Source organism: Barbatula barbatula (assembly GCF_947034865.1).
Source record: "Barbatula barbatula genome assembly, chromosome: 1".
Classification (NCBI taxonomy): Eukaryota; Metazoa; Chordata; class Actinopteri; order Cypriniformes; family Nemacheilidae; genus Barbatula; species Barbatula barbatula.
In genome coordinates, this window is record NC_136766.1 from 10,843,653 (window position 1) to 10,915,741 (window position 72,089).

Consider the following 72,089-nt stretch of genomic DNA (forward strand, 5'->3'; position numbering starts at 1 on the left):
ATTTATCCGTTGCCATTTGGGCTCCATCCTGTTTCCCAAGACACTGACTGATTTGCGCTAGTCACCTTTTGCTAATGTAATGCACATCCGCACATTGATCTACATAAACAATTGACAGATATAGTATGATCACAGAATTAGAGAGGCGGTCATATAAAATGTATTAAAACAAAAATCAATGATGCTGTGATGGAAATACACAGAGCTTTGTATAAATGTACACAGCTTCTCGGGCCTATACCTCAAGCCATGTGGAATGGATTTAATCATTAGTGTGTGTCACTATGCAGGGGAGTTCATTACATATAAGCTTGATGAATTTTGCTCTGGCTCCTCCAAATGAGATTTGAACCCATGACCCCAATAATGCTAGGCAGGCAATGAGCAAGGAAACCAGGTTAGGCTACTCTAGCAGCACATTTACCACAGTGTTAGTTCAGGGAGATCTACTGTGACAACCTACATACTGTTGGTAATAAACCACAGTATCATCACTCTCGTACAAATTTGCACAAGAATAATGTGAACAGGCACTCACAGAGGCCGCATGACCTGGTAACAGCCTTGGGTGATTCCAGAATTATCATCAGCGAGAATCTGCCCCAAGAGACCTTATTAAACATAAGTTTAAAGCCTGATTAAAACACTGAAACTCTGGAGGGTGTGTGCTATTGTGATTACTTGCTTTGTAGTTCAGACATCCTGGGCACAAGATCAGATATGAGGATTGTTGAAAGTTATAGGATAAACTACGCTCTACCAGCATGTGTCTTGTGGGCCTAAATTAATTAAATATTTTAGTTTTTGCCAAATTTTCATATTTTGAGTTATATGAACATCATCTGTGTAAATGATACTTCAGCCTACTGACAGTATTTGTTCATAGAATTTAAGAGCTGTCAAACGATTAATTGTGATAAATCGCATCCGGAATAAAAGTTTGAGTTCACATAATATATGTCTGTGTAGTGCATATTCATTTTGTATTTATAAACACATACACATACATGCATATATTTAATACAAATATAAAAATGAACATTTGTTTAACATTTCAATTATTGGTAAATATAAATAAATACATCTAAATATTTCCTAAATATATTAACATGTATGTGTATTTTATTGTGTTTATAGTACAAAATTAATATGCACAGTACAGGACATATATTATATAAACAAACTTTTATTCAGAATGCGATTAATCATTTGACAGCCCTAGAATTTGCAGTCTTGTTTGTAAGAAAGAGTTACTTGAGGGAGTATCTATGCTGTTTTAGTAATGGCATAATGTGTCTTCTAACATGAGATAGATTCAATCAATAACCACAAAATAATTGAATGTTTCAGTGAGCCTCCCAAGTGCTGTGTGCTATTGATTTTACATTGATTCTAATGGTCCAAAGGTCAAACAATTTTGCTATCCGCTTGTTAAGTTGTGACACTGTATGGGATTCTGTTTCCGGGTCCACTAATTTAAATTGAGGATATTATTAAAGCAGTTTATCACAAATTTAAGCGACACGTTTATTAATTTGCAGTGTACACTACAGTATCCATGCTTTATGGAATCTCCGGTATCAATATTTGAATAATTTGTAAACAATCACAGTGTGACCATGTGTGATTTTGTTATGGCGATAAAGGATGGGATCTGGGTATAAAGCAGTTTTACATAACGCCATCAGTGAATATTATAATTTTTGTTATTTTTCTATAGCTTCTGACAGAGCAGATGGACCTGGAAACATATGTGACCTTCCACATATGCTGATGCAGTCAGACATCTATCCCAATTTTACATTTTAATATATTCATCCTAGAGTGAGATAAACACGTCTGGCTTGCCGTCCATGAAGGAGGCTCTAAATTGCCCCTCTTAATTAAACTACTAAATTAAAACTATTTTAAATACTATATATCTTGAGTGAATTGGAATAGAGGCAGAGTGGGGGTCGTAGCGGATGCCGGAAGAATAGTCACAGGAGTGAAGCGAGCAACTCTTTATACACTCTTAGCCTTGTGATTGACAGTATTTAATGAACATGCTGCTCATGAACTTTCGTTTAGAACACGATTTAAAATTCCATCATCATACTTTTGTTGCTCGAAATTCCGCAGGGACACCACAAGATTAATAAAAGGTCATTTTTAAAGAGAAAGCCAGTGTGGCTGTATATCTTGTCTAACAGCTCTTCCTCTGACCTGAGAACTGTTAACCATGGTGTACTCATCCATTTGGCTATACTTTGTCTCCAGCGCAGAAAGGACATTTTTCTTCAAAATAACCTTGCCAAATTACAGTGGATCTTTTGCATTTTTAGAAGAAGCTATTACATGGATTTCATTCAGTCTCTGTCATTAAACCATTCAATTTCGCACAAGACATGACAAGATGATCTCTAAGTCTGACTCACATTAGAGATGGTCTTTCTGAAGTATCAGGTTAAGCAGAAGCATTTCAACTGCTTCATTTTTCTCTAAATGTCAGAAATTACTTAGGTTAATGGGAGCAATATTGGCTAAATGCTCTCGTTTACAGGCTCTTCCTCCCTGCATGCCTTGGGGGAACTGAATGGTATGTGGCATCTTTTTGGCTCAGCTGACACATTTAATACATTAACACTCATTTTTATGACAGCAGAGCAGTGCCTTCATAATTCACATTCTCTGAACTGTTTATGACATGTTATTTGGATTTGTTTGGATGTAGTCCAAATATGCACCAAATAATTCCAGGAATCCTATGAAAGCAAGATTTCAACCACAGGACGTCATCACAGCTGGTATTTTAAAAAGTACAATACTACAGTACATAGTAGGTTATTGCATATTACAAATGAATTTAAAACCTGGACCCAATAGACGTGTGATCCAAATCACACATTTAATTTGAGCAAATTATTTTTTTCTAATTGAGCTATTTGATGCTTTGATTTAAGCTGGATAAGATGATTAGGGTGCACACTAGAATGAAATGCTTAGAACATCTGTCATGGAAAGATAAAGCCTAACCTCTAGTATGTCTAACTAACACAGAAAATGTATGAGTTATTTTCCATCTAAAAGCATTAGTTTTTGTCATATGCTACTTTTTCAGCTTAGGTACATATGCAGAGCACAAAAAAGTGCTTTGTGATTGTGAAAATAATACAAAAAATTGTTTTTTAATTACAAAATGTAACTCATTTACACTTTTTTTAAACTAACTAACTAGGTAGGATAGGATAGTTACAAATACCAACTGAAAATAATGCAATCATCTGATTCACCCAAATGCAGCCCAATAAAGTAACACTTTTTCTATGTTTATGCTCCTTATAACAGCTCTTCTATCAAAAGATCCAATGCCTTTCAGCACCTTCCCAGAAAAGACAGCTCCTCAATACTCAACACCACTGGAGAAGCAACAACCCACGAACCCATGAATCATCCACCAAAAATTACGCAAGCGCTCTCAAAAACCAATACATGGCTGAGAAGCTTTTCCAATGAATCAGTCTTCGGTATACTATCCATTACAGCACCTCTTTACCAATGCACACGAAAGTTCTGAAGCATTTCGAGGGTTGAATGTTAAATGCAGATTAGCACCAGTCTGCGCTGCCAGCTTTCCTGGAACTAAACTGCTGTTTTTCTGTCACAAATATAAAATGTGTTATGACACATGGTGCGATTGAAACGTGTTACTTATGCAGCATTCAGGATGTCTAAAAAGTCACTGGAGTCTATTAGAATCAATAAGGAATAGTTCTGTCGACCATCATGGATCCTCTGCCTCTTCCCCTCGTCTTTTCAGAGCATAGCAATGCACATGTGAACAGAATATGAATGACCCAACGCCATATTCTAGTAAAAGTAATGGTAAATAGAGCAACAGAAAGGCATAAGAGAGATGAACACTTGAAATATTTCACAATCTACCAGATCAGTGTCAAAGAAGATAGATAGATGATAGATAGATAGATGATAGATGATAGATGATAGATAGATAGATAGATAGATAGATAGATAGATAGATAGATAGATAGATAGATAGATAGATAGATAGATAGATAGATAGATAGATAGATAGATAGATAGATAGATAGATAGATAGACATTACAATATATGAAAATTATTAATTAAACGTGAACTTAGGAGTAAATATAAAAATTGCAAAGCTTGTAAATAGATGAGCACATAACGGTCACATTAGTCTCCGGGTTCTTACCTATTTTTCAACGTGATGTGAGAAGCGATAGCGGTAAATGGGAGCATCACTGCAGCCCTCGCAAAATCCCACTTCATGTAGAATCCATGCACGATTTAAGGAGATGTAAGTAAGGGCAGGCGCGCACTAAAGCGGTCTGTGAGCTTTGACAAAGCAAAGCAGGTGCAAAAAGGGGGGGAGGGGGGCTAGAAGAAAAAATCTTATACAAAATGTGTAGAGGAAAAGCAGATAAATCACCAACGTTGGTATGTTTGGCTGGAAACGTACTATCCATATCCAGGAAAAAATGTCTGAATCGCATGGGTTTCAACAGCCTGTCTAGTCCAGTTCAATATTCCTTTAAGGTAAAATCCAGCAGAGTTAGTACTTAGTAGTGTAGGTATTGGCTCCCGATGTATCTCTAATCGCGATAAGCCCTTAAAAACCGCCGTTTCTCAACGCGCACTGGCCCACGCTCCTCGGATATCTTGCCTACATCCACAACCGCAGTCCATAGATTTAACATAACGTGCTGACTCCGCTGAACGCTGTTTAATGTGTTACAGCATCACCTCACAGCATCCTTCTGACTCCGTCCACTCGTCTATTTGATCGTTTCACTTGAGCGATGTTCACTGCAGCCCTCCTCAAAGTTACACCATCGTGAACATCCAATAATTATGTTTCTGTCCGTGTTGCCAAGGCGGATTCTAGCAGATTCTTTCGTTTACTTGGCGTGGAAAACTCTAACGCACAACAATCTCATTTTATCATATTTTAAATCAGCGTTTACAGGCGCTGCAGATCTCTGCTCCTCTCTTACACATCGCAGTTGCGCTGGACAGCTCTATGTTTCGTCAGAAAATGTTGATGGAAAGTGAAAGCCCACGACAACATGGACCGAGGGCTTCTCTTAACGACAGATGAGGAGGGAATTCGTGCCGAGCAAGCTCCTGAGACGACTAACGGACGATTCCCCCGTATATCAAACCCGACGCTGTGTGCATTTCAAAGGCATCTGTTGCTGAATGATGCGCATTACTTTGTGTCTGCGCCTTGTTTGACTTTTTTTCTCAGAGCGCATTTACCAAACACTCGAATTAACAGGGTAATATCCTTATGTAAAGTTAGATTATGAATGTTTATTTTTGTCCTGGCACAATTTGATGTGGGATTGCCACCTACCGGCACACATCCCTTCAATGTTCCTGTCAAATAGCACCAAAATAAAGCCACATCTTCAGATTATATGCATGAAAGCATTTGGTTATTTCTAGTTTTCTCCTTGGACAAACTACTTTTGCTATCCTTTTTTACGTTAACATGTAAATCAAATTAAGCATGGTTCTAGATCACTAAAACGCCAGCGTCCAAAACTGCCAACAAAACCAATATTTGATTTTCAGGTCCATTTTGCCATTACAAAAGGTATTTCCCCCAACCATATAAAAAATGTACTACAGTCCACACTATACTGTATGTTAAAGTTCTTCCTGTTGTTTCAAAGAAAATACTGTAGGATCACATCACCCCTGTGAAAAAGTCAATACACCAAGCATCTAGCCGGTCAACACTTGGTAACGATTAGATTATATTCAACTTTATTGTCATAACACATATACAATTACAGTGAAACGAAATGTAGTTTAGGTCTAACCAGAAGTGCAATTAGCAAGTGCAGGATAAAATATTATACAGTGGGCATGGACTATGAAAATATTTTACAGTAGGTATGTTCTATGAAAATATGACAGTAGGTATGTACTATGAACAATATATACAGATGGCTATATACTATGAACATTAATGTACAGGTGGCTATGAACAGATAAATGCAACTAGTCAAGTCAAGTCAGCTTTATTTATATAGCGCTTTTTACAATTTTCATTGTTACAAAGCAGCTGTACAAGAAAAAAATGACTATAAGTAAAACATAAAAGGTTATGGAATTCAAAACACAGGTCAAATATCAGACACACAATAAATTCCTATATGCAGTGTTAATTAAATAAGACAACCAAATTCTAGCAGCCCCCCCGGCCAGGCAAAACAGTGCAAAACAGTATGCAAACGGTGGCGAGGAACCCAAAACTCCATTGGAGGAGAAAAAAAACCTCGGAGGGAAACCAGGCCTAACCAGGGGATTCCAGTTCCCCTCTGGCAAAAACTGCAGCCTCTGCACAAGCTCAACAGTGCTTGCACAACAAGGCGAAAATAAAAAAAAATTAGATTTAAAATTATCATTAATAATCTAACAGTGGCTGAAGTTTTGTAGGGACGTCACTTCCTTCGTCCAGCATTTGTCAGGTCTAGGAATGGATTGCGCCCTGCCCGCTCCGCTCTTGGAACCTTGGAACAATGAGACAAGACTGGCTGAGAGTAGAGTACTGTTCTGCACTCTTTGATGCAACAAATGCATCAGTTGTTATTGGAAGTGTCCCTGGTTCCGGTTGATCTAACTAGTGCAGCCTAGATCTTTGAAATACATGTATTATGATAATCTAGTGTATGCAAGATTAAAAAGATGCGTCTTTAGTCTAGATTTAAATTGACAGAGTGTGTCCGCCTCCCGGACATTGCAGGGAAGACTGTTCCAAAGTTTAGGCGCTAGATAAGAAAAGGATCTGCCGCCTGCACTTGATTTTGAAATTCTAGGTATTACCAACTGACCTGACGCCTGAGAGCGTAGTGCGCGTGATGGACTATAATACGTAAGAAGTTCTCTCAAGTAGTGAGGAGCTAAACCATGCAAGGCTTTATAGGTAATAAGCAAGATTTTAAAATTTATGCGATGCTTTATAGGTAACCAGTGCAAGGTTGACAGAACCGGGCTAATATGCTCATACTTTTTTGTACGTGTAAGAACTCGAGCTGCCGCATTTTGGACCAGTTGGAGTTTTTGTAATAGGCCTGCAGGGCAACCACCTAATAGTGCATTACAGTAATCTAGTCTTGATGTCATAAAGGCATGTATAAGCTTCTCCGCATCTGATGATGACAGCATATGACGTAATTTAGATATATTTTTAAGATGGAAAAACGCAATCTTACAGGTGTTGGCGACCTGGTTCTCAAATGACAGAGTACTATCGAATATAAAGCCAAGATTCTTAGCTGAAGATGAGGGTTTTATGGAACATCTATCAATAGTTAAGCAGTATTCTTGGTTGTTACGTAGGGCGGTTTTCGGTCCGATAAGTAACACTTCAGTTTTGTCCGAGTTCAGTAATAAAAAATTGCTACTCATCCACTTTTTTATATCGACAATGCATTCCACTATTCGATGGAATTGCTGTGTTTCGTGAGGCTTCGAGGAAATATAAAGTTGCGTATCATCAGCATAGCAGTGAAAGCTTATTCCGTGTCGCTTTATTATATCTCCTAGGGGTAACATGTATAATGCGAAGAGCATAGGCCCTAGTACTGAGCCCTGTGGTACACCGTACTGGACTTGCGATTTGCGTGATACCTCATTGTTTATTTTTACATATTGGAAACGGTCGCATAAATAAGATCTAAGCCATTTCAAAGCTATTTCCTTAATACCGACATCATTTTCAAGTCTATGTAGGAGCATGCTGTGGTCAATGGTGTCGAATGCAGCACTAAGATCTAGCACCCCAACTATACTATACACCCCATCACATATAATCTGATATGAGCCTTACACATTTCTGGCCCATTATCCTTGTATTGCACAGCCATTCCAATGTAGACTTTCTACTTTGTGGATCCCTGTCCTAATGCAACACCAATTTTTAACTTCTGCTCACACAAAGATTGGAAAGTCTTTCTAAAAATGTCTGGTGGTGTAGAGCACAATTTCTGATTCTTCTAAATGCTGTCCAGTTTTACAAAACAGAAATATATCCCCATTTCAATACACTGCCACTTACAGTACATTAAAGGGACAGTTTACCCAAAAATAAAAATATCCTTTTTTGTTTAACAGAAGAAAAACAAATACAGTATTTACACATTAATTGTTTGTACTATGGTCAAGTAGAAAGTCAAAGGTGCTTCAGAATAGTTGGTTTCTAAATATTTTTCTCTTTGTTCAACCGAACAAAGAAGTGTATTCAGATTTGGAACAAAGAGGGTAATTTAATGACAGAATTTTCCTTTTTGGGTGAACTGATGGTCTTAGAGTGTGAATCTGTATTCACCCTATAGTGGATATAAAATCTGTTTTGGGAATATTATCCCACACTTACTCAAGTGCTTCTTATGAAACATGATACGGCAATGATTTCCACATTCCTACTCTTAAATTAAATGCATTTTTCCTTAGCCTCTTAACTATTGTTGAGTTGTATAAAGGTAACACTGCCTAAAGTTGATGCTACAGATGCCTGCAGTTCTTAAGGTTTTTCAAGGTTTTATTTGCAACTTCCTGGACACGATGCCCTAGAAGAACCTATTGAAATGTGTCACTGTACACTCTTTTTGTAAACTGCACATCAATACATCAACAGGTTTCAGTACAGTCTTTCTGTGTCTTTCGAATGAAAAAAATTCTTAGGTTCTTCATATTTACAAGCAGATGCTTTTATCCAAAAGACTATAGTGGGCAAAACAAGATTGGACTACTGCAATGCTCTCCTTGCTGGACTTCCTGCAAAGGCTATCAAACCATTCCAGCTGGTTCAAAACGCAGCAGTAGGCCTCGTCTTCCAACAGCCCAAAAGAGCTCACGTGACACCCCTTTTCATCTCTCTCCACTGGGTACCAGTTGAAGCCCGTATCAGATTCAAGTCACTGATACTTGCCTACAGGACTATCACTGGATCTGCACTGGCATACTTTCACACCCTCCTACACCCCATCAAGAACCCTGCGCTCAGCAAACGAGCGGCGCCTTGTATTGATCCTGACAAATGCTGGACGAAGGCCTGACAAATGCTGGACGAAGGAAGTGACGTCCCTACAAAACTTCAGCCACTATTAGATTATTAATGATAATTTTAAATCTAATTTTTTTTTATTTTCGCCTTGTTGTGCAAGCACTGTTGAGCTTGTGCAGAGGCTGCAGTTTTTGCCAGAGGGGAACTGGAATCCCCTGGTTAGGCCTGGTTTCCCTCCGAGGTTTTTTTTCTCCTCCAATGGAGTTTTGGGTTCCTCGCCACCGTTTGCATACTGTTTTGCACTGTTTTGCCTGGCCGGGGGGGCTGCTAGAATTTGGTAGTCTTATTTAATTAACACTGCATATAGGAATTTATTGTGTGTCTGATATTTGACCTGTGTTTTGAATTCCATAACCTTTTATGTTTTACTTATAGTCATTTTTTCTTGTACAGCTGCTTTGTAACAATGAAAATTGTAAAAAGCGCTATATAAATAAAGCTGACTTGACTATTGCCTTCTCATAAGGGCAGTAAATCGCTTTCCCCCTCATTCTACTTCACAACTCCTTCCTGGTGGAACATTCTTCCTAACTCAGTCCGGTCAACCACATATCTCACAACCTTCAAAAAACGACTTAAAACCCATCTCTTCTGTGAATACTTGACAAATGAAAAAAAATTACACCAACCCTCTCTCTTTCTCTCAAAAGATACTGGTCTAGCATTTGTTGAAACTAGTAACTTTGTATTAGCACCTATCGTACTATTGCTCTTGTATGGCTTATATGCTTCCTGAACTCTTTGTAAGTTGCTTTGGATAAAAGAGTCTGCTAAATGACTAAATGTAAATGTATATGTAAAACAACAAAGTGATTCATCATAGGGAAGCAATAATATTAGAAGTTCTATACAAAGTTGCAACAGTGTTTAGATATCATACCTGCTGGAGGCTGGAAATAGTTTTTTTCTCTTGTCCAATATAACATTTTACTAAACGATATCAAATTCTTTATTGAGAAAAAATATTTTTTGTGACACTGTGTATCAAGAACATCATGCACATACTTTCACACACTATACACTTGTTGCTAATTCATTTAAATTATGGATATCATATACAGTTAGGATATGGTTATGATTATGGATGGATGTTTTTAAGAGTGGGTGGTGCTGTATTGCCTGATATAGTGGAAGACTAAGCTGCATAAATTAAGCTTAAAGTGATACTTCACCCAAAAATGTCAGTCATCATTTACTCACCTTCGAGTTGTTCCAAATCTGTATAAATCTCTTTGTTCTGATGAACACAGAGAAAGGTATTTGGAAGAATGCTTATGACCAAACAGATTTTGCCCACTGACTCCCATATTAGGAAAAATTACTTATTTACACATTTTTGGTTCTATTGAAGCATTCTTCCAAATATCTTTCTCTGTGTTTATCAGAACAAAGACATTTTTACAGATTTGGGTGAAGTATCACTTTTAGATATAAATTACCAGTAAGGCAGATGGTTATGTATTTTGAACTGATAGCACTTTCATCTTCAAAGCAGATTAGTTTAGCTTTCCTTGATTACATTTTCTGAAGTTGCAGAGTTTATTTATATATTTACATAATGAATAATTTAATTTCTAATAATGTAAACAGTGAATTTTTTATTTTTCTATGTGGTGCATTGCAGTCCAGTAGACTTGAATTGTATGAACTGCTGCATGGATGGATATATTATATGGGTTGTAAGGTTTGTCATGTTCAGGTTCATTCTTGTCTACGTTTGATAGTAACTTTCTAGCATTCTTGTACCTCAAGCATTAGTTCTTAAGTCCGTTCGTTACATGTCACACATAAGCAATCATGAGCCAGCTAGCGTGGATTCAGTAACCTGTCAGTTTTCTGGAACAGACTTCAAAAAGAAAGACAAGAGGAGAGACTTTCTAACGCTACTAAGGTTGGATTTAAATGTTTAATATTGCTGTCCCGCTGCTCTTGTTTTTCCAGTCTCACTTTAATATTAAATTACTTTTTCCAACATAGAATATCCATATGATACGAATCATGCAGAGAGTAAAGGAGGCTGCCTACTCTGAAATCTGGAAATTATACCATTGAGAACATATTGCTTTTCTACACGATTTCAAGCTGAGAAAGGAACCAGAGAAGCATTGACAAATATCCAAAATATCAAACCCTATATTAAATTAGCAGACATTTTAAAACATGATAAGTCAAAACTAAGATCAGACCTGTATTGTGAGATGACAGTTTACTCTGGTTCTCTTCTCATCAACATGAGATCATCTGGGGGCTTCACTTAACATTCTCGGTTGGGGATTTTAGTCAGAGGTGTGCAGACTTTAAGAAATATACAGTATATACATATATTTAATGTACATTAAGAACATTAATTATATTACATTAGGGATGTCTATACGGCGCCTCATATATGTCTCCACAATTAAGTCTAAGAATTTAAACACAGAACTTTCTTCTACCCAAAAGATCATAAACCATTAAAATCAGCTGAAAAACAGAGCTTTGGAGTGTTAGGGCCAGCCATCGTGTCAAAGTGTAATTTTAGCTGACCAGATACAGTACTCTAATTTATTAAATGCACAGTGGCCATAACTTTTATACAGTTTATATAGTGGAAAATATCAAAATATGTCCCGTATAATATAATTAGGTTGTGTGCATTCCCTACAAATTGATATTGTTAGGCTAAGAGAAAAATAATACATGCTGAGTTTCAGTGATGAAACCACTGTCTGTAACACTCCATCGGTACCTAGTATGGTTTTCCCCGTTTTTGCCCCAGAATGTCCTTTTCACATGCTCCCTTGCGAGTCCCTCATTGACTTTTGCACCTGCACCCCATTACCCAGACATAAGCTATGTCTCCTTACGAAAGACTGTGTCTCATTTGAAGCCTGCTACGTCATCGAGGCTGTCTCGTTTCATAGAAGCAGGTAGGACACACTGTATGCAACCTTCTAATGCGACCTACTTTCCCAAGAGTTTGAAGGGCACATGGGGTGCATCCTTCGTTGCTAGAGATAACCCACAATTCTTTGCATCGGCCAACGTCTTTTATTTGAATAAACGGCAGCAGCTGCACATTCAATCAAATATGTGGTGTTACATGTGTAAAAGTGTAAACAGTCTGTGAATGAAATGAAACAATCTGTGTCACGATTTCTTTCAGGTTTGTGAATGCAATGTGTTGCCATAGCAACGTGATACTTCCTGTTTCCTTTTCTGCCAGTATGCCCTACCAAGGACGTCTCATTTAATTCTAAATTGAGGATTCTCCGTATACAGCATCCTTTAGAGGATGGACCGCAGAGGACACAAGGAGGCAGCCTTATGAAACCAGACAAAGACTGCTATATTCTTACTTGTCCTTTGTTTATTGTCTGGTATTAATGTAATGTAAATTTTAAGTTTGTGTCACTAGTTCCATACCCCTCGGAGGATTTATACCCATTGGATTACCTTATTTGTTCCTTGAATGTTTTGCTGCTCTCTGTCTGTTTCGTGGATGTATTTTGAATGTATGCGTTTTTACCCGAGGAAGTTTGGATTACCCTGTTTTGTTCCTGTGTTTACTTTTATTAAATACATTCACCTAACTCCTGTTCACATGTGGCATCGTTCATCGTGTCACATTACACTGTCATGAAGCCTCATAGACGTTTCCTAGGGAAATTTGCTGAAGCACATAAATGAGATATTTTTGCTTCAATTAATATAGCATAAAATTAATTATATTACTAAGATTTAGGATATGTTCAGTTGGATAATGTAGTACTCTAATCTTAATATTTCTATGCTCCTCAAGTAATAAGTCTTCAACACCTTAGCTATGATGATTAGATATTAGGACGGATCTGGTCTTTTGTCAGACTTCTTGTGTTTAAAAATATCTCTCTAACAGGATCTACTTATGCTGTAAAAGACATTTAAAATTCAAGAAGGCATGACTACCTTTATATCTGCAAAATTTTATACCCGCCCACACATTATATAAAAAAAATATTTAAAAATAGCTTAATGGCAAAAACAACTAAATAAAGTGCTTTAAATATAAGTTTTTCACATAAATACCATAAAGGATTCCACTCACACACACATACACGTGTATGCGTGTCTAGTCTCATTTTAGCGTAAAGTGACAGGCAAATGGCAAGAAAAGCAAAGGCATAAAGCCCAGCACTGAACTGCTTTAAAACAGCAGCCACGTTCAGCATATTAGCACTGAGCATCACAGTAAATCAAAAGAACCAAACAGTTCATCTATAATTCATTCACAAGCAAAGTACATCCTTCTCAAAAAGTTCAGGGTAAACTTGTGGGATGGAGGAGGAGTGCCAATAGTGTGTTGTGGCTTTATCATAACAGCTAATATTTAGCATCCTAATTAAAACCCTAAAAAAAACAGTATGGAATATTAAGTGTGGGGCTTTTAGCTCTAAACATATCCAAATGGTATACTGGATCAAACACGCAGTGGACCCTAGGAGGTTTTTCTATTTATTTCACTGAACTGGTATCTTTAATCCTTTATATTTACTGCATGCAATAAATACACTTAGAAATTAAAAATATATTTTGACATTTGATATGTCAAGAAATTGTCTTTTTTTCCTGTTTGTTGGATTTGTTAACAAGAAAATATTAAATGCATGTTTATGCATATTATCTTTTTTTATCATTCTCATGTTTTATACTGTACTCATTGTTTTTATCTGAACATTATTTTCTGCCATAGATAGAAATTTGAAAGACCATAACCATCTAATAAACACAATTATTAGATCCTTTGATTTCTTTGGTCTGTGCCACACCACTTACAACCGATTCCTCCCCAAGTTTGGCTGCCACCTATAATTTTGATTAAATACTTTCACAGCAAAAAGTGAGAGTCTCAACTGTGCAATAGTGTAAAGAAAAAAGTAAAATAGATGTTAAATAATGATTTAAATATTTTAAATCATTTAATAAAATAATTAAAGTTTTTAGATAATTTTTTTAAACATGTTCTCATTAGCATGTTAACAGATGGAAGGTTGCATCTTGACAACATGTGGATTTGTCTAAACAAAAGTTTGGAGGCATTACTGACAATATGCCCTGACTGGACAGTGCTCATAAAAATAGTATGTTTGTCTTTTGAATAAATGTCCTAAATTCTTGTTTCATGAGGAAAAAGAGTGTGTATGACAGCCCTTAGGAAGTTTGGCCCTATAATTGGTGCCTCAAGGTATAACAACATATTGAATTCTCAGTTTTTATTTAATAAACAATTAACCTAGCACACCTGCATGGCAATCTCTGTATTTTTAAATAGTGTTTGGACAATCTAATTTGAGGTTAAGTAATAATTAATTTGAGGTAAAAAAAATTATTAAATGCCACAATGCAAGTAAATATCTGACATTTAAGAGGTTATTCATTATAGGAAATAATAAAAAAGGACAGTCAAAGTCTCGTCTTCTTTTCTTGTGGATTTGTCCCAAAAACAGCACTTTGCTAGATTAAATGTTATATCTGGACTTGTTCTGATTGTTCTTTTAGAAATCTTGTCAGTTCTGAATTACAGCGGTTCAGAAAGGTGACCTCATCACTGGAGTGTGAAGAAAAAACAAACTAAATGAAATAAAAAAAATGCAAGACAAGCTGCATTCAATTTATCATATTTTGTCTTCAATCACCTTTTTTGTTAAGTCTGCACTACATTGCATTAAAACATATACTTTATGTAGCTCCAGAAGTGTCCTGAAATGAAAATTAAATAAAAAATGTAAACCTTCCGTCTTCCTTTCTCAATATATGATTATTTACGCTTTGCAATACAATCACTTTTCCATCTAAAACATTATCCAATCACTTCCAGAACAAATAAGCTGTAAAACCGATGTTTCACTCATGGGAATATTTCTGTATTCATTATCTGATATGATTCCAGTGTATGAGTTCTTGTGTTTCTTGTAATAATCAGAATATGTTCTTGGTATTAACTCACAGAAGTTTTCTCTGGATTACTGATGCTTACTGTAAGTGCTGGTCCTATGCTGTACAAGCCTTCAAGTGGTTGAGCCGATGTTTAACCATTAGCTTTATTAGCATGTCATTCATTCCCTGTTAATAACTTGGTCTATTACTTGTTTGTTTGCAAGTGTATTTAATGTTTATTAGGTTATTCTGAAAGCAAACCTTAAAATCATAACATTTACTATTTCATTTACAAAATAAACCTGTCATTTTGCATTCGATTCCATTAGAAAGTATTACAATGTCAAAAAAGACAAAGTCACAACAAATCCTGAAAAAAATCCACTGGCTTCTCTGACCCTCCAAAATAGACTGGGAAAATAAATCATTAAATTCTTTACCTCAGGGCATGGATCATTCTCTGGGCTTTTCTCTCTTTCTTCCTCTGTCTCACCCATCCAGGTACAGTATCAGTATGAAACTTTTATCTGGTATGGTGCCTTTTATCAGTTGTATCCCCAGGCTATGAAGGCATACCAGATGTTGACTAAAATCAAAGCAAACTTCCTCCAAAAAAGCAGCCCTCTGGTGACACAGCCTTACAACTCAAGATAACAAGAACTGCTGTCACTAAGAATAATGCTGGTCCTAAGCTATTCCCATTTGAGCATGTGAAGAGAAAAGACTGAGATGTGAAAGACAGAAAACAATGTACTCTCCTAACTCGTCTTGCAGTGTGAACGGTCCTGTCTTTGGACTGAAAGATCTGAGCAATGCAATTGGTCTATGAATTGCATTGTGCTGCAATGCATTCTGCCCCAAAGAGGTAATTTTTTTTGGTCCAGAAAAATCACCAGCTCAGTCATAGATGATGGCATTTGATCACTATGGTTACCGCTACTACGGGCACAATTGAGGCAGCTCCTTACAGGACCCCGGGGGCGCGGTCAGGAGTCGTAGCAGGCTAGCAGCAGCACACAGAGAGCACAGAGAAAGTAAACGTCAGTGGCCCGATTCTGCAGCAGTGAGGGCAAAATAATTAGGTACATAGAAAAACTCTGATTAATCCTCAGTTTTACCGATATTTGTCGCCTTTGGTAGGGACAGTGAGGGGGACGGATCGGGTCACTATGAATCTGAGGGGGTCATGTCACCCCGTCCCTATTGCCATTTGCGCGCCTGGATGCTTTGCCCATATACAGTATCTCAATGACAACTAAGGCTTTCTAGCGAAGCCATGCCACATTATTTGATTGAAAAACTTTTTTAGTGCATTTGCAAATAAATGTATTATTGTTTTGGATTATATAAAATAACATGGGTACATTAGAACACGTTTAATTTACTTTTGTAGTACTGAGAAGTGCTAATTATTCTATCTTCGTAAGAGACCTCAGATAAGAAAGCGTCTATGATAATTGCCTTTTTCAAATTCACACATTTCTTTTAGTTGTTGTTTGGACAAAGTGTGCTAGCGTACGTGATTGCTTTTATTTGATCTAACTTTCTTAGTGGAACATTTAGTACATAAAAAGTCCCATTGTGACAAAGCAGAGGTTAATAAGCAAAGGCTTACAAAGAAACACCTCATACCTGAAACTTACCTGAACTTCTTACTCCTTCAGGAATCTCTCTCTCTCTCCCCTGCAACACTGAATATCTGTGCACAACAGCTACCACTCCAAAAAAGGTGTAAGTCTTTTATAAATAAATGGTATAAATGGATTAGGCCCTTAGATAAAACTCTGATCCACCACTGCGACTGATCGCTAGGTATTTGAACTCGCCGGCCTTTCCTTTGGCCTCTTTTGAAACAATAAGAATCCTATGTGATATGCTCATCCATCACAGGATGGAGTGGCTGGAGGAGAGACTCCCTAGCTGTGCTCTACTGCTAGATGATGAATGTTCTCCTACTTGGCCTCTTGAAAGTCCAGAGACTCAGTCAGGTCCTCCCACAGCCACCGTGCCTAAATCAAGATGCAGGCACCCATTCTTCCTCCATTTCCCCTCAGTCTGGACAGGGAAGGACAGACTGGTGACGGAAGACACTTTCATCAGTTTGATCGGACCTGATGGTGACACAGTTCAAGATAAATGGCATCGACATAAACTGACAGCACATTTAAAATCCAGCCGAGCAGGTTGCAAAACTGTAAGATCTGTGAGATTGCAACTGTGGTGTGCAGACATCAATCTTTTCAAATATGACTTTAGCTTTGTATTTCAAATGTCTTAACAACGGATATATTGAAGAGCTTGAGATTTGGGTTGTTCTAAGAGTTCTGTGCAGACAAATATATTTTTTAGAAGTTCTGATACTTGCAAAAAAATCTTATCAAATAACTATAAATACTGTAACTGTAATATACATTTTTACCACTAAGGTTCTACAAATTGTGTGAGCCCCCGCAACCACAGATGTTTAATCTTCTACATGAATCATGATCAAATTTATTCAAAATGCACCACAGTGCAAAATGATTTACTGCAGCCTATATTAGAACAGGAAACTGCAAATACGATCGCGATTCATTAGCGCTTAAGAAATGCACCATTTTATTGCAGCTGTTGAACGAGGACCACAAAGCCACCGAAAGAAAATGCCTGCAGTAGAATGTCCAAAGGTTATGACATATTCATAGACCCATTTAGCCAAGCAATCACTGCCTTGCTATTCAGCACACCACATAAACACTTTGACCTATTCCAGCGTCTTTAAGCATTGTATAATGTCAGTACAGTGTGTACAGTACAGTGCTCAATAGCTGATTTTATTTCATGAGCTCCTATGGCGTTGTGTGCGATGGCTTTTAGCTTTTTAAATGAGCTGCCGGATGATGCCTTAATTTTTTCCATCTCTTCCCAATAGAGGCAATGATTTCTGCATTAAATCAGATTTAGGAAAGGAGTCAAAGACATTTATGATTACAAATGATCAATTCATGGGCGCTAACCACTTTTCCTATATCTGCCAATAAAGACAATTGTTAAGGACTATCCACACACATCTCATTCATGATCTGTTTTGCTATGGTGTAATAAGCCAGTGGAATATGAACATATCCATGAGGTCTAACGTCTGTTAGGGAATCGAGTCTGGGGAATAAAAATAATCTCTGCGGCTTTTTACATTTTTGGTATTTTCAATCAGTCATCACTTAAATCACATGCAGCACATCCCCACTTGGGTTTCCTCAGTCTTATTACAAGGTCTCTGGGAGCTGCCTGCTGCCCAGAGCCAGGAATGGTCCTAACAAAATAGCGAAAACACCTTAAGAAGCTAATTGACAAACACATTGTGCTCAGCGGGTGGGAACAGACCGCAGGCTGAACGGGGGGGTGAATGGAATTGATGGTTCACATCAAGCTACGCATCACACTAGGCGTCTCTGAGTAGATTTCACTGTCTGTTTTCAGGATGCAGTTCGGATGTTTGCAATCACTGTGTCTTTGAGATCAAATTTTATATTTGCAGAGTGTCACCGTGCAGTCGGGAGAAAAGGTAAAATTGCTTTAAAGCAATGAATACGATTTGGTAATGCAAACCTTGCTAGTGTTTAACAAGAGATTTGGGAGGACTCAGAGTATGTGTGTTATGTTTCGGAGGCATACAATGGCGTGCGTCTACAGAGCAGGCTGTGTGCAATAAACGCTAACGTCTGTGACAGCGGTGAAATTAGATTCAGCTTTCAGATGCTTTCTGCGTATGAAACAAAGGCATAGAGACGTCACTGATAAGATCTGACTATTAAATCATGTTGTCAACTGTTATATCACCACAATTATAATGTTTGGGGGTCTGACTGAAGCAGACAGCTGTAGACTTCTATAAATCTATTTAGTGCCATGTTTACTGTGAGCCATAACTATCTGTCATTGAATCTCTCTCCTACCATTTGCCTGAGGTATAAAAGACACCTATTTGTCACACACAGACTAAATCTCACAGGAACATACATTCAACATAGCAAAGAATGTGAACAGATATTCATGTCACAGGTAAAGCTTTGGTCCCCTGGTTCATGTGCTGAAAGTCAAGCTTCAAATGTATGTATCATTTCTTTCCCTTCTTGATAAATGTCTGTATGACAAACTGTGAGAGACGGCAGTCATGACTGATAGTGAGTGTAAATTCTGAGAGCCAGAATGTGTCAGCATAACATTAATTTGCGTGCATCGTTACAATTATAGTCCATACATGACATCCCCGTAGATTTTTACACATAGATTGTGTTAAGTATGGTGACAGGCAGTCTAAAGGTAATATAATATTTGGTAATGTTTATTAGTTATTGGTTCATGCTAAAATATATAAAGTAAATCCAATGCAACTACAAATTACAGTGGCCTATTCAAGCATCTTTAAATGGGTGGTTCAACAGTGTTTCATGCATTCTGCCTTGATTAAAATGTTAAATGTGCTGGCTTCTCATGCTTGACATGGTCAACTTGTCAAAAAATGAGTTGGATGTATGACTTAGTATTTCTGTTCTCGATAAACTCCCCCGAGGTTCGTATAGGTTTCGCAAATTCTTATTCGAACATGAAATTCCGTTACATCACAACTTTTCTTAGTCCCTTATTGGGCAGTTTCCCGGAAAAGCATGCCCACGGGTCAACCAGCAAGAGTGGGAGAAAGAGCACGTGTACACGTCACCCAGCTGCAGCGAGTGAAAGAGCACTCCATCAATGTGCTTTGTTCGCGAAGTTCAGCTGTGTTTGTTTGTTCACTGTATTTCGGTGAGGAATGTTAGGTTATATAAACGGTGGATATAACGCTGGATTTGCAGATCTTATTAAACTGATATGGAGCATTCCCAGTGCTTAAAGATGCTTGTGCTTTAGATCTGCCCCCCTGCACGCCTCCAGGGCTAGCCAGTTTTTGGAAATATTTTTTTTTAAATGTCTTTTATAAATGTGATCAAACTAAATACTCTTTTCGACGTATGCAATACTACTCTATAGGTACTCTAGATTAATATGAGATTGGCAGAAACAGCGTGTGTTACATCCGCTTTGAGCACTACAGAGGCTGACACGGAAATAAGATGTCATCACGTTTGTGCTTCTTTGCCGAAGGAGACAACATATTTACGAAATGCACTCTGTAGAGCAGTTTGTCCGTGTAGGATTACTGTAGACACAACATGGTGAATTCCATACAAGGATGTAGATAGAAATAGCTCATTCTAAGGTCACAAACATAACATTATGTAAGGTCTTTATACAACTCTGAAGACTTTGTATACTGCATACTGCATTTCCGTCAATAAATCCTCAAAAATTTGTATACCTTTAATACCATAATCAGTACTAGTAAAATAATACCCCTTAAGATGTATTTGTGTGGCGTTTAAATGTATGAAATAGGCTAGCAAAACGGGCTCTAGGGTTCTTGGAAAGGCATTTAATAGAAAAACATATGGCCATCATATGGTGCAGGCAGGAGATAACTGCACTGTTTAGCCTGATCACAAGTAAACCAGGTCAAATCACAAGCATCCAAACCACAGACCCATTGCTCAGCAGTCACCTCTAATTATACAGCTGCTCATAAACCCCACGGAAATGTACAAAGCCAAATCGTGTTTTCGCTTTTATTATTTTGTAGTATAGCTTGATAAGACATTATTGTTTTGAGGCAATCTAAATTAACTCTGTAGGGGCTCTATTTGTTTAACTTTCTCATCACAGAGGAAAAAACTGGAACATTTTCAAGAAGGCTTTCACCTGTATTTCAGCATACTTCTCTCTAAACGCTGAATCTGTGCCAATAAATATCTGTCATGAGATTACAAGCTATCCTATGCATACAGATGAGTCTGCGCAAATGTGGGTGTTAAAAAAATCAAGGTGAAACTTTAATTTCAAGATCGTCTTCGAGCATCTCCCCAAACACCCTCTATATGTTCAGATAAAAAACACAGAAAAGCCTCTTTAGATAAATTTCAAGTCTCATGTAATAAATAAATCATGCATCAGCATACATTAGATGTGAATATGAGGTTAACCTGTATACAGAATAGACTTGTTACTTAGTTAAAGTTATTTATTAAAATAATATCTGGAAATAAAGCATACATTGCAAACAAAATATCAGTTTTTCTGTTAATATTGTGTTATTCTTGTTTTTTCTTTACTAAACCAGTAATGCATCTGCCTTAACTCAATAAGCTTTGCGCATGTGTTGTGTTATTTTTTGTCAAGTATCCTTAAATTCCTCTCAAATGCATTATGCATACAAAGCTTAAATAGATATCTTAATAAAAGACTGAAACAAATTTCCAAGGTTGGACATCACTTTTAGCCACTACTCTATAGAACAGCAGTAGTTTGGTGCAAGCAAGAAATTCAGCAGAGTGATTGATGATCAGTGACTCATCATTGACATATAGACATGGGTTGTGAGGGGAGAACCCAAGTGCAGGTTAAACAATAGATTTAATAACAAAACAGATACAAAACAAACACCCAACGATGGGGAAAACACTGACCAAAATAAAATCCAAAACTGAAAACAAAGACTTCCCACAAGGGGGGCAAAAAGAAACAACTAGGAAAAATACTAAGAACTAGACAAACAGGGTACAAGAACATGAACTTTAACAGGGACCATGGCAGGGAAACATCATACATGGCATACAGGTACAACGAACGAGCACAAGACAATAGACAAGAGGGCATTTTAAAGGGAGACTAACAAAGGAGATAACAATGGGCAGGTGTGGGTACTGAAACACTCAGGGAAGGTTAACGAGACAAAAGGGCGGGAAACACTGACGAGACACGAGAAAGCACATGGCAAGTCAGAATCAAAACAAAGCCATGTCTTTCTCACACAAAACCTAAGGCTATGCCATGACTCCGCTGCAAGACAAAGAATAAACATGACATGATAGCGGAATCATGACACCCATGATTCCATGCATGACTCAGTGAGTGACAAGATTTATTTCCAGCAAATCCATGCTCTGCATCCCTTCTTTCCTAATAGCTGAGGGAATTCCCTCCATATCTCACCATGATGGCATGAACTCAGAAGGCACACAGATGCCACTGTTCTTATAAGTAACTGAGTGGTTGATTAATATATTAAATTAAGTTCTATAGGCTTGGGAGGAGCTTGATCATATCCTCCTCATTTTTCAAGCGTATTTAAGGATCTGCCTACCATTCTCTTATGACAGCTCTTCCAGCATCCCTCCACGCCCCCGACTCCTCCAATGATCCGAATCATTTCTTTGTGTCCAATTCAGTAGCCTGAAGGGTTGGCTCAGAGCTGAGCTGCATCTTGGAACCGAGCTCCTACTAAGACAGAAAGACAAATTAGATTAGATTATTGTTATCATTATTACTACAATTGTTTACTTCATCAAGACCGGATGTGACACTTGTGAAAATCAGCACTTTTGTTTACGGAGATGGTCGGGCCAGGATCACAGGCCCACAAGGAGCTCAGTGTTGTTTTTATAATTTGTAAAATGTACAAGATCCACGCCTTTTCCTGTACAATATCCAAACTTTCTGATGTCCAAAACTATTACCAGTTATTATAGTATAATAAATATATATCTATGTTATGCAGACACCTATAGTTTTCTAAATATGCACAACCTTCATGTCTTTGACAATCTCTCACCAGCAGGTCAAACTGAATTTTGCTAAAACTATTTCCTATTTACAGGCAACCTGTCCAACTCCTTTGGCGGTTGTTCAGAAACACACAAAAGTGTGAAAGAAAGTGGCCAAACTGAGGTCTCAGTGGCAGACATGGGGGACTCGAGTCACATGACTTGACTCGAGTTAGACTCGAGTCGCAAATTTTAGGACTTGAGACTTGCTTGATGAACATTCATAAAAGACTCGACTTGACTTTGACTTGATATTCATGACTTGAGACTTGACTTAGACTTGAGTCAAATGACTTGAAATGACTTGATTTTCTGTTTATTTCTGATATTGAGGGGGAGTTAACTTTACGATTTTAGAAAATCCATATACAGATGAGAAAATCTGACTGGGTGCTGTTGCATGCGCGGGAACCCGTTGATTACCAAGTGATGCGACAGACAGCTGCAGTAAACGAGACTGGCTACGGCTAAATGCCATGGATCCCTCTGGCTCTGCACCGAAAATAATAAAGTTTGGCTATAAGGATTACACATCTGAACAGGCAAAGAAGAAACGAACAGCAGTTTGTAAGGTCTGCAGCGCAAACATTTCCGACACAACCACCACCACGTCGAATTTCATCAGACACTTCAAATCCCACAAGGAAAGGTAAATTATGAAGTCAGCCTAATCTTTTTAAGTAGCTAAACCATAGTGGCTAGTCAGAAGTAACGTTGAAGTCAGACAGAGACAATTATACTTTTAAGTTAACAGGAAGGAAATTGGACTAAAATACGTTAAATGGCAACGTGAAACATGTTCTTGTCTAGCTAGCTAAGTATTATATTATTATGCTAGCAAAAACGTTGACAACGGCACCGGCACGAGCAGTAAAAAAACTCTGGGCCGCCGCAAACCGGTGATCTATTATCTATCATTCATTCATTGTGTGGGGAATTGGCAAATTGTATCTGTGTTTAGTCTAGTGGTTAGAACGCCCGACTCTCGTTCGAACAGGCGCCAGTTCGAGGCCCGCGCAGGGCAGGTAGAACCGACAACTCTTATACAACAAATTTGGTTTTAAGTCAACAAACACGAGATCTAATTTCACCATAATATTGTGCTTTGCAACAAAACTGTTACAAGTTCAGTTATTATTATTTATTTCCATCAGTTGGGTTAACGTAAGGTCCCGTAATGAGCAAACAGAATTTTCCAATCTGTAGCTAGTTTCTATGACGAACATAACCGTTGCTATTTATTTGCTACATCACACATGTCATGAATATGAAGGTTTTATGCATGCTTATGACAACTGTCATTAAGTGTCATTCGCTCAATTATGACATTTTTAATGCTAAAAGATGTTCTCGCCCGGGGTGCAGTTCATAACCACTGTCTTCAGCTTGTTTAAAAATGGAAACTTTTGTATGACTTGACTTGACTTGCTTGACCAAAGCTATGACTTGACTTGACTTGCTTGATTGTCACACAAAATGACTTGGACTTGCTTGAGACTTGAAGGTAAAGACTTGAGACTTGCTTGTGACTTGCCCATGTGTGACTTACTCCCATCTCTGCTCAGTGGCCATTCTCATATTACCTTTTCACATGTAAATGTGTCAAAGAAAGTCCCTTTGGCCATATCCTGTTTGCTCGGCTTCTTGTGAACACGCGTGCTGGCTTGACCTTGACTCCACATTGTCTGACGGATCATGCTTTTGACAGCATGTAATCGACAGCAGAGCTTTACTTCAACGCGTTGCTACACCCAGGACTACATTTATCCTCACAACAGCACTTACACTGTATGAGCCTGCTACATCTAAGCAATTGGATTTTTATTCACAGAAAACTGTGCTTTTAGGGAAATGAAACGAAAACATTACATTAAAGGCAAATCATCTTAGAATATGTTGCACTTTGTGTGCTTCATAAGATATATGCAATATGTTTGTACTATCTCAGCTCATTTCCCTTTACCAGCTCTGTGTATAAAGCATAAATGAGTTTAGCCGAGAGCTTACGGCCCTGCTCGCATTACACATGCAGAATTTTTTCTACCAACATTTGCACATTGTTTGTGTTTGTCCTTTGGAGCTCTGTTCTTCAAATAAAATGAATAAGCTATAAAAACAACGGAGAATGATATTCATTCAGAAAATTATTAATTTACTCCTCCAAGTGTAAAATTAACTGATATATCGGATGTCTTTAAAACAAACAATATGAAATATTTAGGGCAATTTGTTTGACAAGACGAGCAACACAAAGCAGTGAATGTAGATTCAATTATGCATAAATACAGCTTAAAGCTTAAAGAGATTCAATCAATGGTCACTTTTGTTTTAGGATAATGCTAACTGCATTATTGTCATTTTTGTGTCATATAAAGTGTAACTTTTATCCAAATGTTATTATTTCCAGGTTTATTCACATTTTTTATATTTTATTTATAGGCTTTTAGCTTTAATAGGTGAATTTTCTTCTAAGGATGCCAGACACTCTTGTTGAAGCAACATGACTTTTACATGCTATGCCGAACTTGGGTGGTCGACAAATGTACTGTTCATGTGTCCTAGTGTGACATAGCAAACATTTTGAAAACAAATAATATTTTATATTATTTATATTTATAATATAATATTTCATAAGAGAGACTTATTGTCATTATTGGTTTTTTTTACATTTTTGCTGTCACACCATAAAATAAAAAAAATTTGTCAGCTACCCACTTGCATGTCTGTTAACAAAACAAATATAAAAATTAAAAAATTAAATACTGCATTTTAGATTTGTTTCTGAAAAAAAGCTTATTTGATAAAATACGTTTTTGCAAGTAACCATAAATTGTTGCCAGGGCAACAGAGTGCACATTCAAAGATATAACTAAATATGACAAAAATTTCTAATGTAATTAATCTTCATTTTGTTTTATCACGACCTGAGAGCAGCTTAAAATGTATTTTTAGAAACAATACATTTCTATTATTCTATTTTGTTCTGCTGTCTTTGATGGCAAATCGAGTGACAGGATCAGCCAATGAGCACAGTGCCACACTGTGAATGCTATGTTAAATAGTATGAAACAAGTCCCTGTGGTGGGGTGGGGACACACAGAGGTGTATCTTTCCCTTTCTCTCTTTCACTCTGTCTGTCTCTTTTCCCCTAAAGCAGTGACAAGACTTATATGAGAGGTGAATTCAAACTGAGAAATGACTTTAGCTAGAGCCGAGTCAGACTGCTGAATCTGATAACCAGCTATCAGATGAGTGTCTGCACACTTCAGAAAAATTATGAGAATCCTATTTTAACATTACATAATCCTCTGCATTATTTGGCTTTGCTTCGTCTGACTGTTTGCTTCCATCCAAACATTTTTTTTGCATTAGCAATTGAAAAAAACATCTTATAAAAGTGTGATTTTAGATTCCGATGGATTGCTAATGTAGGACCTTCAAGCATAATCAGATGCAACATCACCAATATCCACCAAAGGATATTTAGATAAAATTTTAAGTCATTTTCAATTCCCTTAGAATAAATAAATTTATTGTTCCTAAAAAGTTACAGTATGTTTACATTTTATATTTAGAATTATGCATTTGTCAGATTTACAATAATATTTACGCAATCAGCAGATGCTTAATTTTCAAAGCTAAATGTGTGACCCTGATTTTGGGATTAGCACGTAATCTTAGCTATGCATTTGCACAAGACGTTATCCAATGTATTGATATACCATCATTTGTGTAACGTAATAGTTCAGTTTGGAAAAATAAGAAACATAGAGGCCAGAGTAATGGCAGTAAAATAATGAAAGACCTATTGAAGATTGTCAGAATGGTGGACTTGAAAAGAAGAAGTGGAGGAAACAGAAAGCGAGCACATTTTCCTCCCAAGGACAAACGTTGTTTAAAGCCCATATCAGTTTCTGGATGCAACTGTGGCGCTGTGACTAAACTACGACACGAATGCATCTCACTGCTGTGACAAGAACCCTTTTTCTTTGAGACAACAATTGTGTTAAGAGCTGTGTTGAAGTCATGAAGGGCTGCTTCACAGTACCATAGCACCAATAGCATAGAGGGATCTCCACCATATCAGGCAGTGGCACTGAGAGATCAATGAAAAAACAGAGATATGTTTTAATATGTAAAACACAGCTGCTGGTCTGGTCCAATGGCTGATGTTAAACAGTTTTTTGCAATAGATAAATAAGTAAATTGTAGAATGAAGAATTAATGAATTAGTCAAATAAAGTGAATTGTTTTCCACACTGTGCATAGATTGTTTGTGCATAGATTGTTAGAGCATTGTATGCTTACCTCCAGTAGCCTATATGGTGATTATATAACATGCTTTGCCCTTTTTTTCAACCTGTGCTGCATGTTGTAGAATTTGCAGAGCAAAAATCTACTTGTTTATCCAAAGGCTGATGGACTGAGCAGAGAGCTAATTTTAGGAGCATGTCTAAGAGTTATTTCTGCAGAGAGGAGCACAGCCTGTCTGTATTAAGAGGCTAAGCAGGCATCAAGAAGTCTAGGACGGTCATTTGTGCACTATGCCCCATGTCATGATTTGATCCCATGGATATGACAAAGCCCAAGTCTCATTAACTGGTAATTAAAAGTGAGGTCCAGTGTGAGGACTCATGCTTTGATTTACTTAGATTTGTAACTGTGAGTGACCAGATTTGTAGTGTAATGACAGTAACCATTCCCAGAAGAGAGCTTTTTAATGACATCATTGGCTTAAATTAAAAGATTGATGATTTCTCAGCACATCCTTGTGTTTGGATAGAAATACTTTAATCTAATATGAAAATATAATTCTAAAAGGAAGATTTTAAACGGCCTCCTGTCATTTATGGGAGCTCTGCCAGAAAAGGAAAATAAAAGCTAAAATACTATACTTTAATTGAACTGTCTACGGATTAGTCATTTGTAGCTGTTGGTAGAAAACTCTCCACATCTGTTCTATATAAACTTTGATTCTATTTTGTATTTACAGTGCAGCAAGCCTGGACAACATTTTGATGACAATAAAAACAGTAACAAAATGGGAATCTTGTTTGATACATGTTCACTAAACTAAAGGACACGGGCTATTGTTCCTGGCTTTCCATTTGCTGAGCATTCATCAACAGCAGGTTTATTTTCGCTTTCAGTCTGCCATCATCTGCCTCAACAAACATCGTCATTAAAGTTTGGCTGAAATCGTCTTTGTGATTTTGTATCAACATGAATATGTATTTAACCATTTGGCCTGTCAAGATGCTTTTATCCAGCCTGATGAGCATAACATATTGAGCCACTCATCGGTACTCTGTTAAATGAACATCTCCAAGGACAATTGGTTTTCTGGAGTTATTGTCATTTGATTGGTATGTTAAATATGTATGCATGCGATTTACACATTAGTTCAAACCATACATGCTCAGATTCGATTCAAATTCAACAACACAGTGAACGGAATACATTTGGAAAGTAGGAAAGGAGACAAAAAGTAATCAAAAAGAGGAAAAGAGGACAGAAGCTGTCTACATTTTCTGCCAGGATATGCGTGTTTCTGCAAGGCTCTAGGCGCATGCTTTTAAGCACCCCAAAGATACAGCTTTGATGGAACACTGTTATTTAGTCTCACCATGTTCCATGTCAGACACTGTTGCTGTAAATCTAGTAGAACAGGGTAGATGCTACACTGCAGATATTGCCATGCTGTTTGATGTGTTGGCATGGTAGCTATACAAGACCTGGAGCTGCTTCTACAAAATATACTGAAATATGATTTGAAATCATGTGTATACTGTATATATCAGTTTCTGTCAGGCACACCTCCTAAAGTCCAAAAATCTAACATTTTATGGTTACTGGCTGCTCAGAATAAAATAACGCATTTTATTTCTTAAATATAAATATTAAACATATAAAGTAATATATTTTGGACAGTTTGTAGACAAATTGCTCCACCTAAGATTGTACCAAATTTGTATAAATCTCTTTGTTCTAATGAACACACGGAAATATATTTGGCAGAATGCTTGCAACTAAGTTGTTCCATTACACAGCCAGATTGTCTGATAGCAAAAGCAAAAAGGATGGAATAAAAAACAGCAAAAAACAGCAAGGTAACAAAAAATCAAACCAATGCTTTGGTCAATACATATTGTAATTAAGAATTGAGCAATGTATAACATTTAAAATGTGTACATTTTCTCCTGACCTGGCATTTATGAATAGCCTTTAATTAAAATCATTAGATGCGAATGCAAGTGTATTTTTATGGCATTCAGTTGTTTACCCACAAGCTACAATACAGCAGTGACGGTATTGGATCAAAGCAATACTTATTTAAGAGGGATATGAACTAGATGTTTGAAACCAAAAGGCAAAAACACTGCTACACTCAAAAAATGTTGTTGTTGGATTAATTTCATTTTATCATGACACCCATTTCCACATAATTGAATTGATTTATTCGAATTTAAGATTTACTTCCGCACAATTCACCCAGTTAATGTTCATCAACATATTTTATTTTATTTCAGCTGAATGTAATTCATTTGTGTTCAGCCAATACATTTTGAATGCTTCATTGATGTAAACACGATGTAATGTATGGTGCTAGCCGGAAGCACCATATATTTTTCTGCATGAACAGGCTGCACATGCAAAAATGGCATAAATGTGCTCGACCCCAACCTAAAACCTTTACAAATGGTACCCTCTCAAAAATCACAGACAACAGAACAACAGAATTAAACGATAACGATAAACACTAACAAGTCTCCTTATCTTTCATCCTGCACAAAAAAACACATACAATCACATTTCATTTTAAAATGTACTATCTAAATCCAGTCATAAGGGCAATGCATGCTGGGAACTCAGTCCACTGTGTAGTTTCAGTTGGTCGATGAAAATGATTAATGTTGTCCCAACATAAATGGAATAAGTTATGTCAAAGAGCCGCCTATTTACCAGGGATGGATTAGTGACTGGGCCAATGGGGCCAGTGCCCAGGACCCTTGACTGCATGAGCCTGAGGGGGCCCTGGGCTTCAAGGTTGCACCATCCAGTTTGGTACAGAGAAACCAACAACAATGAAAACAAATGTTTCATAGCCTATACAAGGCCTCTGTGGATCCCCCTTAAAACTTATAAAAAAACATGGCAACATATGTTTTAATGTTACTTTAACTTATTCAATAAAATTTAACTTATTAAAAATGAACTTATTCATTAAATTACAGCACATTTAAATTGCATTTCCTGAATCTTTTGCTTCATGATTTGATGTTTACATACATGTCACTGGGGCACTTTATAGTGAGAAATTATTTTTAACTTATGTAATACATTAAATACGTGTATATTTGACAGTTGATTCAAGACGTGTGTATCACACACATTAAATTGATACATTGTTGATTTGTCGCTGTGAGCTAACATTACACTTCTATAAACCCTGTTCAGATTAGTTTTTGGATAGCGCATGTATTTGACGCAGAGCTAGAACGGTTTTAATATTCATTTTCGTATTAACTTTCACTTTCTATAACTGTGAATGTGCAGCTGAGGGAAAGAACAGAAAAATTGTGGGAGGGGGCCCTTGGAGGTAACTGGCCCAGGGGCCCATTGAAGTCATTTTCCATCCCTGAACAGTACTGTACATATGCATGAAAGACTGGTGCATTTGATTTAATATATATCATTTGCTAAATATTTATATTACTTCAGAACATTTCTTTACCAAACGTGACCCGCTATTAGCGAAGCAAATTTAAGTTAATACGATATCACTTGTTTCCTTCTCTTTATATTCACACTTACTAAACACTCCCTCTGACATTATGCATAATAACTTTTTTAGGGTTATATGAATATTCACAAAAACCTTCACTTTCAATCTTGTTCAGGTCAGTCAGATGTGAAGCACAATGACTCACCGCTCACAGTATGATAATATCAAAGGAATGAATATTCATAAGGTGTGAGAGTCTATGTGATGAACACGCATGTGTTTTATAAGCAGCGGAACCATGTCAGCTAAAATTAGACAATCTTTTATGCAGGTAGCCCAAATCCTAAGCTATTAATATTAAATCGGGTCCTTCATGTTCCTGAATACTGCGTGAGAGCAATTCTCAAGGCCTGTCTCCTGCTTGTCATGTGAAGTTCACTGTCCCTTCATCTAAAAATGACATTAATTCACATCCACAAGTGTAACAGAGCACAGACTGCCGGAGACTAGATCTTCTTTTCCTCCCCCACAACAGATTTTCTTATTTAAAACTTGACTTAGCTAGCTAGCCAGTCAACAATGATATGCGCCACTGGTTCCTATGAAGCTCCACCACACGATGGCCTGATTAACATTAGCATCTAATTTGAGATAGAGGCACAATGGAAGAAAAGCTTTATGACTGTGTGTGAGACGTTCTCCAACGGCAGCTGAGGTTAGTGAATGCTATAGGGCAGGACCTGGAGCTGTTTACTCGGTGTCAACACACAACCAAAAACTAAAGCGGTATGGCATTGTTTCAAGCAGAGTTAGGGCAAACAAAGCATTGCTTTTGGATGAAACAATTATGGGTGACTTCTGTATGTATATGATTTATATCATACATTTTAAATCAGCTTGAATATAGATGTGATAACCATGAAACATAAATGATCTATTCTGACAGCTCTGTACGGCCTTTAACACATTCCAAGAAAGAAAGAAGAATAAAAAATAAAAAAAACATTAGCGATTATATGTTATGGGGGTCTTAAACACAGGACCTGGTGACGGCAACGAATGAATAATGTTTCTTGTACTTAACAAGCATCTTACCTACAGCGCAGGACATTTGTAAATGGCAGACAGTTACAAGACATAGCACGGCCCTCCAAATGTGTAACACTGATGTTAGTCTTTTGTTTTCTGGAGAAGAAAGTCATACAAGTGTGGAATAATATGAGGATGGGTAGATCATGCCAGAATTAAAAATTTTGGGGTGAACTATCCCTGCGAACACAAAACTAGCCAAAGACTTAGGAATTTCAGAAAATATATCAATATCAAATTTTCTTTGGCAAAAGGTGTGGCAACATCCAGCAATACTTCAAGAAGGAATTACTAGCATTAAAACAAACCTTACAGCAAGGCAGGTCTTGTTCCAGTTAGATAGTAATTTTATCCCAGGCAATTGCTTGAAATAAGGCCTGGATAAAAAATGTCAAACATTATTATATCAGCCCAGTTAGAGGTTTATATAATAATAAGAGCTAAAACCGCTTATCGGTGTCAAAATTCATCATTCCACATTTATATGCTTGAGACTTCCTCCTTATTTGTTAATTCTCCTACTTTGTACCTTTTGATCTGTTCTCTGTGAATTGGAACAAATTGAATCCAATTTATTATCTGAAGCAGAGAATATGTCACAAGCCAAAGGATGGCAAAGGTCCTAAATCCACAAGCTTTTTCACGTGGCTGGTCTTACCTCGTTGAACGGGAAGGACACTAACAGCAGTAGAGGTCTGTGACCCGGCTGCGCGTTTACAGGAAGGCGCACGGCTTTCTGATTAATGAAAGTGATTTGTCAGCATCTGTATTCAGAAATGTTTTACACTTTTTTCTGTTTGGCTATTTCAAAAGGGACTTGCTGAATGTGCAGTTGTGATTAAATTCCTCTCAAGCCTGTTCTGATAATGACAAACTGTCCTCATTTGACCTCCTACAGAGAAAGCTACCCAACCATTGCAAATATGAGATGCTGGTCAGGCTCCCAGAGAAAGAAGAGCCAATATTCATTGGTCAGCGTCAAAAACAACATGCCTGTCATTAGGCAAATGAAAGTTGGTGTGAACGGCTAATCGAATGTTTATCATCCAGGCTGTTTAGAAAGCTGAGATAGCAAACGCATGTGGAACAGTCACTTTTAATCATTTCGCAACATGTTAGCTTCTCCTTTGGTCTCATTTGAGTTGCAGCTTTCTAAACGTGTGCCTGAGCATCATTATTTACAGCAACTGAAGTAATTGAAAAATTATGTAAGCTCACTGGCTCATCAAGGACAGGAATTGGATTCGTGCAAATTATCTCCTCGCTCGATCGTCTTAAGCATTTGATTAGAAAGTATGAGCTGATAGAGAAGCAGATGAAAGTTGGTAGAAGCACCAGATATCGATGCCCCATATTTAATTTAGCTAAGTGTCATTCATATAATTTTTATCTTTGCAACTGCAAACCCTGAGCGGGACATTTTTTAAAGCTCTGATAAGAAGTGCAACATATGTTAAAATAGAGGACAGGGTGGAAAATGACGCTGGTCATTTCTGGGTAAGATTAAAAGAATGAGTCCCATGGTAAGCAAAAGCAAAAATAACTACACATGAAGTGGACACAACAATAAGTACAAAAACTCCTTTATACTGTCAGCGAGCGCTATCTCAGGGGGCTCGAGGGGAAAAATGATCCGGGCTTGTAATTCATCTTGAGGAGACGTGTTTATTTTCGTTCGTGCTCTCTGTTTAAACCTAAGAAAACACACATAACGGATCGTCTCTCGGGCTGGAACCAAAGTCAAGGAAGTCATCCTACGTATCGGATGTTTAACTATGCTATTTATCAAAGGGTTTGCTATGCTCGTTGTGCCTATGCGATTAATTGCCAAAGAAAATGTCATTAATTAAACAGCTTAGTCATCTCCTACTCTGATAGAATATGCATGATATATTATTAAAGGCAAAATGCTGACTTCAAGGATACTATGGTGTCATTCAACATTTGCATTTCAATTTCATTCTCTCATGGGCAGTTTATAAGATGTCTCGCTGATCGGAGCATTTATGTATGTGCCGCCTACAAAAACAAAGAGAGCGGGTCCATTCCATCTGCGATATGGCCTGCATGGATCTCATCATTTACGACAGGAGACTTTTTTTGCAGAGCTGTGTAATTTAGTGTCCCAGAAGGGTTTTTAAGCAAATATGTGGTGATGTGGTCAAAGGCTAATCACAGAAAGGGTATATCAATGCTCCCGTGACACCTCCTCCATGGAATATCTGATTTACAAGGCAGAATGGAGGGGCTCTCTGCAGGAGCTTTGCCCATGTAGCCATTCCTTCGTGTCCTTTCAAATAATAGAAGGGTAATGGCTTCCCAAGGCGTTTCTGTTTAGTCTGATTAAGACTTGGCAAACGGCAGGATCTAGGACAATCTATTCTCCTGTTCACAGCAAAGATTGCATAGGGGAGAAAAGTCCTGTGCCGTAGATAAAAGGGGGCGGCGAGATCAACAACAACAACATTGTATCTGCTTAGCGAAGGGGATTGATCTCTCCATTGGTCTTAAAACAAGAACAATCTAAGCCATCAAAAGACTTACGGCACTATATGAAATGTTGTTAAAAGTAAGGGGCTCTGGAGGGAAGCTCTCAAAGGAAACACAAACCAACCTATCACTCAATGAGTTCCCCATTCTCACAACCTGCCAGTGCCACAGGCTATAACTATACTTGGCAAACATTGTCACTGCCGGAAAAAACACAATGCGACTCTGTTGCTACAGAGATTCCTCAGTAATCCAGCAGTTCTGTAATGACCTGAATTGCTGCAATGTTTCGAGAATCCTATAATTGGCAATAAAGAAGACTTTGAATCGGCCCTCTTGAGTTTTTCTTCAGAGATTGCATTCAATTCAAAACATCCGTATGCAGACTTCTGATCAATACGTTATAACCAGACCTTTGAAATTCTCTACATTTCAGGATTAAACCCAGATACAGTCTCAGGCCAAGGAACGAGGCTTAATGGGAGACTACTCACACTGGCATCTCCCTGAATGCATGTCTTAGAATCTGAAGAGTGTTATTTTTTCTCCAGAATCCTTAGTCATTTTACACAACTGGTTTGCATCTCTCAAAGAATTATGGGTACAGGGCGTCCACCTTAAGAAAACAATGACCACTTGGAGTCTGGTATTGGTGGAATACACGCTGTTTGTGTGTTTCGTTAATAGACTGTTGCACAAAACCTTCATGAAAATCCCCCTAAGCACTTTTCATACAGAGGGAACCTGCTCATTAATGGTATCAAATTGAATTTCTGCCAGGGCACCTGCGTCCTTGTTTAGAAGCGAATAGCAAAACTAACAGAACATCATGAACAACAAATTGGAAGGCAGGCACAGACCGAGAGACAGCAAGACTTATTTGTCTGATGTTATGTAACACAGGGTTTATTTCAATCCTGGTTTATTTCTGTGTCTCGAAAAAGTATTCGCTAAAGTAGAGTAGCATCCAATCTCTCCCTTTCCGCAAAGCAGAACTCAAGCTACGATGATGCAAAGACTCTTTATTGAATGACACAACGAATAATAAAATGCTTTCACAGAAATACTGAGTTCTGTGACAAAACATTAAATGCAAAGATTAGCTAAAGACATTATCTTTCCCCACACGGATATTCGAAATTCAAACATCCAAGATGCTGCTCATTTTCGACTCTCTGATGGGCAAAAAGCGGTCTTGATGCCTTTTATTAATAGCGTCGAAATCAAACTAATGATATCTGTGCTGATAGATGCTAAAGAAAGCACTGGCAAGACCATTCCCAGGACTCTTCCAATAAGTTAATATTAGAGCTGGAACCAAAGCCTCATTGTTATTCTAGGAGTGCTCAGTGTCCCCCCTCAGTTCAAAACCTGTTCTGATAGGAATCTCCCAGCAATAGCCAGCAATTTCTAAGAAATACAAAGGGAGCTGTGAGAGGTGCAGTGGGCAGGCAAAAGACAGGGGATAACAGAAGAAGAAAGAAGGAACAGTCACCTTAAACAAACTGTTTACTTGCCAATGCGCATATTACTTTTTTCATCTTTGCTTGGTGTGTTTTTTTAATAGTACAAAGCCATCTAGGCTGGTCAACATATCACATGTTGCATGGTTATGGTTTTTATGCAATGACTCAGATATAGGAAGATCAAATTCAGAAAGAAATCCGTTTCCAAAGCTTGAACTAATCTAAAGATGATTCTGTTGTTTGTTCCGTCTCCTGACACCATGCAAAATTGTTGTTTCTCCTCACAATAAACACTCCATATGATGCGATAATGCACTGGAACAGACCCTGATTTCTTTGCTATTTTTCCCGACCAGGTGAAAACCTCACATAAATGCCAGGATGTCAAAAAACTTTTAGAGGTTTAAACTGTTTTATGCTATGCAGGTGTGCGTCATTGTTCACTCAGCTACATTTTTCACTCAATGTACTCTGTTGCTATGGCTGCCTTTACGAAGCAATGTGAACATTACATACAATTGAACTACACTGAGAATCATGGGATTGAAATCTCAAAATACTTTGACAAGAAATCATTACGCTTTTCATTTGCACACTCATTTGTAATTTTTTAGCTTATCTTGAGCACACACATGATTTCAGACCATTAATTCACAAATTTGTCTCAGCGGCTTTAATGGTCAGTGCTGTAGCTTGTTTTATTTTAGTAATGTTTGGGATAAAAGATGTCACTCTTGTAATTGTGAAAACATCGGTTGATTCAAGGCTTTGAATCGATGGAACCAAATCAATGTGCAAATGAGCATGTGTGCAAAACAAGCAAAGCCAGTGAAAGAACCTGGGATGATCGATGTCTCTAGAGACGCCACTCAGCGAGAGCTGAATACTCCGATTTTCCATTGCTAGGCATTGACGAGGCGTAGCCGAAAAATAATTGTGATTACTCCCTTAATGTGCCCTTATCCAATCCACTAGATTTCAATCTTTTTTTCCTTTTTTCTTCTTCAGCAAAGCAAGCAATGAACTTATTAGAACTTTATAGTAAAAAAGTATATCCATATTGCCTACCTTGTGACTTGTTTGACTCATATTTGATGATATATCATACATACTTCAACGTATCTGGCACATCATAAAAGTCCAGTTTGGAAAAAGTTATAGCCTAAAAGAATCAGTCATTGTCATTCAGACATGAGCACCTACTTCGACATATAGGATACAGACTTAAGTTAAAGGAACAATTGACCCAAAAATGTACATTCTGTTTTCCTTCACTCACCCTCAAGTAGTTGTAAATCTGTCTAAATTTCTTTGTTCTGGTGAACACAGAGAAAGATATTTGGAAGAATGCTTGTTACTAAACAGCACTTGGCCTCCTTTGACTACCACTGTAGAGGAAAGGAGAGGTCTCTGAGTCCCAGCATCTCACTACAGGGGCACCTCAGGGCTCAGTTCTTGAACCACTGCTCTTCTCAAGTAGAATATACACAACTTCCCTAGGTTCTGTCATTCGGAAACATGGCTTTTTCTATCACTGCTATGCGGACGACACACAGCTCCACAAGTCATTTCAGCCTAATTATCCAAATGGTTTCTGCAAGCATCTCAGCATGCCTGAACGACATTTCACTCTGGATGAAGGACCATCACCTGCAGCTGAATTCACTCGCTTAATTTAGACTTACTCTATGTAGCCGCCCGATAATTGCGCTCAGTTATCTAACAACGTCTTGTGGTGCTGTCCCACAAAGGAAAAAAACACTCTCACACACTTCTTCCGGATGTGTTCCACGACTTTGGAATGATATCCCTCTTGCCACAAGATCTGTGGATTCTATAGTCATCTTAAAGAGTCGGCTAAAAACACATCTCTTCCATCAACATCAGACCCATTCGTACATTCTTCTACTTCTTCTCTACTTTCCTCTACTTTTTTCAATAAGCTTGCTTAAAAATATGTTTTTGAAGACGTTTTACAACATGCCAAGGGATTAAGCTTCTAGGATTTCAACTGGAAGTAAAAATGTTTACTATATAAAAGTTTACTCAGACTATTTCACAATGTTTAAGTAAGTCTTTAAACAAATCACTTAAAACTGAACACCTGGCGAGAAACCATATATCCCTGCTTGTGTTTATACCATCCCTTACCTGGCTCTCTATACAACTGCACTCTACATCTTATAAAAACTGTCAGAGAAGGTCATGTGTATCAAATCAATAAAAGCAGCATACTAACATACTGTATACACACAGTGAAGTACTGGAATTTGGGTGACTCTGGGTCACTGCGGCCATGCTCACCATTTTCATTTCAGCCCACAGCAGACGTTTTTAGTCTTTTGATAAACAGGTTTGGTGGTCTCATAACCTTCTGGCCAGGATATTCAGGTCATTAGCCACATTCCGCTCGCTTGGATCCATTGAACAGTGCAAATTTCCTTCAGAGAAAAATGTATATATATACGCACAAACAAAAAGAGAGAGAGAATTAGTCGTCCATCTAAATAGATGGTGCTCAGTGGGAGCTACGCACAAAGACAGCAAATTACGCTTGACCCCTGATTGTCTGCAATATGTCCCTGCTGTTTTCAACAAATGCCCAAAAATTTTCATCATTTCTACAGTATGGAAACACTATGTAGCTTCAAGCATCAAATCATATTTTTAGCTCGGAGGCAAACATATGAATGCATATGTCTAAAATGTAATCCACTTTTTTCATATTGACACTGATGTATTATTGAGTTTGACATGCTCAGAGATCATTTTGATTCTGCTTATAATTTGAGCCGATTCAACATGTTTTGTTTGTCTCAAATGATCTGATGTTTCCAATGAGCAATGCAGTATGGTTTAACTATTCATATCATATCCGATGGCTTTACTGGTCATTGATATTCTGTCAATCATACTTTGAAAGCGGCACCAAAAGTGTCAATTAGATCCATGATAGCCTGCAGCAGAAATGCGAGATGGGTCCTACAAATTTCATCACATTTGAATTACATTGACAAAAGCTTGTGTGACTGATCAAACATGTTCAATAACAACAGGCACATATTTAGCGACATTAACTGCAGCATGCAGCAGCATATGGAGGACACATGCCACTGAGGGGGCCTGAATCATCTAAGCTGAGTTTAGTCCTGACTGGCTTCAAGCAAAATGCATACAGCTTGCGTATAACAGGACCTTTGAGAATAATGTTAATGCAAATGGATGGACAGAAGCACATTAGAAAATGAAAAACATGGTTACATGGGCTCCCTCAGACTAACTTATAGGAGCCATTTTTGGGTGCCTATGCTACAGCATGCTTTGTGCCATATTCCACTGACACTCATGTCATTAAATGTTCATTTTGTAAAATATTCAAATATGTTTGAATTGCAGTGTGTGCCATAATTCTTACACAGTAAAACAAGTAAGCTAAAACAACACTGCCACCTTCTGGATATTATAACTTCTGAATTTAAATAATCCTGTCTTTCGCTTACTCGCATAATGTGCATAGTAAACTCTGCTCCTGCCACAAGGTACAACAAACCAAATTAACATTATAGTAAAAATACTAAAACAATTTTTTTAATTTATTAAAAAAATCACCACATATACAGTCTTTGTTGTTGTATGATCAGTTTAGCCATTCATATTATCATTCAGACAGAGCAGGCAAACAATGCTTCTTATGTCGAAACATTTAAGAGTTAATTTACAAAAACAGATAACTCCTTTTAAAAAGGAGCATTCCCAGTCACATCAATCATACTGTAGCTGGGTCACTCACAAAAAACCCTGGTAACATCATACCATTTGACATGTTTGCAGGTAACTGTTCTTTACCTCCACATTATAAATTGTTGGTCTTTAAAAACAACATAATGTAATTGGTTTGTGAATGTTTTCTCCCAGTTGACACCCCTCCCCCTTTTGAGAAATAAGGTAGTAAAAAAACAAAGCAGATAACAAATTTTGCTAATGGTAACGGAACGTTCCCCTTTGCACGCATCTGCACATTGTAAAACAGTCTGTTTCCAGATGTGGTAAGCTTATGTTACCGAAACAATACGGTTTACTTTATTCTGTTGATTGCAGTGGTTTTAATGTCAAACAATGCCTTTAGCTTCAGTAGGAGGAGCTGAAGGGTCCAGGCCACACTGTTTCATTTGAACAGCTATGTCAAATAAGTAGTCATAACATTCACACCTGAAAAATAACAGAACGCAACATAAATAATGCATTTTTACACAAAATACACCAATTATGTGTGCATGTCTCAGCCGAACTTACATGGTCTTTGCTTTCTCCCAGGTCTCTCCCCAAACGTAGACCCCGTGTCGGCGGACTAAGACAGCACAGGAGTCGGGGTACATCTCCATGGCTCGAGCCATGCGTTCTTTCAGGTCTTTCTCTTCCGGTGTGTTCTCAACAATTGGAACAACTAACGTGTCATCATACCTGGTTGGAAACATATACAGTAAATATAAAAGCATAATTGTAGAAGCTACATTATTTGACAAGAACAGTTAAAGCATTACTAATGTAAAATGTCAAAAGCGTTATACATTACAGGTGAAGAATCTCAGAAGGATGTATAACCTGTAGTTTGTGCCCGAGTTTCCTTTTCGAATCCCCTTGATCATCTCTTCATGTGTGATGCGAAATTCCTTGCCAGGAAACATCAGAGTTGCCATGACAGCAGCTTTTGAGTGTGTATGGATAACCGCCTGAGCTCCTGTGAAAAGAATAACCATTTATTTTAAATATAGTACAAAACGTGAACAACACTTAGCCTGCTGACACGTACCTCTCATAGTGTATGCGTTCATGAAGAGGGGCGTGCATTGGCTTTTCTTCAAATTCTTCTGTGGTGGTGGACAGCTGATGTCCTTCTCGTCTATATCACACACAAATAAGTCTTCTGGCTACAAATAGGAGCAGAGTGATAGTTCTTTAATGAGAGTTTACCAAGTTGTGAAACCAACTAACCACAGAAAAAGTCTTACCTGTATCCTCTCCTTCTGCACACCAGAGGGAGCAATATAAATGTGTTCACTGGGGGAAGAAATGGTTATTGTTTTACATGAGATACATCAAACACTTTTGAAACATAAAATAAACATTGCAGAACAAGGTGTATTTCATTACTAGCATAAGACTGATGACTAACCCATGCCGCAGGCTTATTCCGCCCCCTGTTCCAGTCACCCATCCCAGTTTATAGAAGAGTCTGCAGAGCTGTGGGATAAGCACGCGGGGATGTTCCTGATAATCAAACCACAAATATCAGATGTGTTACTACACGTCTAACCATTTAACCCACATCAATATACTCCCGATTACATCTTTAAGCTAGTTGCCTCAACAAGAAGCAATATTATAAGCTTCTACGAAAGTAGGCAGATAATATCGAGCACTTGGAGCACTGTGTTCCCGTACAAAACAGGTCACAAAAATATTATTGATAAATGTAACAGTTAACTTACCTCTATATCTTTTCCGTTGCACTGTCCGTCAATAGCATTCATGGGCGACGACATGCTTAAAACACAAAAACAACAACTATCATATAAATAAAAAAAGTGAAGACAGAAAGTCTATAAATTGTAATAAGGTTTAATAAGTTAAAACGTTTCGTCTCCAATGCTTGCTTAAAACTCGAGAAGCCGGAAGGCGGAAGTGCACCTCAACTGTAAGAAATAAAAGCCCCCTGAAAAAAAGAGGGTATGCGCTTAGGCGAAAAATACGTATTTAACCCTCTAAAGCAGCAGCAAATTGATTATATAAAACAATCAATTTTAATTTATTATTACGATTGTGGAAAGGTACATGTAAATAATTTTGTGTGTTTTATGACAAATATGAATGTTTTAAAAAATGTTTTTGACTGAATGCTAAAAATGTAACACGTTTAGGTAACGATAAGCGTACGAGATAGTTTTCGTGTTGCCCATGTGCAAAACCGTTTTATAAGCTTCTTATTCCAAATATCCAATTAATGTCCGGATGTAATTCAAATTTGAATAGCCCCAAAACACTTAACTTTTGCTGCTGTCTAAACAAAAAAAGCTAAATACTAACAAAAATGAACAAAATTCTAAAGAAGTGTTAACAGAAAATCGTCATGTTATTATCAGGAAATCATGTTTTTTTACTTCCCCCTCCGCCCGCAAAATCAAATCCATTCTTAATTCCCCAAATCTTATAATGACGCAAACGGGCTTTTATGAATAGCCAACTTCTTCTTTGCTTTGTTTCTACAAGATCCAACATGAAAGCAAAACGGTCGCTAAGGAGTCATCTGTGATAATCTACCTCTGCGTCACCTTTCCCTTTCCTCGCTTGAAACAGGAAATGAACGTGTAACAGCAGCGCACACCTGGGTCAGCCAGCCACGCCACTGCAATGTTCTCACTGACTCATTCTACTCCAGGCAGCGCTCAATTTTAAATTAATAAGTATGAAAATTATCATTAGCAACACATAACCAATACCATAAAAACGCAATATCCTCTAAAAAAAGTCGTAACTGTCTTATTCAGTCAAACATATTAAAATGGTTTTATTTTAGGTCATAGAAACAGTACAAACAGTGACACATGCGCACTTCAAGGAAAAACAACAAAATGAACGAAAATTAATCTTACTATCTAATTTAAACGTAGTTTTGTCACCAAGTAGACCTACGGTAAATACAATATCTTAAAGGGTAAAGGTAGACAGAACGTAACGTATGGTTGCAAAGACATAAAGAGAAAGGAAACACAAGAGACAATAAAAAGAGGGTGTTTTCTTCATAGCCCCACCCATCATCACCAAGGACTAGACTGAGTATATAAACCTGTGAGGTTTCAGTTTGTCTAAAAACTACAGACACTCAGAGGATAAGCACATTTGGTGACTCTTGATTTGGTGAATCAAGATTTTATCACATTTAGCCAACCAGCAGCTATAGTTGCCTCTTCTGTTCCAACACACATTACTGACCATGTGGACTTTGATACTTGTAATGATTACTACTGGATTGCCAGCTATACATCATACAGCACCAGTTCAGGGTGAGTGATGCTGAATCTATTACTCTACCACGTAGAGAACCTCTGCTGGGTCACATTTGTTGTTTACATTTGGTGTGTGAGTTTACACGTTGTATTCTTGGTCAAGATAACGGCTTTTAATCTCACATTGCAAGCTTTGGGGGTACAGACAACCTTTTCAAATTATTAAAGTAGCTGTGCTTCTAAGATGTCACTAAAACCTTTTGCTCGTAAGTAAAAGCCGTGATTTTAAATTTGCCTTAAAACTGTTAACTGTTAAAACTGGAAAGAAGATCAAAAATATTTCCTACTTTCTTGTTTATGCTTTGTGTGCCCACAATGTAATTTTTGTAGATTCATTTGGTCATGGCTTTTGATAAGGGCCTGACGTGTTAAATTCAGGGTGCCTATAATATCTTGTGCTGGAATGAATCCCACGTTATTTCTTTGTCAGACTATAACTTTGCTACAACACGTAAATGAATCTGTTCATCTACTGTACATAATATATCATATATACCCCATACATTGCATCACTTTTTCCTTCTTTTGCACACTATGGTTATTTGATCCACGGATAGGGGTATTTAAAATGTAGATTATAGCATTTGCAGAGATGCATTACAGATGTGTGCTTATGTCTGGAAATGCAATGAATCATTACCCTATTAAGGGATTTATATAATGATACCTAATACTAAGTTGATACTTAATTCCTCTTCCTTCACACACAGAGCCTACATCTGGCCCTCATTCACCAACTAATCTTTAGTATGATCATACATGGAAGATTCCTGTCTTTGAATATTCACATGAATTTCTCTCTTGGCAGGGCACAGTGGCAGATGCAGCTTTGCTGGTGTGCTCCACGTCGAGGAGACCAGCAATTATTCTTTGACTTTCCAGAACGCTTTGGAATTGTGTCAGCGTTTAAGCTATAAACTGGCAACACAAGAGCAAGTCATTGAAGCTTATAAAAAAGGGTTGAGAACATGCAGGTAAGAAATTAAATACAATAGTCTTAGCCCAGAGCAAGAAAACAGTGTCATATTCAGATAAAAGCGCCGCATTTCATATTGCTTTGTGGGTGTACTTGATTTTTAATTAACTCCACATCTTTGTTTACAGATACGGTTGGATTGATGGTCAAAATGTGGCATTTCTACCATACAGTAGTAGTCCAAACTGTGACTCCAGTTCCACTGAGGTGACTCTTCATTCTGAAGGAGCAGAATATCTTTCTGATGTGTACTGTTTTAACCCATCCGGTGAGTGTGGAGAGGGCGTAGGGTTACAAGTGTGAATAGGAAACAAGAAGTTTTTGAGTTATAGTTTTATTTTACCTCTCTAGATCCGTATGACGTAAGCTGTGGAGATGCTGTCAAGTCTGCACCTCAAACATCTTCCAGTGAAAACACAGTCATAGCAGGTATGTTTGATGTACTGGAAAATCAACAGTGATTTTTTAACAGTTACATTTTTGTGGTATAGTTTTACTGGGAAAAAGACTGCTCATCGTAAAGGGCGTGTATTTTGCAAGACGGGCAGCAGGCATACACTTCATTGTTCTTTATCCAACCACACCTTTTCCAGAAGATTAATCATACCTTTAATGTGAAGGTGTCTACGATATGTGAAGTCACATCAAGCAGTGAAGCAGATACAAAAAGCTTGAATCTCACTGTCTCACCAAACTGCTTTAATTTACTTTAAATTTAATTTATTTAATTTCTCAATTCAGTTTTTTTAAAGTACAAATCAAGAAGGTTTGGAATATATTTTATATGTAAATAAATATAAGGTTGTGTGAAACAAAAATCATCACATAGCCTAGAAACTTTATGGCCTCTGGTAGTACTTTAATTATTATTTTTTTCTTTACAAAGTTGGAAAACAAGATGAAGACATTCTAGAGGAAGCTCTAGATGAAGGCTTCCTAGTAGATATGGAAAAGATTGATTTGACAGACACACAAGATGCCAAAGGTCCTACAAACAAGTTTCGCTTTGTGAGAAGCGCTGAGAAACCCACTGTCTTGCTTCCTGAAGAAGAGGGCAGCGGCTCAGGATTAAATCCTGGATTTGATCGGCCCGAATTTAATCAATTTACGACAAGGTCAAGCACCGTAGAGCCAGCTGATAAGGAAACATCTGAAAACGCTCATGAGGTTATAATTGAAAAAAAGGGTTTAAAACAGGACACCAGTCCCACAGGTAAGGATCTGAACATACTTCACCACATCACATGATTTTGGAAATTAAGCCATTATGATATTAGAGGAGAAAACAGAAGTTGTAGTATAAAATAAACTCTGATTTGTTTTTCTAGTCTTTATGGTATTCTATTTAAGCAAAATGTTTTTAATTATTATTGTAATGTGGTACATCACTTCTTATAACAAATGTATCTCCCACAGATAAAAGAAGGTCCTGGAATCCTGACTCACCTACAACACCATCCGCTCAGAGGAAAGGATCACCTAGTAAGTTCAGGGCTCTTCATTTGATTGGCATTAAATTAACTTTTTTTTCATCTTTCATATATTTATTCTCATTTTTTGTCCTTACTGCAGCTTGGCTTGTAATCTTAGCAACCAGTGTGGTTTTTGGAGCAATACTTTGCATTTTCGTTGCTATTGCCACTAAGGACAAGTAAGTTTGCTTAGAGTTTTGTTCTTTAAATAGACTTCAGTCATCAATTTTTGTACCTCAGTTTCAGTACTGAGTTTAATTCTCTCCTTACTGAAGGTGGTACGGGCCAAGAAAGAGCAAAAACATAATGTCTGAAGATTACACTAAAGCAACAACTTTGCCACTGTCAGAGAAGGAGCAGGAGATCGTGAAACTGAGCGTTGCAAATGTGCAGAACGGTAAAATGGAGGCCAGTCTGGACGAGCATGAGAAAGAGTATTTAATGTAACAGGTGAGGCCATTGGACAAAACAATGTGAACGTGGGAGGCCTGAGCTTTGACAGAAAGCATTACAATTTGATCTAAGCCAAAGACTGGTTAAAGATGTGACACTGTGTACTCTGCAGTAGTTTTTGAATGCACTGTTTTTTTTGCTCCCGGAGGTATGTTTTAGTGCAATTTAATTTTATGTTGCCCGAGTATTTTGATCCTTTTTACATTTATTGTTTTTTAACTGCAAGGTCCAACTGTTCTTTTAAAAAATTGGTGGTTTGAATAATATGGTGAGAAAACATTTCAATAAGGTTTGTCAGCATGCGTTTGTAAGTACTGTGTACTGTGTGGGATATGATACATTTCTAAATGTTTAAAGAAAAAGCCATGTCTTCAAGAAAAATCTGTTTTGTATCGCCTTGTTAAAATATTTTCAATTTGCATTTGTAAAAGACATTTATTGTAATAAAATGTTTTAATTGTCTATTTGTTTTAGTTGGTGAGATAGAAAATCATGTCATAAAGACATTATTGCGAACAGAGGGCAAAAATGCATTTACATAAAAACAATGGAAATGAAACAAAAAAGGCCATTTAGACAAGAAGCATTGTCTTTATTTACAATTTGTATTTTTTAGAAAAATAGAGGAAAAAGACAAATTTAAACGGTTCAAGTTTGGTAAGCAATGTCTTTGAATTTAGTCAGGGTTGAAAAAAAACATTGCAGGATAGAACATGGTATATACATCCCCATTATTCTAAAACAACCTGCAACTAAAGCAAGAGTTGCCTGTATTAAAGGTCCATATTGTGTATACGTCACTACATTTTCTTTGAACTCTACATGGCTGTACCAACCCATTATGATTCATTACTTGACTTTTACCCATAGACTGTATAATTTCCCCTGATGTCATTATCACAGTTTAACAGTACACAATATTTAAAACACAATATCATAATGAATTGAAACAAAAAAATGAAAAATGTGCTTCCGTATAGTATATACATAAACATTTTAATTTGTCATTCTAATGATTTACTCTACATAAGTGTAGAGTAAATTATATGATAGCTACTCATTTACATTTATGCTTTTGGCAGACGCTTTTATCCAAAGCGACTTACATTGCGTTATACTGTACATTGTATCTGAGTATGTGCAAATTCCTGGGATCGAACCCATGACCTTGGCGTTGTTAGCGCCATGCTCTAACCACCGAGCTACAGGAAGCTTAACCTGTTAATTTAGAGTCAAATAATAATATACTAAATACATGACTTGCCTATGTTTTGATGAAGTGATGAAAATTTATACAGCAGCTTAGTTTGCATGAAAATATATATGAATTATGATAACATACTGTATATATATTTATTTATTTATTTACACAAAGTGCTAGGAGGCACTTTAATAACAAAAAGAAAGATATTGGTGCAAAAGAAAATGTTGATCAAGTAACCAGGGACTACCAAATAAAAGTTGCAGATGTAATAAACTTATTTCCTCTTAGAATTACATGCTAACAATCTCAGCTATAGTAGCACTGACAATACAGAAATAATCCATTCAACTGAAGTTAATATCTGAGTATCTAAAAAGACTATTAGAAAATGGGATTGCTCTTGGTGTTATTTTAGTCATATAATGTCCTTTACTTTTCTGCAGAGTTTAGCAGTGTGTCTTCAAGGCAAGATTACAATTTAGCATATAAATTCATAAATCTCATAACCTACACACAGTATGAGCATGCAAATGAAAGTCAAACAACTATACGTGCACCGACACATGCATACACATAAATGAAAAAAAACTCCCTTGTATTACTTTGTCCACTACAGTACATAGAAATGTGTAGTCCCAAGAGTTTACAGGAAATAAAACTTTGCTGTCCCAGCAGATAGACATCGCCACTTAACTCACTGTATACTCACTGTCTCACCATTCTGTGGAATTACTGACGTGGAATTTACGTCTGACAGCAACTAAAAATAACTGGCAGTATTTGAAGGGAGCCCACTATTTCAGAACCTCTAAGTACTTTGGTAAGCTCTTGTAAGAGGCTGATCTGCAGTGATGCCACCAAGGGTTAATCCAGTCAAAGTGTCTTTAGCAAACAAGCTGCACTCCTCTCCTGTTGCCACTAGTTGTGCTCTAGAGTCAATCTGTGGTCTCAAACTGGGTAAGCTATACCAATATGTCATGCTTTAGAAGCCTACGGCAACAGGTTTCAGACTGATAATCAAACCCAAGACCCGATATTTATGTGCTTTCATGCTTAGACAACTCTCCCACCCTCGTATAAGGTTCAATGCAGCCTATTGTCAACCCTCTGCCCCCCAAACCCCCCTCCCCCCATCTGAACTACCAAGAGTACTAACTACTTTGAATCAAGCATTCTCAGATCGGTCAAAAGTCACTGCTTGTGATACATTTTGTGGTAACTTCTGTCTGTTTAGAGTATAACATTTGCATTTGGTCGGTTGTGGGACTCGGGATAAGGCGGAGCTGGATCTTTGTGCTGTGTTACTGGTGAATCCATGGTTCCTCCTCAACAAGTGAGAACTCGGCAGGGGAGCCATTTGAGGCCAAGGTTACCTGAAAGCAATTATCAGGGACAACTAACTGTTGGACCAAGGCACAGTCAAAATAAATTCAGCGCTGCTAAATAAACCGTTTCTGGTTTGGAGCAGAGAGTCCAGGTAGTATAATATTTAACAGCACAAATTCACAGAAATGTACCCACCACAAGAAAGATCAACTAATTAGCTGCAGCGGGATTCCTTAAAGAATGCTGAAAGACTGCATACAGACAGAGAGAATCATTTGGATTATATTTTTGTAGAGAGATGAATCTCTGCCCAAAGCTATAAGGGGTTGTGGAAAAGTGCCATGCTTGCTAGTGTACCACACAGACCTACGCGTTTGTGAAACACAGGGTCAAAACTTCTACTCAGTTGCAAAAAAGAGGTATAACATCGGAAGAAAAGAAAAATCACAACATTCATGTTCAATATTTGTCTTACTAAAACACAAATTACTTTTCAGTCAAACTTAAATAGTATTTCACTTATGAGAAATGAAATAGCAGCCTTCGTCACCAAGAGCTTCTCGACCCCCAAAAAATATGAGGTGCATGTTAATGCACTGTATTGCAGCATCGTCTCAGTTTTCATTTTCAGATGTGACCAGCTTTAGTCCTCATACAAAAATGAGAAATATTCCTAATACTCTTAATACAGGGGAGAAAATGGATAGGCTTTTCTGCACAAAAACTGCTATTTCTCCAGCACCAGAACACATGACATTATCTGACATTATTTATCCATTCCTTCTTTTCTTTTGCATGTACATCAGGCATGGCCGTAATACAAATGTGTAAAATATGTATATTGGTACACACATGTAAGGGAACGAAAAGAAAGCGTCTACATACAGGTTTCTATGTCTGTGAGACTGAAATGTACCTTGCAGTCATCTATTTGGACCTGTTGATAGGAGTTGTGAGACGCATATACACCATGGTTAGTGTTATTCTCAAAATAGGATTGTGTTTTGGCCATCTCAAAGTCATCTGTCCTCATCTGCTGGGCATCGAACATGTCAAGCTCATCTTTGGAGAGGTGGTACACGATGCCCGCCCCATACGAATCACCGACAACATTGACTGATGTTCGAAAACGATCCCTGTTTAATAAAGTGAAGGGAAAACAAAGACACTTGCCACATTGTTCAGGACTAAAAGTCTCCAAATGCCAAAAGGGATTGTACTGTCATGATTCTCTCATGATAAACACAAAAAAGTCTTTTACATTTAAAAACAATTTATTGTCTTATGCCTACTTTTACTTAAGCTAAAAAGTATGCACCATTGAAATGACATTTGAAAGGTGAGGTTGGCTTAACTTACAGTAACCAATCAACTGCGACTAGCAAACTGATGTCTTGAGTTGGTAATCCCACAGCAGTTAAAATCAGAAGCATAGTCACCAGTCCAGCACTGGGAATACTGGCTGCTCCTACACTTGCAAGAGTAGCTGTAAGACTGCAAAACAACCAAAAACACACATTTTATTTTATACGTTTTAAGAATACTACAATACTAATTTTCATCTGCAGAATAAAAAGATAAAAGAGCTTTTTAATGTTCTGCTTCATGTTGGTACTTTGTGATTATCAAGTGATAAGCAAACCAACTAGTAAATCAGAAATTTCTTATCACATTCATTTCTGTATTCTAGCAGCAGGGATGCTCAAACATTTTACTGTGAAGGGCCAAAAATGAAACTTGGACTGAAAATATAAGAATAGTTCTATCATCGTTTACTCACCCTGTTTTCATTTTAAATGTATAATTTTCTTTCTTCTGCAAAACACAAAAGAATATATTTTTTAAAATGCTGGTAACCAAAAACCGTTGGTCCCCATCGACATTTATTGTATGGACACAAAACCATACGTCAAAGTCAATGAGGACCAATGGTTTTCTGTCACCAACATTTTTCAAAATATCTTCTTATGTTCTGCAGAAGAAAGAAATTCATAAAGGTTTGAAATGACAAGAGGTAAACAGTGAGTTTAAATAATGACAACATTTTCATTTTTAAGGTGAACTATCCCTGTAAATTATTCTGTCTTTTTGTGAGTTATAAATCTCTCCATTATTACCTGTTCACTATGTGTCACAAAGCACTTTTAAAACAGTAAATAACATATACACCAAGTGTAACATTCAATTCTCTGTATTCTTTTTCAATGTAAATAAGTAAAAATTTCTATAAATGTCTAGAAGACCAAATCCTTGGCCAACTTTGGACTTAGTTTGGAAATGGTTGGACACTGATGTACAGTATCTGGACATTCTTGCTTACCTGACTGTAACAATCTGGCCTGGATCAAGCTCTATTCCATTCATCTGGGCAATAAAGATGGCCGCCACGGCCTCATAAAGCGCTGTACCGTCCATGTTGATTGTTGCTCCAACAGGTAGTACAAATCGTGTCACTCTCTTGTCAATGCCCAGGTTTTCCTCCAGACAGCGAAAAGTTACAGGTAATGTGCCAGCACTGCAAAAGATGCATATACACCATAATTTATAATCATAACAGGAATGATCATAACCCATCTTAAGAAAAACATCAGTAATTGTTTTAACTTACTGTGTGTATCCTATAAAAATAGAATGGAAAATGTTATATTATTTACCTAGAGGCTGTTCCTAAAGCAGTGACCCAGGCCTGGAAAATTCCCATAAAGAATGTAAAGGGGTTTTTCCGAACAATAACAAAATATATCAACGGTAGGAATATGGCGCCGTGAATGAAAAGTCCAATGATTACGGTGACCATGTACATTCCAAGCTGCCTGGCCACCACCTCCAGATCATTAATTGAAATAATCTTCCCACAGATCAGACATGCAATGCCAACGGGGGAATACCTGTTATGGAACAGAGATGTACAGTATAAGGAAAGTACTAACCAGTAAACTAGAAGCTAATAATGATCATTAATTGAACAGCAGGCCATAAAATATGTCTAGAAAGCCAGTTTCATTCATTCAATTCATTTATACACTAAAACTTAATGTTAGTCAATAATACAGTATCAGATTATCAACATTACTTGAGGTAGACAGTTAAACTTTTGTAAACTATTCTAGTTATCATCAATCATGAAAGCTGACCACATGACTATGCCGACAAGCCTCATGACAATTTCATTGAGGACATTGAAGAACTCAAGCATCATCTTGGCTTTTTCTCCCATCTTTCCCATGCAAATCCCAAATGCCACAAAGAACCCAATAAGACCTATAAAGCACATATTGAAGCCATGTTAACAAGCATAGAGTATATACACTACATGTGTAATGTTACATAAAGGCCATCTAATACCTAACACATTCATGCCGCTCTTGAATTGAAGCGATTTCTTGATCACATATTTTGCCGCACCCTTGGTGGCATTTCGTCCAAACCGAGTTGGATGTGGAGGAGTTACTTCTAACTTGCTAGTAACCGTCTGGATCTACATAATGAAAAAAAGATGAAGTGTTTAAGAGTATTGTTCTATCAAGGCATCTAATCATAATGTTGAGAATTAACAAATGAAAGAGTGCTTTACGAAACATTATGTTTTGGGAGCAGCAGTGGCAGTGTGCCGGTTTTTGTTACTTAACACATTATAACTTGAACTAAACATTTGAAGTACACACCTGCTGAAAGCAAGCCTGAACAAGATTTTCTGGAAACAGATTTCTGATGAGATCAAAGAAGGCATCTAAACTGGACACCTCGTCATTCTTTTTCCCTTCTCCTAGGTTTGCCTTTAGTTTGGGATTTCCAGGGTGGATGAGCAGCACCAAGATGACCCCCAACACGGCTGCAATGATGGTGGTAGACATGTAGTAAACCATGGCCCTTGTGCCTAGACGGCCACTGGATTTTGAATCCAACCCTGCCAATCCTTTGAGTTACAAAACAACATATTTAAAATGTGCATTTGCTTTTGCAGCTATATTATATATAAGGTGTATTGAGCTTGTCAATCGACGTCACAGTCGATGGCGCCGCCATCTTCGGATGTTGTTACTAGTGATTGATACATGATAAATGATCCTTGATGTGATGTCCTTCACGTTGTTTACAAGTCGGAAACTAAAAATCGTATTCCGTTGTCCGTTTCTGTCCTAAATTACTGTGCGACTTACTGTTGCTGTTTATAACACAGCACAACTGACCCACCGTGTTTATGTCTTCTTAGTCAAACGGAGCATTGAACTGAACTCACTAGCAGAAAAGAGCAGCTTCCACCAACAAATATGGCCCCAGCATGCAACAAGGCGTGACATCAGAGCCACATTGTCTATATACTATATAAATATAGCGTGTGAAGGTAGATCATAAGTTTAGCTGTATTGTGCTGCTAGCATTGCTTAAGGAGTTTAGCAAGTATCAGTACCTGTGATCAAACTTGAGATGATCAGAGGCAAAATCACCATTTTTAACATCCTCATGAGAATATCACCAGGAAAGGCAATGACCATGATGACATCAGGGGGAAGTGGGGATGCGTACCGCAGTAGAATACCAGCTACTGAGCCTGTAATCACACCTGAAGTACACACAGAGAATCACCATTAACATTCTGCTACAGAAATTTAATGTTTTAGCAAAAATATAAAATTGAATTTTTGGCTTTGACTTTTATATGAACTTTGAGGAAGATAAAACCCCTTATGCAAAAAACACAGATATGGCTGGGTGGGGGAATGGTCGTTGTTATTGGATTTAGTGGCTCTGAGCTGGTAACACAATGGTTGCTTGAACACGATAAACCAGTGCACCAGTGAAAGTGATTACTGAAACCCATCACCATTATGGCTATGAGCAATGCATGATGACTGCTATAGTAAATGGGCCTGATTCACTTTGGTAAAGTGCTTTTATAAAATAACAAACAGTTATATTTCTGTCTCTGAATAAGTACACACAATAATGTAATACGATTATTTTAGATTCTATAGCTCTAATGACTAGAGGGGGAATTAAACTGTGAGGTTTCCATCCTTTACTTGAAATCACTACATCAAGTAAATACAATCAATGGCTAAAACCCATCTCTTCTGTGAATACTTGACAGACAAATGAAAAAAAAATCCTGTCTTTCTCTCAACAGGTAGTGGTCTAGCTTTTGTTGAAACTAGTAACTTTGTATTAGCACCTTTTGTATTATTGCTCCTGTATGACATATTGCTTATTGCTCCCAGAAACTGCATATACAGATCATGATGATCTTAATGTCTTGTTTGTTCTTGTTCAAATAGTTGTGTAGTTTGGGATGATGAGCTAGTTTGTTTGCTTTACATTGCCAATTACAAGGCTTGCAATTTCATTTAAAGCCACAATTTTCATTTCAAATCTGAACGGGATTGACAAAATGTTTAAATGGATATACACAAATAAAAAAGCCTGATGGGGAGGCAGCACAGGATACAAACAAAGTTCAAAAATTAAAAGGCAATCACATGGACAAAAACGCTTAAGTAACTTGCCAAGAATTGTGAGCGTTAGTAGCAGGTTCCTCATGAGTTTGTCACAGATGCCGCACGAGGATTCCTCAGGTGGTGAAGGAGGATCCAGATGATTCTCATTCATTCTGACCTCAACTTGCTTCTGCATTTCCTTGGCACTGGTGGAGAAGAGTGGAGAATAAAATGTTAATATAAAACATCTATTCGCGGACAGAACAAGCAACAATGATCCTTTGATGCAAAAATTCTTAATTTCATTGTTCATTGATCACATATGGCATTTTCACGTTTATGAAATGGGCTGCATGGAAATGCTGTTCAATGATGAAATTTCCATAAAATGCTAACTAAGCCTAAAGTAATTGTCTATGTAGTAAAGTATGATCAAATATTAACCCCAACCAAGAGTCTTCCACATGATGACATCATGATAATTTAAGATACTGTACCATGACCGTTCTGTCATTACCTTTACATACAGTTGTCAATCAACTACTACAGGCAGTCATGTCACATGACATTAGTAGTTCAGCTTTACAGTCGTCTGGATTAAAAGGTTCTTAGAAATCATCCCTGGCTCTCCAACAGAGATAACCTTGTTTGGTTGCATAACCGCTAGGCTTCAGTAATTAAGCACATGCATGCAACACTACTGCAGACTGTTGTGTTGATGTCCAAGTACCAACTTCCAACAAAGTTATATATCCTGTCTTTCAATGATGTTATAAAAATACAGTATTTGTATGGTCCATTTGTATGGCCATAATATTTATATACACACATATATGGCAAAGGAATTCTGTAACAAATGGACAAGACTAAAAACCAATACAAGCACTACAAATGTAACAACCAACACAAAGAAACAAAATATATTTCAAAAACATAATGTCCTGTACATTGTTACTGTACATTGTGAACTCTCAGAGCTGAAGATTGGAATTCAGAGACTGTCTGCTACACACACATTAATAATTTGCAGTTGCATTACATTACACAAGAGCAAGTAAGAAAATGTTTCAGGTTTTTGGTTGCACTGTAAATAATATCATGTCTAATTTTTCAAGTAGTTAAAAAAGCAAAAAGAAAGTGATTGATAATGATTAATTCCATAAAGCACAATGAATGGCTTAGACCTAAACATTTTACATAAATGCATCAATTAAAATGCTCCGTCTATCATCAAAGACCTTTGTATCTATAAGAAAATTCATTGACATCAAGTTTGAGGTGAGAGTCCAAATAATTTGTTTGCAAGTTATTAAAAGATGAAAGTGCTTAATACTTGGATCTCTTGAAAAAAACATTTAAGACATTTAATGAGTGTAGAAATGTTAAAAATACATTACAACATTATTAAAGAAATGCAAAGACACCAGGAAATTCCTGCTGATTTTCAAATCCAATTTTCATTTGCTTCAAACAACTGCAGAGCGCACCATGTAAACAAAAGGAATTAAGCTTGGCATATCAAACGTGACAACAAAGTTCAAAACACAGAACACATATGAAAACATTACTTGTCATCGATATGTCTTACCTGTTGTAGTGCAATTATTAAAAAGAAATCAAATGTTTGAAAACAGTCTGTTATACAGCCATGGGCTTTGTGAATGGCTATGATTGAACAGCAGAAAACAGTTCATCCAGCGGGGAATCCAGTCCAGGTCATTAGAAATTGAAATACAAAAAAAATCCAAGCACAAGATCGACAGCAGTACAAAAAGTGCAACCCCTGTAACTTTCTTACAAGATAGGTTTGATCAAATTCACATCACAATCTTCTCCCTCTCTGAATTGGTCTTATCCCACCATTAGTACTAGTGAAATGGGCAAAGAGATGCTGCTAAGGGCTCCACGGGACAACAGCAGGGAGGAGTCTAGTGCTCAGATTATGTGTAAGTAGTTGCTAATATGCTTGAGACTCCTTGTCCTCTCTGTCTCATTGTTTAACCCCCCTCTAACTTACTTACTTCTCTAATGAGCTCTGAATTGAATGAATGGAATCAAAGACTGATACATGACATAAACACAGATTCGTGCAAGCTGTCTAGCGATAGCTTTCACTTGAAGATGGGTTAATAAGGTAGAAAATGTGTACACTTTTCAGTTTTGATAATAAAACAGATGCCACTCGCAAAACTGATGAAATTCGTATATTCTACCTGGTTGTCACATTTTCAAAATTGTTATGCCCTAAATTGTGCATAATTAAAAAAACGTGTTGTCCTGTGATGGCCTGTATGCAGTATGCAACAGAGATGGGCAGGGTCTCATCGCCTCTAAGTGCAGACACATTAGGCTATTGTTAATATACCACTTCCAACCCATCAAAGAGCACATGTGGCCTTTTCACTAATATTTTTGGGGGTTTCTGTAGATCAGTTGGTTAGCTATTCTCTCACCCAAGTACAAAACTGTAATTAACATTGTGTGAGAGAGGAGGGTGATGTCTGGCCACATGCAGGGAATGTGCACAGGCACATGGTCTCACATCTGCTGCCATGCTGCGACATCCCGACTGCTGTCCAGCACGCTCCTCAAGCTCATCCACTTGACCAGTCTCTATGCTTAGCAGACAAGTGTCTAAAATTAACTAATCTGTCCTGAGCCTTTCTAATCCCAAATACATAGACATGGTTCACACACAAATACACACAAACACACTCAAGTGCGTTCATGTTCAAAGCCTTCGCATTATTACTGTAATACATTTGTATACATAGTATTGTATTGGAAATCTACAGCCTTGATTACGTGGCCTTGTGTGTATGTACAATGACTTCCCTCTGCTGAAACCGTTTAGCAAAACTGATATTGGAATTGTTTGACTATTGCCTAAAGCAAGTTTTTTTAGTCTCTGAAGAGACCAAATGGCATTGTCGAATCTACAACAGATTATAAAGAAATGTGGCTTATGTGTGCAAAAGTACTTCAATACCCACGGATCATGTCATTTCATTATGTAACACAAACATGTGGTGACTCACCTGTGCAATGCCTGTGTGTTGTGTACCTGATGCAGATTAAGAAAACAATTATTCAACTACAACTGTTCATTTACAAAGAAAAAGAAAAGCTTTCACACACTTAAAGGATTCAGGCTTTAACAGTTCATCCCCCAAAAAATAAATCATAATTTACTCACTCTTGTCTTTTTAAACCTGTATAAATGTCTTTCCTCTGCAGAACACAGAAGAAGATATTTTGAAGAAAGAAAGAAACAGCACCGGCACCCATTCCTTTCTATTGAATTGACACAAAACCAATGAAAGGGAATGGGTGTGGGTTAACAACATTAAATATGTATAATATTATGTACATAAAATATATTTATAGTATAATATTATTTGACAAAAATATGATATGGTTAAAACCAGCCCCATTACCTGAACCATACACATTATACCTTATATATTTAAGTTAAAATTATTAATGCTACTACTGTACTACTGAAATACTGTTGTAAAAAAGAACATCGTTTGTTTAAAGTATTTACTTTTTAAATAAAAGTTCTTCCACTACTTTGGAATTCATTATTGAATTTTACGCTTAACAATGCGATTTATCGCAGAAAAGTCGTGTGATTAATCGTGATAAAAAATGTAATATTTTCCCACCACCATTTTATTGTCATTTTACCCACTTGATGCTGAAAAATACTTCATTGTTTTCTATTTAATAAATGTTCTCAATATGTTTCAATTTATTTACTGTCAATTATTCATTTCTGTGTCCTGCACCCTACACAACCCTGTATTGTTTTGGGATTTAGGTGAAGCCACTCCCTTTACCTCCCACAGAGTTGCACTGCAATAGTTTAACATGTGATGCTTGAATCAGCGTTAAATCAATGTTAATCAAAACTCAGTGAAGACACTCACAACACTTCTTTTTACAAAAATGCTTTTTATAAATTAACTGTGTACAAAATTGATATCACGCTCAAGCAGCCTGCTGCATGCGCTACTTTCAAAGGAAAGCCATTTAAATTATAATGCAAATTACTGACTCACCTTTATGATTCAAATGTCGTTGTACAGAATACAGGTGCACAGAAAGAACTTTTCAAGTCTAATTTGTTAGGTAAGGCAACACTATACAATATATTTTCATTGTTCCTCAGAATATCTCCAGAAAAACAGTTGCATAAACAGACAGGTTTAAGCAAGCAGCTTTGCCTAGACCTGCTCAACGATTTTATAACCTCCTTTCACTATTGACATCAAACGCATTCTGTAAATACACTTCATAACATTAGCAAACAGCACACACATAGGCCTACAAGCAGCCACGTGCACACGAGGTCAGTATCCTACCCTGCAGGTCACAAGTAGTATCAGATTAGCAAACCTCTACACCCTCTATTTTCTGTTGCACAAAAAGATTGGAAACAGCACGACTCCAGTTTCAGAGGAGATTCCTGGCATCACCATCCATCACTTGAACACTGTGCACAAACGTTTTTCTACATTGACATTTCTATGTGCACAATTTAAAACAAGTACAAAGGATTATTATTTCAATGTATAAGATCAAACAATACAAATATGATAGCCTGCAGCTACTTGTCACAAAGGGAAGTCATCACAAGGGACTATATATTGGTAACAATAAGGCCAAAGCCCAATTATATAATCATGTGTTTGCTCTATTGCTTTTGCATGTCGCTACTTCAAAACCTTATTAAATTAGAATCTTCAGTAGGACTTCTGTCCTCTAAAATAAACTGTTATATTTTCATATTTTTGCTATACAGCAGCTGTTCTGTTAACAAGAGAACACAAAAAAACCTACACTTTTACATTTCATATATTTACAGCACATATTTTTGTACTTTACAGTTGGTTGCTGATGTTGCTCCAGGTGGTTTGAAAGCTAAAATCTTTTTTAATAAAAACACTGAATACCACGTTCCTTAAACTTGTTTTTAATTAAATGCATATGAAATAACAAATAATCCCAGTTGTGGTTGATAAGGCTGCACTAAAGACTAAAACATTTATTGTGCAAAAAATATGAGCACTGGGATGTGAAATTAAGACAAGAAAAGAGGCCGAAGGCAAGCTAAAGCCCGTAAACCCTGTGACTGAATTCAATAGGAACGCAGCCTCTGCATTTGACCCTGCACAAACATATCCTCACATGCAAGGGCGTAAACTTGTGAAATATCAGGTTCCACATTTTATATTATTGATTTGTTTAATTCTGATATGTCACCTCATATGGCTTCATAATTAATCAGACCTGTCAAAACAATTAAAAAGCAACAAAATATAAAGAGTATCATAATCATCTCCATTCTCCGTGATCTGAAGCAATGATATAAAATGTCACTTTAGGTAACGTTCTTCTCAATCCAGGTCTTAAAGTTGGCTACTCGTGTGTAGACGGTAAACAAACTTTGATTACATCCTTGTATATCATACCCGAAGCTCACCAGCCCCAGCAGTTCCCAGTTGTGATGGGAATCGGTTTCCCCTGCCCTGCGGGGGTATAAAGACGGCAGGCCTATGTTAGGCTGTGTATATGCAGAGGGTGCAATCATGATTCCTCCAGTTTCTGAAGGGCAGACCATGGACCAGCTGAGCGGATGTTGCCGTCCACATAGCATGTTATCAGTTATGCTGACTGTGACCCCGTGTTTGCTGTACAGTTTCTCGCATTTGACCACATCGGTCAATTCTATCAGTCCGGTCCTAGCTATATCCGAGTCTGCGTTCGCTGTTGACCCGCTATGGCCTGCTATGGGCCAGCCAGTGAGGAAGGCCTGCTTAGCAGTGACCTCTCCACCCTGCAGATGTGGGAGACAAACTGGGGACACGTGTTCACTGACTCGAGCTTTGTCCACCAGCTTCAGTAAAGCCAGGTCGGAGTCTAAGATGTGTGGATCATAGTGTGGATGGATCAAGATCTGAGAAATCTGTGTGGAAACAGTACAGATGATAAATTACTAGAATTAATACTAGTTATTTTATTAGTAATGCTTGTTCAAGACTGTGATTTGGATTTCTGTGAGGATGGGAGTGTGGTGCGAAAGCTCTTACCTGAATGTGCTGTAGTGTCTTACGGTCTCTGAGGCCATATTTTCCCATCACCACATTTAGATCATCTGCTCTGAGAGGTTCGGTCCGTCCAGGCTCCGCCACACAATGGGCAGCCACCACGACCCAGTGCTGGTTCACCAGAGCTCCACTACAGATGTGCTGCCATCTGTGGTCTTCCTTCACCTGCTCTTCATCCTCTTCGGTTGCAAATGTATCGCCCCGTCGTTTGGTCCTTCCCAGAAGATGACGTACGTTATGAAGATGAGTATATATGGCAGCATGCCATGGCCAGTGAACCTCTGTTAAATTTTTGCGACTGGATGACGATAATTTCCCGCAAACTGAAAAAAACGTGGGAATGAGTTATCAGATTTTTCACAGATTTTCTTATTTATTTACATTTCTTTACAGAGTACCAGCTTTGGTATAAATGCACAACTTTGTATCATAAAAAACCAATTTAGTGCTATTAATTATTGCATAATAAGAGGAATTAAATTTGACCAACCAACATCTGTCACTGCATCTATAAAATATACGAATAAGTAGGAGAATATGTTTCACTTGATGTAAATGTGCTGCCCCCACCTGGTGAACAAGAAAAATGACGACCACTCCACTTGCCAGACTTCAGACATGTGCGACGGGCATTACCAGAGTGCTTGTAAAGCACTGAGACACACTCATATTCTATACTAGTATACACATGGTGGAAGGTCGGAGGGAGGTCTACAACAACACTAAACTCTTTCTCCTGCAAGCCTGCTTCAGTCACTGCCTGTGCTGATGCAGAGTACAGCTTGTGGACTGGGCTTTTCCTGCAATAAAAAGGGATACATGAGGTTCTAAATCATATATAACCAGCATAATAATTAAAAGACTGCCACAAAATATTTTAAAATGTCTACCTGGAAGGAGGTTGGTATTTTACAATCTTCTGTCGCACAAGTTTTGAAATGTTAGGTTCTTTACAGGCTGTAAAACAGAACAGGGAGGATTTCATACTGCATTTACTGGAATATTTTTTAAGATGTAGGTCTGGTACCTCTGACACAAAGGGGCTGACTGCCACTCCAGGTCCCATTTATGTGGCATGTTCTCTTCGAATCCCCACTGAGAATATAGGTATTGTTGCAATAATGTTCAACATGTTTGATTCTGCCATTGGAGTCTGCAACCTCTGTGAAATATCCATTGTTGAGTTGTGGTGAGGTGGGACAGTCTTTTATGTTCAGTTCTGTAATTAAACCAGAGTTGTAAATGGCCATAGAATAAATGTGATTAAAAGACCTCTTTACTAGCAAAACAGAATAGAAGTAATTAAACAAAACATTACTTTCAGGCATACATGCACACCTGCTCGGTATTATAAGCAACATCAATCTACCTTTTATGCATACAGGAGCAGTTCCACTCCATGTGCCAATGGGTAAGCATGTCCGCTGTGATGATCCCTTGAGCTTGTAGGGTTTATTGCAAAGATACTGCACTGAGGTGACAATATTTTCTTTATACCGTAGAAAGAGATCTCCGTGAGCAGGTTTTTTAGGGGTTGCACACAGAGGTGGTGCTTGGCCTTGTGAAAAACAGTGACATATTTTGATACATTATGTAAGCATTAATTAAACCATGACATTTTTGCTGAGGTTTAAGTGTTTAAAATAGCCTAAATACCACTTAAGGGAACAAGGGAAGGTCCAAAAAGTTTCTAAAAACAACTTTAATATAACCTCTATTAGGAACAGGAAATGCATGCTTCAGGATTACAAAGTTATTTGCAATATCTATAAAAAGAACGATTTATAAACAAACGGATATAAACGGTCACTACGCACTATGCATGTAAAATCTGATTTTTTTTACTGCAAATGTAACAGGAAATTTCAGCTTTCGACTTCATGCAGCGTTGCACAGACCAATTGGCCTGCGACATCAAAGTACCGCGAGAGCGATTTAAAACCTGCGAATCAGTCGGCTATCGAACCGTTCTCGTGGTAGCTTGACGTCATAGGCCCAAAACTCTGCGCAGTACCGGACACACTTTACGTTAATTTGACGTCTGCGGCGCCGCAGTCAAATATAGCCTTGATGCGGCGTCGCAGGATCCAACAAGCGAATGACATCAAAGTACCGCGAGAAAGCAAACTTTAAAGGTTTTTTGAATCGCTCCCGCGGTACTTTGATGTCATCCTCCTGTCGGATCTTTCACATCGCGAAACAGTTTGCTGTTTAGTGTTTACAAATTTCGACCGCTACAACTTTAACGAAAAGCACAAGCCGTTACAAACCGGTTGCTGCAACGGTGAACTGTGGTAAGCGGTTATCTTTCATTTCATTGCGTAAACGTTACGCCTCCTAATTAATATTCTCGGCTTTCAACTCATGAAAAACTTTCTATCAGTAGTTGTTGTACCTGAAACCTCCTGAAATGTTGCGAAAAACCCATCATAGTTATTGTAGCCGTCTGACATAAAACGAATATGAAGTGAGTTTCCAGAGCTTTTGACCGGAGGAGGGCTATCTTCCCCGCAGTATCTGCCGATTACAGGTGATTTTGGATTGTCTCCATCTCGCACCTCCACGTAGTCATAGCGACAGCTATGGTCAGATTCCATGCTAATCATCGAAAATCTGAAAACATGTTTATGTTGAGAACACCAGAAACATATTACATATAAAAGCAATATACGGTTTGTGTTGGATTTAAAGAGCGATTCAAGTTTTTTTTCAAAATGCAGTTTCTAAAACTAGATATAGTTAGGTAACATAGTAACATTTACCTGAGTTCAACTCTTGCTCCATGGCCAACTTGTAGCGTCCATTCACACTTGGCATTAATTGGATAACTCTCTAATATCACATGGCCATGCGGTCTATGTATAACTTGTCCACATGCTACAGTTGGCACAGAAAATACATCTAAATGCACTTATATATTTGTGAGTAGCAAAAGCAGTCAAAGTTTTTTATGTACTTTTCGGGATTCTAGAAAGGACTGTAAGACTCACTGAGACAGTCTCCGCCCGACCACCCTCGGCGACAGGCTGTGCAGTACCTGCCTCTGATATAGAAATCATCCTTGGCCTGCCAGGTGCCGTTATTGCACCTCTTGCAGTTGTCAAAAATGCTGCAACCTTAGTGAATACAGAAATACGTTTATGAAAGCTGCATGTGGAAAGCATAAAAACTTGAGGCGAAAAGCATACACGTTGAGCTGAAGCACACATGCTCTTTTGTGTATAATCGAAAGGTCTGTAGTATTACATTTATTTAGTTGAGCTCCTACTCACCTTGGTGTAGGATGCAGGGGTCACACTCATCTAGAGCGTTTCGACAGCATGGTACAGCGTAACCCACTTTTGTTCCCTGAGATGGGCACTTACATGAAATTTGCTCATACTCGCAGCAGGTACGGCACATGGCGTTCCACTTTGGGCCTGGGCACTTATCCTCCTGTGGCCTAAAAACTACATCAAGTGGAGTGAAACTCAACTTCGTGGCTCTTTCATGCCTTTTTCGAATTCGTGTTGTGACAAATGTAAACTGAATGGTGCTTTCTTCAAAGGTGGTGTTCTTTGTGCAAGATTTGTTGAGAATGTCACGGGAAGAATAATTCACCAAATTATACTTTGGTTCAGTTATGGAAAAATCTTTATTTTTTACAACCAGTCAGCAAACCCTGATGTGATGGAATGTGAGGGAATGTTGTGCCAGAAGAAAATAATCTGTAATTGTATAGATGCTGTTTAGACAGCCACATTCACATTCGGCCATGTCGTGACAGGTTCTAGTCATGATTTTTATCATAGATCTGTTTACTAAACTAATAGTTGTAGCCTGGCAACTTCTTCTAACATTTAAAGTTTTGCTGTGAAAAATTATATAGATAGGAAATATGTGATGTTGGTAAATCATCAACAATCACATAGTTATAACTACCCCACTGATTCAGTTTTTCTGTCTTTGACTCTCAGTCTTTCAGTTTGAATTCTTGTATATTCATTTTCTAGCAGTACCCAACAGTATCTGACGTCTGTTTTTCTCATTTGTGTGAATGAAGGTATGTAGAAAGAGCTGTTTGGGCATTTTAAGCTCATGTTTAGCTAATGCTAATCAAATAATGTACTGTATTGTAACATTACCTAATACCCAAGATAATTACTCAGATTCAAAGTTTTTGAAAAGTAAGAATTAGTTTAAAACGTATTAAAGAACACATATGTAAGGCAGTGCATTGTGTTTTCAAAGCACCAAAGCTTCACTAGTGTAAAAAATGAGCGTAACCTGCAAAATAATATTGAGAGCTTTTAAAACAAACTGTCACATAAACCCTTTTTCCAGTTGCTGCGGCATTTAAATTACACGGTACATCACTATAACATAGTGTTTGTGTCTGAGAAACAGTCATTAATCTTCAAAGGAAATTTTCCAGTTCTTGCAAAATTCTTACCATTTGGCCAAGATGCCCCGGTGCTGAAGAGCTGAAGAAGATAAAGGATAGGGAGCAAACAAGAGCAGTATCCATGCTTAGGAGACATCCATATCCCTGTGTTCACAGCCAGCTGGCCTGTGGGAAATAGCATTCTTCTGCCAACACTTCTGTTGTGTCAAATGAGCTAATGCAACATGAGGCCAGTGATTAGAACCCCCTACTCTCTCTCTCGTTCCCCCTTCTCTTTCTCTCCCCCCCTCTCTCTCTCTCTCTCTCTCTCTCTCTCTCTCTCTCTCTCTCACACACACACACAGTTTCTCTCTCCCTACACTATTTTCTGTCTTCTATTCACTGTCTAATTTACAGTCTGCACTGCACTGCTCAAAAATGTTGGCGTGTTGTAAGAACATTGCAAGGGGAAACCTTTAGCCCATTCTGCCACCATGTAGTTTTTTCTATTTGTTAGACACAGTTACTAAGTTACTTCAAAATATTTTTGTCTATTCTGATCTGTAAACAAAGCAAGTTGTTGCAGCTGTCTGAAACAGAAAGTGAACTCTGAAGCATTCCGAGTCTTATATAGTCTTTGTACATATATAATGCAAGATCACGATTAGACAAAAAATTGAATTGTCACATTTTGACATTCTTTCATTTTTAGTTGTTTTTAAGGGAATTCTTCCTAACCCCTCCATTGTATCTCTATCCACCTCTCCTGTTTCTTTCATGCTGACAACTTTAAAATCTCATATGTGAAGTCCTTTAGTATTTTGGTTTGAAGGCAAAGAAAGACTTGTGTGTATGTGTTCTCTAGTTTGTTGGAATGGTCGTGCAGTACAGAGAAAGAGGAAAGAATTTTCCTCATTTGTTTTGCATTGCCATGGAGACAGAGTTTCCCAAATACACACATTCTGAATAAAGAACAGCCCTGAATTTTTGACTGTTGATGATTAACAAATGCGTCAAAAGACACATGACACAAATGATTTATGAAGTAGAAAAACAGGCTTTTAAAAACCAGCTGGTAAAGAATAAGTGACTCATTTGCTTTATCAACTCTGTAGAAGAGGTTTCCATAATGATAATTTTCCACAACCAGATCTCATACCAAAAAAATCTCTGTCTGTTTTTCAGTTTGGTTACTAGTTGTTTCCACCCAACAAAGGTTTCCATAGAAAAACCTCTAATATTTTAGCATTTTCCAAAGTCAGTGCACACATCTATATCTTGTAAGTATTATTGGTGATTGTCTGCAGATGTTTGACGGTTTTATTTCAATCAGTAATTATTCAGTCAGTGTATCAATGTTTCAGTCCTAGAAACAGTGATACTGTAGACCAGTGGTTCTCAAACTTTTACGTTGTAAGGTACCCTTTGTGTAGGGAGCATCATTTTGCAGCCCCCAATTAGAAAGACTTATAATCTTCAACTTAAAATTGTAATTAAACCAAAAGCATATTCAGTTATACAATGCTGGAACATCCATTAAGTTATTGTTTTGTTGTTTGATTGCATAAAATGTAATAGATTTCTGTATTTCCTTTTTCCATCTTGGGGCCCCCGGTTTGAGAATCAGTGCTGTAGACTAGTAACAAGAGTACAGGGCCATAAACACAGAGGGAATTGATTAAATATCCCCCCCAATGTTAAAGGGAAGGTTCACCAAAAATTTTTAATTCTGTCATCATTTACTCACTCTTAATGTGTTCCAAAACTGTATACAAATCTTTTTTCTGTTAAACACAAAAGATATTTTAAAGAATGTGGGAAACTAAACAGTTCTGGGGCATTATTAACTACCATAGTAGTTTTTCCCTACTACGTAAGTCTATAGTGCCCCAGAACTGTTTGGTTACAAACATTCTTCCAAATATCTTTCTTTGTGTTTGGCAGATGTTACACAGGTCGTAAATGGTAAATTATGACATTTTTGGGGGGGGTAAACTGTTCCTTTAACTGTGTGCTTACATCCATGTGTATGTGCTATTATTTATTTAAGAATATTTAAATAAATATTCTTTTGATAATACCTAGAATATCTAAATCCACCAAAGGGGGCCGAGCTTTCTCATACGTAGCACCTAAACTCTGGAATAGCCTTCCTGACACTATTTGAGGATCAGACACACTCGCCCAATTTAAATCTAGATTAAAGACACATCTTTTCAGCCAAGCATTCACTTAAAGCAAATATGCTTAATAAACCACCAGGAGATGCTGACATTAGATATTATTTACTAGAATAATTGGATTTATTATATAACACACCATGTAGTGTGTTTTACCCTTTCTTGGGTTTCTCGTTTTCCCCCTGTACAGCTGCTTTGGAACAATGCAAATTGTGAAAAGCGCTATATAAATAAAAATTGAATTGAATTGAATATTTGTATAGTAGTAGTAATTTGTTTAATCAACAAAAAAAATTAATATTTTAAGCATTTGTACATGAAGAAATTTTGCCTGTACTAGATATATAGTGCAACTATATAGAAATAATCTAATGATTCATTATTACAACCTTAGTTTTGTTAACAGTATCTACAGTTCCCCATCAATCATGGTGTAAATGACACTGAAATACATTATTACATATATGACAGCAGGGGACTGTAATAACAGATTGAAACCCTAAACTTGCCTCTGGTTATTTGTGAGTTAGTCAGCTACTGATGAATAGCACCAGCACTGCTGATGATGGTGTGTTCTAGTTAGCATCTTGTGCTTGAGGGCAGTCTGAAGGGAAACGGCTTATCCTTAAAATATTCATGGCCATTCTGGACCACGTTCTCTAAAACATGTTTTTCAAATGTGGAGTGGAGGTATATGATGGTAACTGATGCCTCATTACTTTGGCACCCACTTTGTGCAGAGTATTTAGTCACAAGAGTGTGTCTTGTTCATTTACTAGAGTGCCTGTGGCACTGTTCTTAATTGCATTAACAAAGTCAAAATCTTCATTAGAATACATTTCGAAGAGTGTGTTGTTCTCTTTTTCGTCCAAAGTTTACCCATGCATTTGAATGGTTCCAAAATAAGTATTTTGAGAATCCCTAATCATGACTTTGCTCAATATATGTGAAGTCAACACAGTAAAGCAACACGGTCGGGATGAGCTACAGTATTGTAATATTGGCTTAATGTGATGTGCCATTTTCATGATAGCAATTTATAAATCAGGGTTTTGTACTTTACAGAACAACCTAGATGACAAACAGTCTTGCTTCAAACGTGTCCACAGAGGATGTTCAGAGTTTCGTCACGGAATCTAGGCAGCTGCTTCTAGATCAGCCGTCCTCATTCTCCTGGACCTGTCTGCTGCCTTGAACAGTGAGTCACTAGAACCTTTGTCTATTCTCTCTGCAATGGGCATCATGGGAACTGCATGCCGGCAGATTCTTCAAGGTACTTTGAAGGGGAGTGGTATCTAGAGATTCACCGGGGTTTCGGGATCATTGCATTGCCCTTCATTTATTGATATATACAGTACAACCTTGCTGAGCCTAATCATTACTTATTCTACCATTGCTATGTAGTAGCATAGCAATTGCTACACTGGACAGTATCTGCACAAATAATTGTTGTGCACCTGTCATCCTTAATAGCCTAACATTATTCAATTCTATTCAATTTGATTTATATAGCGCTTATTACGATGTGTATAGTTTCAAAGCAGCTTTACAGAAGAAAGGAAAGCACAGAAAGAGATAGAATACCTAGAATACAGTACAGTGCATGGTTTTGAAGAACAAATAAGAGCATTCTAATAAAGGAAATTTATCTGAATTTACCAATTCATAAACTAATCTGGTATCATTACAACACTGCACGAAACATTACCCTAGCTTGGCTCCACAACACTTACAGCCTAGTTTTACAGACCACATTGCAAGTGTCCTGAACATATGGTGGTCTTCCTAGCAGGTGCGGACCTTATAGGTTAAGATCCACAGTGTTTGATGCATTCTGACTTTATAATGTTAAACATGCTAGCTTTTGCTTGACATGGTCAACTCGTCAAAAAAGGACTTTTCTTAGTCCCTTATTGGACAATTTTCCTGAAAAAGCACGCCAAAAAGAGAGGGACAGCACTGTGTTCACGAAGTTCAGCTGTGTTTCTTTGTTCACTGCATTTCGGTGAGGAATGATATTTAAACAGTGGATATGACGCTGGATTTGGAGATCGTTTGAAACTGATAGATGGAGCAGTCCAAGTGCTAAAAGATGCCGGACATTTAGAGCACCTAGTCAGACTGAGTCATATGTCTGTGTTTTGTTGGCAATGGGTGCACACATGCTTTAGTTATGCCCTCATCTCCCCCCTTACATGCGTGCAGAAGGTCATCTGTTTTCGGAAATAGTCGTACTGCTGTATCTGTGATCATACTAAAGACTCTTCGAAGATACGAAGTATGCAATACTACTCTATATGTAGCCAAGATTAATATAAGATTGGCAAAATCTGTGTGTGTTACATCCGCTTTAAAAATCAGTGTGTACAAGTAAAAGTGATGAGTGAGAGAGTGGTTGCAGGGGGGGGATAGACACAACACCTGCAGTTTTTCATGTTCCATGCCAGACATTTTGGGAACATGAGTTGACCAGCTGAATGTCTGCCGTCCAATAAACAGTCAAAGCAGAATGACGGTAAGCTAGTTTGGATCGCGCAATACTACAGTTAATTTCATGATACATGTACATATACAGTTCCACACTATAGCCTTTTTCCAGCCAAAATTGTATTACGTATTAGAAATACCTCTTATGAATAAATGTGTCATATTAGTATCAACTGGTGTTTATATCTCACTGTTGTAAATGTTGCAGCTGCAGTTAGAGATTAAATAAAATTTGTAGTAGTAGCGTAATCTGTATTATTAGTCTATTAATACGTGTTTAATTCAATATCTTTAGGAGCACATTAGCATAGTAGTAAAAATAATATTATGTCATTGTTTACTCACTCTTTTGCTTTTGACTTCCATTGGTTTTGTGTCCATACAACCCTCAGATTTTTGAAAAGTCAGTTTTGCACGCAACCTCCGAATGACGAGTTAGACATCTACTCATCAGTTGCAGGATTATATAGGAAGAAACGGTATCAGTTATGAGCTGCACCCATGTCCTCTTTTGGAGATTTTCGTCGTTTTGATCACGCACAGGAGCTTAACATTTATCAATCCGACAGAAGCAACAGCGCTGGCTAATGATGTAATCAGCATCTGTGCTCAGTCGGGAGCTCGGCTAACAGAAACGCACGCGTCCCTGAAATAAGACTTTCAGACTCATTCTATGCTAGTATGCGCCATCGTTTAGGCAAAGCATTTGTCACCGACTTTTGTTTAGACCCTACGACCAAACAGGGGTGAGAGAACAGGACCCATGAACTGCATTTTTGACTTAAAAGTGTCCCAGACCAATCCCAGTATGTTACAAACTATTGTGAGAACAGACTGCTCCAGATGCTTTCAAATGGCTCTTGCGATAATTTGGTTTAGTCTGCGCAGTCAAACACACCTCTTGGCAATTGGCATCGTTTAGCATCATTTAAAGTGAATAACTTTTATGTTACAGTTCAATTTCAGTGTGCCACGACTGACAATACTCTTAAAGAAAGTATATTTTCTTCAAAATAAACCATCAATAATATATTAAATCATTTATTATAGATTTGGAAATAAATAGAGTAGTATATTAGTTAAAATAATGTATACAATATTTTAAATAATACATAAAGAATTTACACTTATCAAATATTACAATTTATTGCATTATATAACTTAGTTTCATAATGGAATGAATTTCGAAATGAATAATAAATCTGTATTATAGGTAGTTTAACAAAGGGTAACCATTTTGCTTCATTTTTCTTTTGTATTCTGTTTATTATGCAAACAATGACTCCTTAACTACTATAGCACAACAACGCACCAGACTGATGCATTTACCTTAAAAATGTAAAAAGAATTACTGGAAAGAGTCATGTATCAATCAGATAGCGTTTTACATTTAATTCTTGCAATGATGTGTGCGATGTTTTGAATACCCTTAAGAGATATTGCTTTAAATGTATGTATTTGTACGTATAGGACATGTTTCAGTGTGTTGTGCACACTGTGCCCAACACAAAAAATTGTTAGTGGGGTCTTAACAATAACATTTTCCAAATAAGGAAGAACAATTTTAAAATCATTCATTCAATTTACTTGCATTTATTACAACCCACCCCACATACTGTTTTAACCCACTGTTGCAACAATAGCACTCTTTGTACTTGACATCACTGTGCACAGTTTGGGAATGTGTTATAGATGTTTACACGTTTTGAATATGTAGCATTTGGGTACACAGAAAATAGATAGAATTAAAGCTGCAAGCAGCCTTTAAGCGGGTTTCGAGGTTTAAGGCAGTCAAAAGCAGTCATGCATTCATGAACAGGTTAGGGGGTCACACCTCAACACACGCGTGAAGGATCAAAGTCCAACACACACACACACACGCACAGAAAAATCACAGGTATCAACTCATAGAAACTATGCATGCTTACAGAAACATGCACCTCTATTACAAGCATGTCAAATAATTTGGACAATACGTTAATGAGTATCCGATTTTCATTGTTGTTGGCTTTTAAATTGAGGCGAAGGTGCTTTCTAACTCAAGAAGTCTGAAGTTCCTGGGCCGAGACGTTTATTTTCAAAGCGTATCAGAACCTGTAGATGTATAACCGTTGCATAATTACAGTATTTAGTGCCATTGTTCCCGTTATAGCGCCCCCTAGTGTCCAATCACCGCGATTTCTTTTGATGTGAGCTCAGAGCGAAGGTTTACACATATGTTTTAAGCCCCGTGAAGCTATCTCAAACCCTTCTCTAACAACGTATGTTTAAGTGTCTTAGGCTCCGCCCAGTTCAGTTTTGGCCCCCCCTACAGTGTACGAATACAAATTTTAATTTCTTTTCAATGATTATATACATTCACACTCCACAGAAGTCATCTGCATTGGTTTGGTTACAATCGGTTGAAAAACCAGGGACTAGTTTGTGAAAGTAGGTTTTTGACATTATCAGCGATAACTCACGAACCGTTTGATCGACATAAATGGTTCTAGAGGCAAAGTTGTTCAGAATGAGAAGAGATATCATATGATGTAAATAGTTTGGGTATATGTCAAATGTCACATGATACACAATTGTTTAAGTAATGAAATACGCGTCAATTTAACCATTTCTACTGGTCTAGCGCCACCTAGTGTCAAAACGGCACCTTCTTTTGTAGGTGACCTCGGAGTGATGGTCTACACATATGTTCCAAGCCCCATGATGATGTGTTAATCCGTTCTGGATTTATGGCCATTTTAATGTGATAGGCTCCGCCCAGTTCAGTTTTTGCCCCCCCCTACCGTGTATGAATACAAATTTCAACTTTTTTTCAATGATTATTTACATTCACACTCCAGAGAAGTCATCTGCATTGGTTTGGTCCCGATCGGTTGAAAAACCAGGGACTAGTTCGCGAAAGTAGATTTTTGACATCATCAGCGATAATTCACGAACCGTTCAATTGACAGAAGCGTGTCCAGAGGCAAAGTTGTTCAGAATGAGAAGAGCTATCATATGATGTAAATAGTTTGAGTATATGTCAAATGTCACGTGATACACAATTGTTTATGCACTGCAAAAACGTTTTTTCGCCCCCAGTGGCCGAATCAATTCATATTTCTTACAGACCTTCAGGACCACGAGTCGAACAAGCCCAGCGAGTGTCGTTTCGATCGGCCCCCGTTAACCCTGTCTAATGAGGGCTCAAAATTCATTGGGCGATGGCGGCCATGTTTTTTGAGAAACGCCAAAGTCCTTTTATACAGTCACGGTGCATGACACAAAGACACACCATACCAAATAATAAGTCGATCGGGCAAACGGTTGCGTAGTTATAGCCCTTTTCGAGTTCTTTGCTATTATAGCGCCACCTAGTGGCCAAACACCGCGTCTTTTTTATTGTGACCCCGGACTGAGGGTCTACACATACGGTCTAAGCCCGGTGAAGATAGCTCAAACGGTTCACGAGTTATGGTCATTTTAGTGAAATAGGCTACTTCCGGTTCGAACGTTTTGATGCCCCCCAGCGACCCTGAATCGAAATTTCAACTTTTTTTCAATGAATATTCATATTCACACTCCACAGAATTCATCAGC

The 72,089-nt window shown here is 37.6% G+C and overlaps 5 protein-coding genes across 7 annotated transcripts in view; 1 reads left to right on the forward strand and 4 right to left on the reverse strand.

Annotated features, from left to right (window-relative positions):
* Nucleotides 1–4,351, reverse strand: part of lrrc4cb (leucine rich repeat containing 4C-b) — a 20,852-nt gene extending 16,501 nt beyond the window's left edge. Inside the window, exon 1 of the mRNA XM_079453508.1 lies at nucleotides 4,215–4,351. The gene's annotated coding sequence lies outside the window, so the exon portion shown is untranslated. The remainder of the gene's footprint in view (nucleotides 1–4,214) is intronic.
* Nucleotides 4,352–38,649: 34,298 nt separating this feature from the next.
* On the reverse strand, nucleotides 38,650–41,871 carry apip (APAF1 interacting protein). Of its 2 annotated transcripts, XM_079454657.1 has the most exons (8): nucleotides 41,756–41,871; nucleotides 40,927–40,981; nucleotides 40,611–40,705; nucleotides 40,447–40,495; nucleotides 40,248–40,365; nucleotides 40,040–40,175; nucleotides 39,731–39,898; nucleotides 38,653–39,646 (listed from the first exon to the last, which is right to left on the reverse strand). In XM_079454657.1, exons 2-8 carry the CDS (start codon nucleotides 40,978–40,980, stop codon nucleotides 39,547–39,549), a joined length of 720 nt encoding a protein of 239 aa, XP_079310783.1. In that variant the 5' UTR covers nucleotide 40,981; nucleotides 41,756–41,871; the 3' UTR covers nucleotides 38,653–39,546. The 2 variants fall into 2 exon arrangements, with proteins under 2 accessions (XP_079310782.1, XP_079310783.1); XM_079454656.1 differs by lacking the exon at nucleotides 41,756–41,871 and having other exon boundaries at nucleotides 38,650–39,646; nucleotides 40,927–41,708.
* Nucleotides 41,801–46,505, forward strand: cd44a (CD44 molecule (IN blood group) a). The gene is made up of 8 exons (XM_079454396.1): nucleotides 41,801–42,498; nucleotides 43,310–43,475; nucleotides 43,606–43,745; nucleotides 43,829–43,906; nucleotides 44,364–44,690; nucleotides 44,894–44,959; nucleotides 45,050–45,128; nucleotides 45,225–46,505. Exons 1-8 carry the CDS (start codon nucleotides 42,429–42,431, stop codon nucleotides 45,394–45,396), a joined length of 1,098 nt encoding a protein of 365 aa, XP_079310522.1. The 5' UTR covers nucleotides 41,801–42,428; the 3' UTR covers nucleotides 45,397–46,505.
* On the reverse strand, nucleotides 45,971–55,249 carry slc1a2a (solute carrier family 1 member 2a). 2 transcript variants are annotated; one of them, XM_079453729.1, is made up of 12 exons: nucleotides 54,956–55,249; nucleotides 53,437–53,573; nucleotides 52,344–52,496; nucleotides 51,598–51,848; nucleotides 51,278–51,410; nucleotides 51,067–51,193; nucleotides 50,587–50,820; nucleotides 50,253–50,447; nucleotides 49,292–49,426; nucleotides 48,849–49,068; nucleotides 48,128–48,183; nucleotides 45,971–47,979 (listed from the first exon to the last, which is right to left on the reverse strand). In XM_079453729.1, the coding sequence occupies exons 2-11, from the start codon at nucleotides 53,561–53,563 to the stop codon at nucleotides 48,166–48,168; spliced, it is 1,593 nt and encodes a 530-aa protein (XP_079309855.1). In that variant the 5' UTR covers nucleotides 53,564–53,573; nucleotides 54,956–55,249; the 3' UTR covers nucleotides 45,971–47,979; nucleotides 48,128–48,165. The 2 variants fall into 2 exon arrangements, with proteins under 2 accessions (XP_079309855.1, XP_079309854.1); XM_079453728.1 differs by lacking the exon at nucleotides 48,128–48,183 and having other exon boundaries at nucleotides 45,977–47,979.
* Nucleotides 55,250–58,331: 3,082 nt separating this feature from the next.
* pamr1a (peptidase domain containing associated with muscle regeneration 1a) lies at nucleotides 58,332–64,273 on the reverse strand. The gene is made up of 11 exons (XM_079467105.1): nucleotides 63,913–64,273; nucleotides 62,753–62,929; nucleotides 62,471–62,596; nucleotides 62,243–62,357; nucleotides 61,876–62,093; nucleotides 60,850–61,038; nucleotides 60,508–60,699; nucleotides 60,371–60,437; nucleotides 60,051–60,280; nucleotides 59,463–59,803; nucleotides 58,332–59,338 (listed from the first exon to the last, which is right to left on the reverse strand). Exons 1-11 carry the CDS (start codon nucleotides 64,043–64,045, stop codon nucleotides 58,754–58,756), a joined length of 2,373 nt encoding a protein of 790 aa, XP_079323231.1. The 5' UTR covers nucleotides 64,046–64,273; the 3' UTR covers nucleotides 58,332–58,753.
* Between the last annotated feature and the right edge of the window lie 7,816 nt (nucleotides 64,274–72,089).

Excerpts from the sequence above, each read along its gene's own strand:
- apip (XM_079454656.1), bottom strand. The coding sequence starts at position 40,980 with ATGTCGTCGCCCATGAATGCTATTGACGGACAGTGCAACGGAAAAGAT. Across the intron at positions 40,706-40,926 it reads GCAACGGAAAAGATATAGAG|GAACATCCCCGCGTGCTTAT; the intron begins GTAAGTTAACTG and ends TTTGATTATCAG. Across the intron at positions 40,176-40,247 it reads GAACGCATACACTATGAGAG|GAGCTCAGGCGGTTATCCAT; the intron begins GTACGTGTCAGC and ends TTCTTTTCACAG.
- cd44a (XM_079454396.1), top strand. The coding sequence starts at position 42,429 with ATGTGGACTTTGATACTTGTAATGATTACTACTGGATTGCCAGCTATA. Across the intron at positions 43,476-43,605 it reads AAAGGGTTGAGAACATGCAG|ATACGGTTGGATTGATGGTC; the intron begins GTAAGAAATTAA and ends CTTTGTTTACAG. Across the intron at positions 43,746-43,828 it reads GTACTGTTTTAACCCATCCG|ATCCGTATGACGTAAGCTGT; the intron begins GTGAGTGTGGAG and ends TTACCTCTCTAG.
- slc1a2a (XM_079453728.1), bottom strand. The coding sequence starts at position 53,563 with ATGCAGAAGCAAGTTGAGGTCAGAATGAATGAGAATCATCTGGATCCT. Across the intron at positions 52,497-53,436 it reads ACTAACGCTCACAATTCTTG|GTGTGATTACAGGCTCAGTA; the intron begins GCAAGTTACTTA and ends TGTGTACTTCAG. Across the intron at positions 50,448-50,586 it reads GCTTTAGGAACAGCCTCTAG|TGCTGGCACATTACCTGTAA; the intron begins GTAAATAATATA and ends CATCTTTTGCAG.
- pamr1a (XM_079467105.1), bottom strand. The coding sequence starts at position 64,045 with ATGCTATTTCCCACAGGCCAGCTGGCTGTGAACACAGGGATATGGATG. Across the intron at positions 62,597-62,752 it reads CCCCTGCATCCTACACCAAG|GTTGCAGCATTTTTGACAAC; the intron begins GTGAGTAGGAGC and ends GTATTCACTAAG. Across the intron at positions 62,094-62,242 it reads GGAGCAAGAGTTGAACTCAG|ATTTTCGATGATTAGCATGG; the intron begins GTAAATGTTACT and ends ACATGTTTTCAG.